The sequence below is a fragment of the Grus americana genome, chromosome 3, assembly GCF_028858705.1.
Source record: "Grus americana isolate bGruAme1 chromosome 3, bGruAme1.mat, whole genome shotgun sequence".
NCBI lineage: Eukaryota > Metazoa > Chordata > Aves > Gruiformes > Gruidae > Grus > Grus americana.
In genome coordinates, this window is record NC_072854.1 from 26,250,242 (window position 1) to 26,322,330 (window position 72,089).

A 72,089-nucleotide genomic window follows, 5' to 3' on the forward strand; every position below is an offset into this window, starting at 1 on the left:
GTCGCCATGTGCCACTGACCTTGAAGGCTAGGTTTGGAGTGCAGCAGCCCAGTCTTCGCTGGCTCACCAGGGAAGGCTAGGCTGGTGCTGTGGCTTCTGCCTTCTAGGTACTCCCTGTAGATTTGGCTTATCATCCAAAGAATTGCACTTTACTGAGTCCTGCTTCGAAAAAAACTCAATTTCAAAGTTGAATTTGCATGTGTAGGAGACAAAACTGTCTTAGCAACCATCTCAGGCATTTGGAGCTCCCTCCCAGAGGAGACCAGCATAGCATGAAACCTCTGAGCCTTTCATGCAAAGTGCAACCCTCATTTCCCTGGTCTAGTTTTCTTGTTTTAAGAGCCTGCAAGTGAGAAGGCAGACAGCTATGTAAGTAGTTCTGTTTTTACTGAGCCCATCACCAAGCTATCTGGGCTTGTTGCAATGCACTGATTAAACATTCAAATTGGAGAGGGCTCAGAAATGATCACTTGAGGGCAAGGGGAGCTATAAAGAAATAGCAAAAACGCTCCCACTCTGGAGAGAGGTGTTATTCCCATTTTATAGACAGGATAGCTGAGGCAGAAAGTCCCTCTCGGACACGCTAAGCTTTGCTCCTGGCATTCATCATCTCAGAGCCATTCAGGCTGCTCTGCATTCAGCGAGTCAGTAATCCCAGCAGAAGGTTTAATCCATTACACGGACGAGTGTTTCTACAGCCAGGCAAGGGAACAGCATTTAGTAACAGCCGAAGATTGCTGTAAGGAATCTGTTACCAAATCTCTGGTACGCTCAATTTCTCTGGATATCTGCAGCTGTCCTTCCACCACGACAGCTCTTCCTTAGCCTGACACAGGATGGGGCAATGCATTATATCTGTACAAACCCACCAGAATTCAGGCAGAGATCATCAAAAGTGTTTTAATGATTAAACCATGTCAAACATTAACAACGTAGGTATATTCAGATGAGCCAAGGGTTTATTTCTAGCACATTTAGACAGCCTATTTTGAACATTATAGCTGCTGTACTGAGCTATGTAAAGACTCTGCAAACCAGTACCTAGAAATGAAGACACGCGCACAAGCTTTGATAATGTAAACATAACAGACACTGTCTCCTTCAAAACAAGGAATGAAAACCCACAAGGCTAGTAGGAGAACTTAATAATTCCCTAAGAGATGTGCAAAAATTTTTAAAAAGATTTAATTTAAAAAAAAAAAGAAAAAAGAGAAACATGTTAAAACTGGCATTTATATAAATATCAAAAAACAAATAGTTAAACTTGAGCAATGACCAGCAGAATGTCTTGCACTATTCATTTTTTTCAGAGCTTAATGAATAAAATATTCATAAACCAAACTCCACCACAACAGATACCAGAATACCAGCAATAGATATTGGCTTTGCAACTGACTCCTCATATGTGCAAGGCAAGATTTTACAAGAAGGAGTAGCTTCAACAAGCACTCAAACCAAATCCTCAGATAACAAGCCAAAACATTACCGGTGATACACACAACTCACATTACAGAAACAGACATTTCCAGCACATTTCAGTAACATTTAAAAAACATTAGGTATGACTTAGACTGTTTAATTTTGCTTGTTTGGGAAAAAACCACGCTTGTGTTAGGCACATTTTAAAAATGAACATATGCTACAAGAAGAACAGTACAGATACCAACTTAAATACAGACAGTTCTATCAGAAAAGCATCTTTCTGTCTTCGTTTTTAAATACGCTTTTGGATACGTCACAGACTTAAACAGTAGCTCCTAAAATGTGGATATGGCTATGGTAATAACACTTGAAATTCTGCCAGTTTCCATATTAAAAACCACTCTTCATTTAGCATTTAAGAATTCTCAGAAATAAGGAAAACAAAAAAAAAAAAAAGAGAAAAGAAAAGATGGGTCCACCCTGTATATACTCTAAACCTTAGAGACAATATTTAAGTCTTACTGGACTGTGTAAGCGCCAATTAATTTTACATTAGTGACATACTTCAAATAAAAAAATAAGATCTATTAAAAAGGTAAAATAACTTTTCCATCTGGTTTGTGACTGTTTAGTCAAAGCCAAATATACAAAACTAAACGTGCCATTTCCAATTTCACTGTATCGCGTAAGAGATACGTAACATCGTGTATCACATACAGAACAGTAAAATGATCAATGGATTCTTCTAAATGACTTTTTAATAAAAAGTCAGTTGACTGAAAAGTTGAATCATACCCTAATTTTTAAACCAGTAATAAGCTTTGGGCCCTGCTTTTTAATTTAAGGCATGTGTGTTTATCTACTGAAACCAGCATCGTACAAATTACCTCTACAATCACATGCATGATCTACAGTAAAAAAAATGGAGGTTTAGATTACAGTGTTTTCAAATTGTGAATCATAATTCAGCACCTATCATATTGACTAGTAAGGCAACAGCAGTGTCGGATACTACGATAATACTCCCTTCCACAGTCTATAGCGGGGTCAGTGACAGCCCAGAATTATTTTTAAACTTTAACCTACTTTTATGTTCTTTATACAGTTTCTAGGGTGTTTGCACTGGTTAAGTCCTACATAAATCACACTATTCTAGGCAGGAATAGTTACAGTAGCCGTTAGAGTATTAGTGCACAACTCTTATTGTGCTTACAATCAGATGATTTTGTTGTTGGGGTTATCAAAATGGTTTTTCAGTTTGGTCTTCAATCCTTCCTTTGTTTCCTTTGTTTCACATTGTTCTCAAGGGAAGAAAAGCTGTTTGTGTACCCGTTCACAGTGGCCGTAGAGCCGTTCTGATACTCTTTCCTCCTCGAGGATGCCTTCTTGTTGTAAGTCTAGAATACACGGAAAGACACATGGTTTTGCTTAAATAGATATAAATAACCGCTTCCTCACGGTAACTCAAGAAACTCAAAAGTAAACTTGGATCCATAATTTTTAAAGACTTTGTGACGGTGGCAGGGTCTAACAAGCTCTACCATTTTTTGTGTATGAGGCTATACTACGCCTTTCATTCATCACAGCAAGAGAATTAGTTCACTGGAAAAGAAAAAGGCTTGGTAGTATGATGGCAGCATTGGTAGTGTTCTGTTAACAGTAAATTAGAAACAAGGGAAGCGATTTTATGAGCAGACTGTGGCAGAAGAATATACTCAAAATGACAAGTGAGGAAGGAAGTTTGATGCTCTGCAGGTGACTATCTCAAACGCAGGCAGAGAAGCGGGTAAACAAGAACAGTGAGAAGTTCAGAGACAAATGTGAAAGCAGTTGGCACTGGCCAATATGGGAAGCAAAAACTAACAGGATGAGAGGGGGCTTGGGACCACCCCCCCCCCAAAAAAAATTACAATGAAAACATATACATGAATTAGTCTTTGTCAAAGGGGCTCAGTCGCCTGACAAAAGCGTGTTTCCCAAAATATGTGTGTGTGGAAAAAAGTTAAATGGTTAAAAGTTAAAATATGAGTAAAATTGATGAAGAAAGTCAAGTAATATTTGGAATATACTGTCATGTTTAATTAGCACATTCATATGCAGCAAGTGATATGAACCACGGGACTGATTTAAAGAAGTTCTGGAAGATCACAGATAGGGAAGCCTGCTATATTTTCCCCCATGAATCACTCTTACCAGACACAAAATGCTCAAATCTTTCAAGAGACGTTTAAAATATGTAACAGAGTTTGCTTGTTTGGGGGCAGTAGGCTGTGTTGATTTTCTGAAGCTCCATACATCTTTTCACAGAGCCTGATGATGAACTACTCAGAATAACACATACCAAAGTCTGGATCTGTTCAGACATGAAATCAATTTTGTAGAAACACAATTCAAAATGCTAATTTTCCATATGGAAATACAAACAAATGCCTGCAAAGGTGAGCCAAAATCAGATTTCGTATGTTGGGAGTTTGGGAAGGTTCCCTGGATATAAAACAAACATTTCCCCTTCTAAGAGCGGTAATGAACAATTCCTTCGGGTGCTTCACAGGTTCACAGGCTGCTGTTTTATTTCAGACTGGAAAGCTGTTTCTTACAATACAGCTCTTCCTCTCCCTTATCTGCAGTTAAAATTGCATTATTAAAATGCCTTTTGTGCCACTCAGCTTACTGAAATTAATAATTGTCCTGAATTACGGATACAAAATATCAGAAGATTTGAAACTGGAGGGCAGACCAACAAGTACAGTACTTCAAGAATGTGTGCACTTTACTGGAAGATAGCAAAAGGATATTTCAAGCCTATCTTTCTGTAAACAGCTTTCCAATGAGATACAGCCAGCGGAATGCTACAAAGAGTCGATGAATATTACTTTTACCTGAATATAGAAATTTGTGAAGAGGATAATCAAAGAAATCATATAAGAAATCTGGAAATACAGCCACCCCTGAGGAAATGCACATGGCCAAACAACACCACAGCCAGTCTGGAAGATTGTCAGGACAAACTGAGTCTGGGGAGAGAGAAAAAAAAAACAGAAATGGAGCACATTAATGCAAGGATGAAAAAAGCCATTAGTCACCAAAATTTCATTAGTTATTTCCAAAACAAGTCAAAAATACATAATAGCGTGTTTGACAAGTTTATTTTCTCTGTCTTACTAAGTGTAAACCTGAGTTAGCAGGCAGTCAGGCTGTGGTGTTCTGTTGTTTCAGTGGTTTTAGTTGAAGAATATTGTTCCACTTCTGAGCATTAGAGTAACTTACGTTGAATTGATTTATAAATATACTAAGAAACAAAGACCACCTTCTTCCTAGCGCGAGCTCATTGGGGTTTGACTCTACCATCCTCACAGAGTAGATTTGCATCTCACTGCTTCAGCTGCAAAAGATTTGGGGTCCCTGGGTCTATGGTCAGATCCTGTGATCCTCTCCCACTGCCTGACATATGGCTCCAGCGTAAGAATTTTTGGGGTAAAGGCTGCAGGGAAGCTGAGGAGGCAGGGAGGAGGACCGGCGTTTAATTATCTTCAATTATCTCTTTTTGAAAAACAGAGTTTAGGCTTAAGTGCTGCAGAGGGCCTTAGGCAAAATTCATCCTTAGATGAAGGCTACCAGATTAGGGAATGTTTATTTTAAAAGGGAAAGACTGTTGTGTTCTGCTCTGCTATTTTGCTGCCCTAACAGCTATGCACGCAGAGCAGGCAGGGAAGTGAAAGCAGCTATGACAATAGCCAGGGGAGCAACTGAAGCACCGAGACACTTGCACTCTGTAGCAGTCAAACAACTAGGATGAAGAATACAGCCTAAATCTGGAAGGAAAAAAGCCCAGCACACAAAGCAAACCTCCGCCAAGCAGTGATCTCCACTGCTACAATACTTAGCCATCCTCAGGAAGGAAGAGCGTTAAAAAAATAAAAGATTTTGAGAATCAACACTCTGAATTGCTGGCAGCAAATGCTATTAATCATCACCAGCAATGCTTATTAAACCCATTCACAGCTCTGAGAGGGTGCTAAGGGAAGGGGCGGGGGGGGGGGGGGGGGGGGGGGAAGGGGGGGGGGGGGGGGGGGGGGGGGGGGGAACAAAAAAGTCTATCTCTTGGCTTCAGTTTCCCCACCTACAAAATGGGGAAGACAGAACACCCATGCATGTTTCCTTGTGCTGTTCTGACATGTTATACACATTGAAACCTGGTTCTCATGCAATATCACTACAGCATGTGCCATATTGCTTAATTTTGTTGCTCTTTTCACCTCCAGCACACAGCATTTGGGCTTCATCACTGTACACACAGGAAACAATACAAATGGATGCAAGGAGTCCAACACAGAGTTACAAGAGAAAAAAATCTGGCCATTTAAAGTGCAGAGGGAGACCAGAAATATTGAACAGTTTTTAATAAGCCATTTGCAACTGCATGTAAAAATGAGACAGAAAAGCCATTGTCCCGCAGGACTAGAATGAAGGGCCTTGTTAGCTGTGGACTACGTTGCGCTTGGTTTCTGGTCTGTCATCTCAACATCAGCCTGAGCAACCAAGCAGAGAGAAGAACATGTTAGCTCAAGCAGGCTTCGAAGACAAGTTTCTCCCTCCTCCCTGGCTACTGAGCCCCAGAAAACCTAGTGCTGCGATTCCCAGATATATCTGGCCACACAACATGGGGTGGTGGAGGAAGATCCCACTGATCTCAGCACTGATTTGTGTATGCCATCAGTCCCCAGCTCCCCATCGTCCTGAAAACAGAGCAAACGGAGGTGCAGAGGCTGGGTTTCTAAGGTGATTCAGGCACTTAAAAGATGTAGAAGGTACTAGCCTTCGTTCTCCCTTCTTCTACTCCCTGCCAAAATTTTCTAACTCGGTAAAGACAAGAGGACCCCATCACTAATACAAGAGCCTGCTGAAGCACTGAAGAGCTAGTCACTCACCAGCTGCCCCTGAGTGATGTACTTCTTCCACCACAGATAAGGACGCATTGCTGGAACAGCAGACAATCCGTAGTAGGAGTACATGAGGACGTGGATAAAGCTGTTCAGTGTGGCACCAAAGTAAGCTAAAAAAAGGGCAAAGGAAAAAGAAAAAAGAAAGTACACTGCATTACCAGGAACACGCTGTTTCATGGAAACTACAAAAATAACAAGTTCAAAATGTTACTATTTAAAATATGATTTTTCTTAGAAGAAAGGCAAGAGATTTATATTTTTCCCCGATTTTTTTCCTGCTCACCCAATGGACTGGCTGAGCTGCTTTGCAGCTGTGCAGTTCATACCAGCCTTCTGGTTTTGTTTCCTCGATTCTTTTTCACATCTACATTCTGGCTTCTCAAGGGAACTGAGGAAGCTGACAAAAAGGAGGCACGTAAACATGCCCAACAATCAATCGCTTCACCCATCTAATTTTAGGCTTATTTCACTTCCTTCCAGGCAGGAGACTATTTTGTTGTTTATAACCAAAAGCAACCAAAGCAAGATTCTGAAGATACCTATCTTCAGAAATTGCAACTTAGCCGTTTTATTTGTCTTTTCTTACAGCACCTTTAGCCATTAAAAAAACTTTTAGCTTAACACCAAGCTGCATAGTACTGTGATGACCAAGCAGAACATAAAGCTTAGAAAGGAAGAAGAAAAACACATCACTAGAAATAGCACAAAAGTATTTTCAAGACCACACAAACACAAGATAGACTCCAAGTATCTGCACTTTTGACTGTTGTATAAACAGGGATCGACTTTCCTGGAGGAGAACGTGGCTCCAGATGCACACTTTTTATAAGTTCAGCATTACTCACTGTTGTGCTGACAACACGAAACAAATACGAGTTTCTATGTTGTTTGGCTCAGAAAGCAGACTCCTGAGCAACCCAGCCTCTCGGTCTGCACTGCCGGTAGTTCACATCCACTGGATTTGGAAAGGTTTCTCTTGGATGAGTGTTCAACAAAGCCAGCATCTATAAGCTGCACATCTGAACCACAACTAAGCCACGCTAATGCAGTTAGGAAACTAGATGCCAGCTAACAGCAATGAAATTAAAGAATCAAAGCAAGATAGACAGAGCTTAGCAGGATTTAGACAAGAGAGACACGGAAATCTTCTGCTTAAGATGTATTTGGTCAAGTTCACTAGCGCTCAGGGGACAAGATTTTAACTGAAATAATTTGTTATGGCTACTGGTATAATGAGATTAAATTAAGAAAGTAACATCTCAAGTGAACTTGACAGATACAAGGACAAGAGTCACTATTAGCCATCTTGCAACCGAAACAAGCTTCTGGGCCTGACTTAGAAAAGGGTATTGTTTCATTAGAGGATCTGCAACCACCGCAAAAAAGAGAAAACAAGGTTGATGGGTATCAGACCTGGACTACTGCAGCTGATAAATGTCACACTGCCACACAAATTCTGCAAACTACGTTGGCATGCCTTTTCTAGAGACTCTGCAGGTGGCTTAATGACTGCAACTATCTGCAATAGTTGCAATTCAGCGAAGCAGCTTAATATGGGACAGAACAAATCCTGCAGCTGAAGGTACCAGAGATGTTTGGTTTGACCAAAAGAAAACCAAAACGAGGGCGTTGTTGCAAGCGTTCCCCACCAAAACCCAGGACTTACAGTGACCACAAGGCACCCAGTTCATAACAAACCACCAAATGTTCAGCATCGTTGCATGGTGGTAGACATGCAGAACAGTGATCTGATGATTATTTTTCCGCAAAATGAAAAAGAAGGTATCCATGAACTCAATGAGTTTGGAGAAATAGTACCACCAGAGGACACGTATGATCTAGAAAGGAGGAAACAAGTTTTAGAAGCATTGCACATTGTGGGGGCTTTCAACCCTTTTTCTATCTAAATAATTAAAATCCAGATTCTGTCCTGCACTACTTGGATTGAAGACACTGCTGAGATCTTCCGTAATGCTTCAGCTTCAGGTCTTTTCACAGGAGATCTAGGTACAAACCCATTGCTACAGCTGAAAACAGGATGACAAAGACTGTTTTATGAGGCTGTTGCTGTGCACCTCGGGTGTCCTGGAAAAAACAAGAAAATATGTAACAAGAGTTGGTCCCACAGTACTCTCTGTAAAGGAGAGGTCTGAACAGTCACCATAAGAAATCATCACCACATCTCAGAAGGAGAAGGGGAGTCACAACACACAGTGGTTGGATACAGTCTGAAGACCAAGTCCTTGTTTTTTGACCTGGGAACACTTGGAAAATTTACAGATAATCACTCACCAAAATATCAACCATGAATATATTGTAGAGTAACTATTATGTTTGACAATGCATCGTCCATTGTATTGTAAAAGGAGGGGGAAAAAAGTACATAGTTTGAAAATCCGCATAATCAATAGTGTTCTGCTCTCCACTTACACACGAGTGGACAATTTGAAACATTATTAGCTATAAGTCTTGATTGCATTACCTTCATATCAGCTTCTCCTCCACTGTGCGTATCCTGACAGAAGAAATTGTATCCTCCTTCCCATACTCCCGTCACCAGCTGAGAAGATCAAAGAACAAAGTGTCATTTGGGGAGAAGGCTGCACCCCGTGGCACACGCAAACCTTGACACCAGCTCTGCCGAGATCTGGTGTCAAGGGATTCATGGGCACCCGAGTGGGGTGTTAGGTTGAAATCAAGCTCCAAGCAGTGACTGAATCACAGAGGAGGGTGAATTAACAAATTCTTCCAGTCAGGGTATACCAGAATAAAAATAAGAGGTAGCATCTTATCCCCACTTGTCCCACATAGCATGTGTGTGTTTTGCACAGTCATATTCCAGACAGATTGTTAAGAAACGTCTTTCCCTCTTGGCTGATGATCTCATTGTTGGAGAAAGTGAACAACTAACGTAAAGTAGATATATTTTTCTTCTGATTATTTTTGGAATGAAAAAGTTATAAAGAAATTTTTTACGCAGAGATCGGACTACAAGTTTTTCAACTGCATGACAAAGTAAATCTTCAGCTTTGCTATCCTTAATAGCTAAAACCTGATGTTTTACTGTATTGTGCTTCTTCAAGATCTTTTTAAACAATTCACGCATCCTGAGTACATTACATCCTTCCCAGTATGATTGACTTCCCCCACAGGATACGCCGTTGCCTGCCTGACTTCCTGGCATAACAAATAACACCTCAAACATGACAGAATTACTTTCAAGAGTTAACGACCAGCTATTAGTCACGAGAGCATGACGGGGAGCCCGTTGCCTGAAAAGGCTGGCTGAAACCTCCAGAGAAGCAAGGGCCAAACTGGATGTTCACGTCCTACCCTTTCACAGGTGATGGAGGGGCAGATTGGGGGTGGGATGGGAGGAGCGAGCGGGTGCAAGGACAGGAGCAAGCCCCCCTTTAATATCGCAACAGAAGGGATCACTGGATGTTGTTTATAAAGATGTTTTTCCTCTTGGGAACAGCATGAGGAGACAAGTAACAAATTTAGACGATTCCCAAGCAAAAAAAAGAATTGCTAGGTATCTACCCCCCCAAAAAAAAAAAACGTTTTAAAGGCTGAGACAGATATCCTGCACAAGCAAGTTGTCTGGTTTTGGCTTCATCTATGCTCGTGCAGAATAAAAAAAAGCTTTGCAAAGCCACAGTGGAAAATTCTTTGTACTGTAAGTCAGTTAAAACGATCACTTCATTAAAGGACTGCAATAACTGGTATGATTAAATGCTGCTCAGAACTGTGAATGGGAAGCTAATTCTAAACGGTACAATAAAGATTATCACTTAAATGATCTACCTTTCCCTCATGTTATTTCCTTCATGCCTCATTTTCCCCTAAATTAGCTTTTAAAATACCCAGTCAGCCTAAGTAATTATTTTTGACCTTCTGAGATAGAATTATTGCCACTATTTAGGGGGAAAAAAAAAGAAGCCATCTAGTTATATCATAACATATAGACCTGGAATTATCTCGTGTGTTAGAGATAAATCAATACCACCCTGCCACAGTGACAGCAAGGCAGCCGTGCACATCAGCGGCAGATCCCAAGCAATTTTTCTGCCCAAGCAGGAAAGGGAACGCAGCCCCGGGAGGACTCCTCTCCCGGCCGTAAGGCAGGCACAGCTCTGCGCAGCACACCAGTTTAAAAGCAGTACTCTGCTAAAGGACCAGCTGCATCCTGGAGCAAGCCCTGCACCAAACCGCTCTTAGGGCACTGAGGGAAAGCCTGCGCGGCTTCGCGAGTGCCCGCCAGTCCCTCAGACAGAAGACCACATTGTGCTGTGATCACGTTGTTAAGTGCTTACAGATGTTTTAATACAGTTCTCATAGTTCAAGGAAGTGTTAGGAATAGAGGGATAATCACAATGTTTATATTGTAATTAATCCAAATAGCATCCAGCACTAACACTGTGGTCCATAAACTTCTCCCAAGTAAAGGCAAGCATAGTGAAACCCAAAGAGCTTTCCCTCCAAGCGATACAGGTCCAATATCTAAAGCGTAACACAACCAAAGGTGTCTGAATGGATCCCACCACTCTGGAGGGCAAAGGCTATAGGCAGCTTCAGCTAAACCCAAGTACTCCCTTGTTTCCAGAACAGCATATAATAATATGCTAGGAGCTGTAATACTCTCATAGCCACAGGGGTTTAAACGATAGAAGCAAAGCAACGTTCGTAGGAAATGGTAACATCTTTTATCATATAAATAGTTAGCAAAGTTACAAAAGTAATTTAATTCCTCCCTTTCCAGAAGGAACTAAATGGTGAAAAACTGCTACTGCTGGCCACAAACTGCTGCTGCTGCCCACAAACCTTGCGTGGTGCAACATACAACACAAAGATAATCCTCTTCTGAGTTAGCCAGCTGCTCCTTTGCCTGACACCACTATTTCTTGCACCCACAATACTTTCAGCACATGCTGGAAGACTTCAGAAAACAAAACCAATGGGCCACTCTGAGACCTGACCATGAATGGTTCCCAAGTGGCTCTGTTATGCACGGGGCTGGGCGTACAGCACCGGGGAGCTGCTTACGTGCCACCTAGAAAGCAATAAACAGAGGTGCCATAAACTGGTAGTGCATTTAAGTCATTGCTCATGTTCATTGTGGTCTGCTTTGAGGGTGGCCAGAGTTTCTAACCCCTCCTTACAGCTACTGCACAGCAGGTCTCAACTTGCCCAGCAACGGGCTAGTGGCTCCTCAGCCATCCCAGGCTGGAGACAACGTTTCCCTGCCCTAGGAAGTCCTTCATCTTCAGGCTGGCAGGAGCACAGGCTTGCTAATGGCATTGCTGATGTACAACTGCAGGCATATCTTCTCTCGAGAAATTAACCTGTCCAGAAAAGGCTGACTATAATCATTTTCACCAGAGTATGTGATTTTTAAATGACACAAAAAGAGACAGCTCCTTCATAAGCCAATTAAAATGGTGCTCAAAGTCAATGTTAAGTCCCTCAGCTCAAGGGAAAACCCTGCAGCTCAAAGTTGCTTTTGTGCTCAAGCAACTTGTACTTCCTTCCCCTGCATGAAAATTTTCCTTTTTTTTTATATTGCTTTCATTTTGCAATTCTGTCGCTGAATTCTTTAAAATGCTGTGGCATGTGGGGTTTTTTTATCAACTCTGCTACCAAAATAACCCAGCACACTAACAGCTGTCTGACTGGGCTGTAGGAGAGGTGTTACTGGGGAGGATTTTGTTTTCTCGTGATAAAACCAAAGCCTGAGACTCGCTGGAGAGGGGCAGATAAGGGACCCAGCTCTGCATCATGCTGTCAAGGCGTGACGGGTTCACGAGCTTCCAAACAGAGCTACCTTAGAATGAAAAGAAGCAGACGTTCACGTGTCTGACCAAAGAAAGCAAATGCCTACAGAGACAGGAAATTTTATCTTTACACGAACGCTGTCACCTCATGACAGAGATAAGGGCTTCGGGACCTGTAGAGAAGAAAGGGGAGAGGGCAGCGAGCTGCCACCCGCGGCTCACGTGCCACGGCACCGCTTCTCTGAGTCCCCTCCTTCCTACCACAGGGTGCGGCTCTTGGGGTGCATTTCCCACACCACCTCCCTCATCGGGAAAGTCTGAGGCTTTTCTAAGGCAGATTCAGCAGGGAATTATTTTTTCAGATGAAATAAAGACAGTAAAGAGATCGCTTAAGAAAGTGAGCCTTCATCACTGACCAGTTTTCTCAAATGTAAGTCCGGGTGTCCAGATCACTTGGCCAGTTTCTCTAACAAACACCCCCAAAATAAAACAGGTCTGCATGCGGAATAACTGGGTACCCAGCACTCTCCTTGCTTTGCCAAGTCACCCAGCCGGGACTCGAGTAGAAGGCACGGGCCCTGCCCACAGCATGGCAAGACAACGTGGCTCGTGGTCGTGGCACAGAGCAGCAGCACGGGGAGCGGTGCTGCCTCCGCTGCTCTAACCACTGCCGCGGCTCTTCCAGACACAGCCGTGCCAGCCAGCGGGCCATTAACCCGCATCCTACAGCCCCTCTGCCAGCCGCCCGGCCACGCACCTTCTGCACCGCGCAGGAGGCCACCCCCCCCTGCCCCTGCCCAAGTCAGGAGTGCTATTTCCCCTCAAACTCCAACCTCTGCAGGTTTATACAGAGGAAAACATCGTTGTTTGCCCCTAATGAGGCATTATAGGCATTAATGAGCATCTCCTCTTCCTGAAGTATGGGAGTGACAGGTGAGCCTGGAGAAACCTCTCCTGCTCCCCAAGGTCTGCCTTGCCTTTTGTGTTGTCCGGGACAAGTGTAGTCTAGTCTGCTAGTACCAGAACCCAGGCCGGCCATTAAATGCCTAAATCAATAATTTATAGCAGGTACACACAGAAACTACCGTCTTAGGAATTCCAAATAAGAGGTATAAGATTTCTAGTGATTTTAAAATAAGGTTAGATTATATTACATCAGTAGACCAAATGGTGCAAGTACACAATAACTAGAATTATACAAATCCTACAATGCAAAAAATTTCCCCCCACGTTATTACATACAAACATTCAGATGTAAAGGTCAGAAAACCAAGTAGGTCATCTTTCTCATGCTAGTTGGGAGGATGCCTCACTTTAATATCTCGTTTTGGTCATATAATACTGAAACTGAGCTGTGATGTAATGAATCATGACCTGAACCACCTCAGGTACAACTCAGGAAAAACTCCAAAGCAGTGCTTCAGGTGTATCGTACACAAGCTATTAAAGCAGCTTATTTTCAGACAGGCTACTAAACAAGTTTGTAAGCGGTGATGTTTTATGACTTTCCTCAAACTAAGACTGAAAAAAAAGTTTAATCCAGCTGAAACTCAAAGTGACAACAAGGAAGAGAACAGGGAGTTACATCCCTTTTCTTAACGCTGCTCTTCACCACTTTATCTTAAAAGTGAGCACGTGTACTATAAAGTGCTACTGACATATGGATAACCCTTCAAAGCCAGATTTCCACAAGTGACGTGATCCCAGCGAGGGTATCGCCTGCATTGCACTGACGCAGGTAATTGCGGAGGCACTACAGCTGGAGAACGTACCTGGAGGTGCAGGAAGCTGATTTTTTCCCTATCACCCGGCCCTTTGGCTCTCTCCCTGCAAACATCAAGCAGTGCGGTGTTACGTCAGCATGGCTCTCTGCTTGGCGGCATTTTTATGGGATCAGTCCCCTGTTGCAGAACATCGCTTGCCCTCACATCTAGCTTGCAAGTGCTGTCAAACACATTTTGTTGCAACTATCATGAATTTAACAGTCTTCATAACACTGTAGCTTCGTGTATTCCCATTTATAAAGAGAAGATAAATTTACAACAATACCAATGAACACTTCCATATAGATGACGTTATATTAAGAGCAATATTCACTTTGATGTAAAGTGTTTCACTATATAGGAAGGAGGAACCTTAATAGTCACGGTATTTTAGTTGTCTCATTCCTTCACAATACAAAAGCTATTCAGCTGGTTACAAGTATGAGGATGTCTTCAGCATACAATAAACAGTCCTTCCTTGGTAACCAGTTCATTGTTAGCAAGAAAAAGGCATTTAGAAGATCAACAGTTCAGATCTTTTCTATTGTTTAAATTTATCAGCAGGTTTTGTAACATGGCAGAATGTTACAGTAATTTTCATTTGGAAACTATGAGTATTATTCCAAGTATTCAAGGATAAAAGATTGGCTATCCTGAGAGTTTTATCCACACTGCACAAAATAATGCAGATGATGTACATGAAGTCCACAGCAACACTACTTTTAGACAAATTAAATAGATCAACACACAAATTTTTCTGGATTGTAACATCCTGACAGGGAGGTTAGAAATGTAAGCACATCAAGAAGACAAGTTGTTCCAAGTACATACTGAATCCAAAATTGCTCCCCCCGAAGAATTAAGTATCAAAGTACTTAACAACCCAACTCAGTAATTTTTGACTAGACAATTCACTACACAAGACAAATAACTTTAAATTTTAATCACTTCCTATCTAAACACTCACCTTGTAAAACACTATAGAATTAACTACAAACTTAAAGGAGAATTACAGCTTGTATATACTTCTAAGCAAATGCCAAGGGGAAAAAAAAGAAAGAAAAAAAAAAAAGAAAAGAGATTAGTAGTTTTAGCTATAGCTAGTAATGACATGTTGAAAATGAAATCTCTCCTTACAGAAAGGAGAAATGCTTTTGGTTAAAAGCAAGCCAGAGTATTCTGTACATTAAAGCCACACACTCAGTCATTTTCTGACCACGTTCTTATTTACACTGCCATAGTTCTTCATTTTCACTTTAATAAAAAACATACGACTTTGAGTAAAAGCAGCTAAAATGCTCTCTGGGAAGTGGAAAACTTTATACTGTCTAAATCTTTGTTTTGTTAGGAAAGAAAATAAGTCCACAGAAAGTCCAATTCAGTTTGAAATATATTTGTATGTTCAGATTTTAACTTCCAAGAAACAGATGAATCACAACGGCGTTGATGTAATTGTCTCAGCAAAACTAAGAGGACACAAAAGAAGCTTTTGCAAGCTTACAGAAATAGATACGAAGAGCGTGTGCATGATTAAACACATTTAAATAAAACACGTTTGCACTCCGAATCAAGCCGTAGTTTTGCTACCAAGTACTTTGTACAATCCACCAGCACAATCATGTTGAGCATGACTTCTAGGCAAGAAGGAGATTGATGCTGAAAGATCAGGCCTTCGCTTGCACCGAGTGAAGCATTTGAAACATTGCTAACCAAGGTCAGCACAGATGTTTAAGCCAAGGTTTGTTTCACACCATCCTTAGAAGTAACATTACAACTACGGTTTTCTCCCCTGAGAAGTGACATTGAAGAATGGTTTCAACACTTTCTGCAGATGTTTCCCCAGGTTTAGGAGGACTGTCCTCAGAAATAATTTTCAACACAAGGCAATTTAATTAAAAGACACTGCAAAATAATCCCAACCCAACCACTTTTCTCCTACCTCATAAAACATATACAGAGAAAGCAGTGTAAGTCCAAGGTTGTAGACCACTAGAATACCCCTGCATGAGAACGGTTGCTTATTCCGCATGTACTTTGGTCCTAGCCATACGATTAGTAAGTACAAGACTGAGAAGATAAAGGTAGGTGTATAGTTCTCCAGAAGAAGCCATCCTTTTACTCTGGGGTCTGAAACAAACAAACAAAAACATATAAACACTTAGATTTTGTAGGGGGAGAAGTTCAATGCATCCAGAAAAAGCTTTACTCAGAATGTTTCTAGTGCTGGAATTACCAGAGAAGGACGAAGGAAGAGCAGCAAGCCCTTTCATTAAGGGCCACATTGCTCATTACAAAAAAAACTTTCACAAATGACAAGATTTCAGTTATACAGTTGTTAAAGAAAACAGAAACAGTCCTCTTCCTAAGGCAAAAATAGTCCTAAATTATTACCACTATTATTTTTAAATACTCATTACAATTAAGAATCGTCTTCCATCCTGAATACCACAGATGAGTTTAAATTATAAAGAAAAGTTTCAATGACACTCTCCCCATTATTGTCTCAAACCAACGTTTCCCAGTAGCACACGTCTTATTTCCCCACAGAGCCAGCAAAGCTAAGAGCGAAGCAAGTACCTTTGTGGTTATCAGTGGATGATCCTGGTAATTATTTTCTAATCAATACTAACCCAATTAGACTTAGGTATGTGCTACTCAAGAGGATTAAATTTTGGAGTCCTTGTATGAGCAATGAAACACAAAGCAGTCAGTCCAGTCTGACTAACCAGTCCGGTTGGCAACATGTCGACTGCTCAGGAAAAGCACATAAACCACCCCGAACGAGAGCATTTCAGGGGAACACTTGGGACAAGTGCATGATCCTTTTGAACCACAACTGGGTTCCGTACCCAGCAACAGCACGGTATTTCGCTCTTCTCACCAAAGTCCTGCCCAAAGGACTGAAACCAAGTTTACCAAACCATGAAAGAACAATTCAAGTATTGCTGGCATTTGCAGCCCTGACTTAGTTTTAAAGGAGTCAAATCTGGATCCTGAATGTAAGAAATGAGGCCTTAAAGTGTAGGTTGGGAAGCAGTTAAGAAGGCTGGAGAATCGTTTGGATTTGATTCATTATTTTTAAGACACGGCACATATAGACCATATGCCAGCACATGCAATAAGTCATATCAGAACATCCAGACTAATTAAACGGGCTTAGTATGAAGAGAGGGGGCAATAAGGGCACCAAACTACTAAAAGAAAACAGAAAACAGGCTTTGAAGGATCAGAGGCTTGTTCTACCTCCTGTGGACTTTGTCCTATGAAGAAGTGGCACCACCACCACCGGAGTTTCACTGGGACAAAGAAAGAGTTAGGAAAGACGCTACTGAAGCAATCAGGGGAAGAAAGCACATGCCACTGGGCAGCATCGCTGTGCACACTCCGTACGGACATTTAATCCCCCCTGGTCAGGATTAAGTGGAACATGGCAATCTCCAACTTAGGTGGAAGCCCTCGCCATGAGGCCACCACCTGTCCCGGTCCTTCTGCCTCTCCCTTCCTTGTGCTGACCAGGATTGCTGTTCTCCACCTGTAGACTTTTTCCTGGTGAAAAACCTACCAAAACTGTTGTTTCTTTAAAAAGAATGGTTTCAAAGAAGCAATGCTTTCCAAAAACTACAGATTTTTCCACTGAAAAAATTCCTTAGAAGCTCTAGTTGAGGTCAAGAGTATTTATATTTCATCAAATGCAAATTAAAAAAAGATTTTTTTAAAAAATAAAAGCTATTATTAAATTCTAAAAAAAAAATGCAGCAAAGATCTGAGTGAGATAAGTTGTTCCCTAACAACAGAAGCTTAACTGATAGTAAGAAGACTAGAGCCTATGATTGTCATAACTGAAAAATTAGGTGCTCTTCAGGTCAAAAGATCAGAAGCATTAAATTGACTTTTTTATTTGTTACAGAATCACACATTTTGATGCTTTGCAGATACTAAAGAAAACAGTCACCTGTCAAAGTCAGGATGCTAATGGGAGGCTATTTCTTACACTCCAATATCTGCACTTTAGTATCAGTTTTATTTATGTATTTATTTTTTGACAAATCTTACCTCTGGGTCCAAGCCAAACATCAAGGTAGCTATTGATTGTTTTATCCAGAAGTTCCATTCTACAACCTACGGAAATGGGAAGAAGAGGAGGAAGTTAGTTCTTCAGCTCATGGAAATAGTTTTATCACCTGAATACCATCTGTTAGGGTTAACAAAGAAAATACTACTATGCAAAAATTGCAGCAGACGTACTGGAAATTACCAGCATATATAAAACACATAAAGCTTATTCTAGTCTCAGAGAGCCACTGGTGAAAGAGCAGTATTTCCCACTGAAGTACTTAATCATGGATCTAGAGACATATGAGCTTAAAATAATGGGTTCAGATTAACCTGAAGTTCTTTTTAATTCTGTATTTTCTAAGTGCAAATACAGGATGACATCTTGCAAGATCCCTCTGCAAGGAGGAGGAGGAGAAGGACTGGATCTTGAAAAAAGCCAGCAACATTGAAATTCTCAAATAAATACTATGAAGCTCGTTCAACAAAAAGCCTTGAATGGCTGGCAAGGCTGTCTGGGGAGGAGGAGGGGAAGGAAAAAAGTGAAAACTGGCTCTGCTATGGCTTTTGCAGATAGGTGACAGAGATTACAGCTCTGATTAACAGCCCATAAAACCAGGAGATCAACAGTCACTGAATGACAGAGAGGGCTGCAGAGGCAAGGGAGGAAAACATTGCCATTTGTGGCATGAGCATCTCCAGTTCCAAAAACTGCTTACTGCTAAGATGTTACCAGATAAAACTCATCCAACATCAGTACAGGAGAGCGATTCAAATGCCATCTGTCAGCTCCTCACACGGGCAGTATTTACGGGTAGCGCCTGGCATATGTATTGTGGTACATAAGCCGCTGTACCTCCCGAAGGTTAAAGCAGGAAAGAAGTAGCAACACTTTCCGTGAGCAGGGACAACTGTACATAAGTCCATTCTCAAGAGAAGAGGAAGTAATTTTCTTCTTGATTAAAAAACGAACCAAGCAAAACAAAAAAACCCCTCCCTTCCAATTTCCTCTTTTTTTATCCAGAACTGTACTGAACTTTCACTAAAATAATTTTATACATTTATAGTAGGATAGTTTTCACTTCTTGATGTGTTGTATCCCCCTCCCCAAAGCAGTAATATTAGCAGCAACTTTTAGTTACAGGAAAATAACGCAAGCAACACATAAGCTGTTAACATACCCACAGCTCAAACCAAAAGTCCATCTCTATTTTTTTTGGTTGTAGCTAAAGAAACATCTCTCTCCCACTTGTGAAAATCCAGCCTCTATGGGATTTCTGATTTATGCAAGTAAAACGAACAGTAGGTCCTCTGGTTTTAATCAGCTGGAACTGACACCTCCATTTCTTTTGGGTCCAGCAAGAAAAGCCAAGTAGGATGCAAACAACATCCTCTCCCCAGTCCAAAGCAGGACCAGGAACTGCCTGGCCCACAGCAGGGGCTTTGACTTCCCATGGGACCAAGAAAATACAATGGGCTTGGATATGGACATTTAAATTGCATGGTCTTCTACCCTTCTGCCCTCATCCCGTCCGCCGCAGGGGTCCAGGCAGGAGGCTGACGTGCTCGCCGAGGATTTCTGGCGGCACCCCCAACCCATCGTTTGCTGCGAGGCTCTCGAGGACACGAGGACTTTATCCTCCATGCGCATCAAGTCTTTCTACTGCTTTGGACTACACAAGGGCACAGAAGCTTCCCTGGAATCTGGTCACCAGGCACAAACAAAACAGCTTGATTAAAATAAACAGGAGTCTTTTGCAGTCCTGATTCATACCGGTTTTATTTTCTGACTGAAGAAGCCCAGCCCAAATAAGTACACACTTCACAAGAAGGTGCATTTTTGGGATTACATCCAGCTACAACACACAAACTGCGAGTGCTTGCATGAATGCCCACAGCACTGGCACGCCGGTATCCTAGGAATAAGGAAATTTAACCGAGAAGTCTATGCTGTGCTACCAGAAGCATGAACATCAGGTAGACCGTGAGAAATGAGTGTATAATTTTCAAGGAGAAGAAATAAAATTATCCAGAGTAAGCTTCCCCCCCCCCCTTTTTTTTTTTAATCTGTCAGCTATTAAATATTGCCAGGAAAAGCACTCACCAGGGGATAATTCATTTTGTTGCTTGAAATCCCCACTTACTAAATTTGTCTGTCGCTCCTTTGATCCAGTACCGACTGATTTAGTTATGCAGCGCTGCATCATCCGATAACCCAGCATCTGTGTCTGACTTCAACTCCCCTCTTTGCAGAGGAAGACTTCAGATGGGAGAGTTTGTTTCAAAAAGAAAGGTTTGTTATACAAAACTATACCAAAAAAATCTTGATTCAGAACTGATTTGCTATATACTCTTGTTTGTTGGACACTGTGAAAATGCAGATATGTAAATGAAACAACTAAGGAAACAGAAACAAACTATGCCTAGCTAGAGCAAAGACAGCAAGAAATGAAATTCCATGTTCAACCCTTCCCTAAAACTGGAAGACAAACTCATTCCCCAAGAGGAGGAGGTTTTCTGCAGAGGTCTCAGCTTTTCTGGGCTGCTACCCCAAAGCAGCTTTTTGTGCCAGCATTATCAGACAGCAGATTGTAAAAGCCAGAGCAAAGGAAGAACTACTCCTGGTGTCGATTTCCAGAATTTGCAGAAAAAGAAATTGTTTCAAAAGGCACTCATTTGTGTAACAGAAAAACAGAGGGAAACAATCTGCTTTTGTTCCAGAGGGGGTCATGTGAAAATGCATCAAGTCTCCTGCCAGCAGCCACACAACATTAAACACTGCTTCAACAGCAGCAACTACAAGGGTTCTTTTTTAATTAGAATAGTTTCCCAATTCAGAGGAACATCGACTTCCAGAAAAATTAAACCAGTTGCCATTTGAAACACTGTAACCTGCATGCTTCCTAATACTGACAGTAAGCAGATTCCGCAGCTGACCGCACACCCGAGCGGATCACTAGCAACGCTCCTTTGCCTGGAAGTCATCCCACAGCAAGGCACACTGTTGGGTACCTATGGTCAGAACAAAAAAAAAATGACGCAATTATGCCACACACTGCTTTCTAAAACAGGTACCTCTCTATATACTATTTTTTCCTAACCTGCCTTTCTACAATGGACAGGAAAGAAACCATCCTCTCCGCTCCCGAATTCTACCAGGGCAGTAAGGCCCCTGAACACCAGGGCAAGCGGGATCAGAGTCTGGAAGTGCTCAGGCTTACAACCTGAAAGAGGCTTTACTCCTTCAAGTCCAAATATTTAATCCAGAAAAATGCATATCTGGTGTTTTAAACAAAACAAAACCCTGCTGATTTTTACAGATACTAGAGAGTCTTCCATACAGATACGTGGACGACTTCTCAGGATTTCCAGGTATTCACATGAATGGATGTAAACCAGACCCCTGATACAGTTTGAAAAATGCATTGTGCTTTTCGTGCTGTCCTGGTACGCACAAAGATCATAGTAGTGCACCCACATACACCACATCATGGTCAAAAGGACTGCATTCTCCTTATTAACAGAAGGTAACACTAATTATGTTCAGTACTATGAAACCAGCTCCTACTTTGTCTTCCCCTACAATCTTTACGATGGTAAGTAAGTAGAGTTTGGAAATTCAACAAAAAAAGGCACAAAGGCTACTAACAAAATAAAGTTTGTAATGTGTCTGGTCACAAAACCAAGTGCTGAGCTGTAGTCAAGCCAACTGCATGAATTTGAATGCAGAAGTCTACCCATGGACAGGTGACCACCCAACCTACCAAATGCCACAGTTCAGGGGACCATGAAAACCTGAACTAAGCTGACAGCATCAGAGGGAAGCCACCGGCACACAAGAAGGCTGAGAGACACCAATCCATGTTCGGACACAAAAATCCAGAAGTCCAAAAGGGAGCTGCTACTCACAAGCTGGGAGAGATGGAAGGATGAAGGTCTCATCAGCCTGGAGAAAGCAGCTACATGGTTGTAGGATGGAGGAAACATGTTCCTCCCTGTCAAAATAACAAGAACCTTTCCACTCTCAGGAAAAAACCCAACACATTGCTGGTTTGCTCTTACTGGGCAGAGATACGTCATTATATCAGACTGATACTTTAACAGTACCAGCTGTCTCAGCTTCTTTGGGGTTACATCCAACTTCTTCATCTAGAACTTGCACGCTATACGCAGAGACACAGCACCGTTTGGCTGCATGTACCCATTACAGATGACAGGTTACAAGAACACTTCATAAAGCAATCAAAAACCCAGACGACCATTAACTTCTCAAAGCAAGATGAAGTTTAAAGACTGGCTGAGAGGCAAGGGGCTGCAGTCTCAGTGGCTGGCACAACATCCCCTGCCATGGGGGTAACGGTGCTGGAGTGAGCACACCAAGCTGGAGGCTCTGGGGGATGAAGGGTTTGGAGAAAATGTACTAAAATACAGTTTTTTTCAGAGATTATTTGCTTTGATAGTGCTCTCCTTAGGTCTGATGCTCCATCATGCAGAAGAGGGAAAATTCACACTGCCTGTGTGGTAGGTAGCATGGACACATCCAGGTTATTTGGATGACACAGCTCAAGAGGGGGAAAAAATACTTAAATTGGAACAGAAGGTAGAGCACAAAGCTGCTCCTAAGAGAGCTGAATATACTAATAGGAAACTTAGAGCAGAGCTGACTTTAACTAGGCCTTTGCCTTCATGTAGTATAAAGCACTACTCCAAAGAAGTGACAGACACATTGAGAGATCATATCCTTGGCTCTCTTTGTATTTCTAAAGCTATTAGGCATCTTTGGGCAGTATTGACTTTCATAAAACTATTCTAAGGTCCTTTTAATCACTGGGCTTCCAATTCTGCAACACAAACATAATGAAAGCTAGAGTTTCACCTTGCTCTAACAAGATTGAGGCCCATCATTAAAATACTACTTTTTAAAAAATCTTCTGGAGTTAGATAGGACAGGATTTTTTGGACATCCACAGAACATTTTGCATACTCAGTCTACTTTTGGGGCTATGACCCAGGACACGCATGGCGCTCCAGCGGCCACTCACATGTCCAGAAGATGCGGCACTGCCCCGCCACTTGGTCCTGGCATGGATGGCCCCACCGACGCAACCAAAAATACAGACCAAAGGCTACACAGAGATGTGCTTTTCTTGCAGGAATTCCTAAAAAAATTATTTGTACAAGTTTTTCATAGGGGCTACCAGCAGTGATAACTTGCTCTTCTAACACATCAGTGCTCTCCAAGGAAAGGGCTACTCCTACGCTGTCCGCAGAAAACACATTCTGGGGGGGTTAGTGCCAAAAAGTGATTTAAGAATTCTCAGTCGCAATTTAATGTGGTTTCTTGAGTTTCTTCTTGGAGTAACTTCAGTTTCCAGGTACAAAGACTAGGCATGAAAACCTAAAGGTTCCCCCCCCATCCCATGCCACCCTTTTGAAGTAAACCAAATAGCAGCAACAAAACATTTTGGGCTGAAAGCTCAAAGCATTGGGAGCCTTTCAGCAGGATCCTCCAGCTCTCACCCTGCTGCCTGAGAACTCCCTCAAACAACAGATCCCAGTTTTCACATTTAAATGCCTGAACTTGAGTTCCAAAAAAATCCCCAAAATAGGCATCTAAATAATCGCGCTGGCTTCTGCGAGCAATGCACCGTCAGGCCTGGCTGCTCAGCCTTTTTGGAAACCAGCCACTTTCTCTGTTCTTAAATTAGGACTTCGAAGCCTAATTTTAGGCACTTGATTTTGGAAATCTTGAATTGTGTTTTCTCGTTAAAGTGTTGTTGCCCAATCTTTGCCACTGCAGAGGTGACTCCTCTCTTCCTTCCTCCAAAAGTACAAACTATCCCTCCTCCAAAAACACAACCATCACACTGCTGTTTGCTTTTGTAAAAGTACTGGAACTGAAAACACTCAGCTGCTTGAGAACTGGAAGACAGCACCGATAATCAAAGCTGTCAACCATTGTCTGTCCATTTTCCAAACCTGCCCAGTTTCTCCTTTCTATTCTCAAAGCCTTAACTGCCCCTTGCATGTATTTCCTTTGCCTTTCAGCTTGCTGCCAACCCCAGATTCCCTTTTTTTGCCCTTCTTGAATACCCTTAGGTCCCAAGCATGCTTAATGTTAGCAATGAAAAGGAGTTTAGAATAAATCACAGTCCATATTGATCTGAAAGTGCAAGCACATTTATTTTATGGGAAACCAGCTGAAGCATGAGTGCTGTGGATTTTGCACTTTAATTTTGTAAAATGCAAGAAATAATTTCTAAACTTTATTTTACAACTGTATCTCTAGCAAAGCAATGCAGATTTTTGGCCCACCTTGCATTAGTGACAAATCCTCTAGCCTGCTGCTGACTCATTGGGACCCAGGATGTTGAGCTTTCGCACTCACTGGCAGGACCAGCGTAAGGAAGGTTTGAAATAAATTATTTGTATAAAACTCAGGAAAGCATAAAAAATGCAGGACAAAGGAGAGAATCTAGTCTCAGTTTAACCTACATGGTATTTCAAAATATTGAAAATGCAGGGGGTAAAGGAAGACTTTGGCCAGCTAACTAGGGAGATGATTTCATGCCATTACTTTCCTTGTTCTTCCACCCTCCCAAATCCTTCGTAGTGATTACCTTCATAAATAAACACAATTGTGGCAACTAAAGTATTTTACAGAACAAATACAAGAAAGGATGCTGCAAAATGGAATAACTGTGCTTAATACCCAATACCTCATTAAACTAGAATCTAATCATCTTCAGACAGGAGAGTTTAGACAAATTATAGATCTTCCTTGCAGTTTTAGTTACATTTTCAGCAGATCTAAACTAGCACAAATTAGGATCTGAGCATCCTAGGATTAGGACATTCAGGTGCATTTTATCCCCTTGCAGTCAACAGCTCTTGCTGCACCAGGGGATAACTTCAGCCAGAGGGAGAACATGTAGGATGATGGCCAAGGGGGAAGAACAAGTTGGAAGCAACCACACGAACACACCCATGGAAGTGCCATGAGTGCTGCCTCTCCATCCCAGAAGGACGCATTCAGCTAGAAATAGGGGTGTCTCATGCTGCAAAGCCCCCATTAGCAGCAGCAGACCTGACATCCCTCAGTGCTACAGGAAAATGCTTTTTGCAACAGCACGCATTTTCCTGGAATAAAATGTTCGAGGGGGTATCCTGTGCCCAGCCGCTATGCACATACCCCAGCACTGCGATACTGGAAACTTCCTCACCGCTGCCAGCTTATATATAGCATGATGCTGTTAAAAGTGCAGTTTGTAAAAGCATTTACAGAAATAAAATGAGGAGGAAGAAAAGGCAAAGCATGCAGGTTTATTCAACTGCTGTGTTTGTAATAGCACGCAACCAAAAAATGTGCAAGGGCACTGCACAGACAACTCCCACCTGGGGTTTTGTTTTGTTGTGGGTTTGTTTTTATTTTAAATGGTAAAGAAACAGAAGAGAGGATCTGTAGCAAACTAAGTTAGATGGAAATATGCAAGAGCTAGAAGTTGACTTGTTTGGAAGGAAAGCCAAAGCACAGCACTTGCTATATAGCTTTGCTCCAAAGCCCTCCTCCCCAGGCAGTACGCGAGTGTTTATTAACAGCTACTGTTTTAATCTGAAGCTCCCTCTTTTTCCAAAAGCTGTGCTGGTATTGCAATTGGAAAAATGTTGCTAGGTGTAGCTCACAATGGCAAATTAGCCACAGGAAGCCTGAGAAACTAAAGATAGATTGCTGAGAAGATGAAGGAGTCAAAAGTGAAGTCCAGAGGGCCATTAGGACTTCAGCTTTCATTTTGGGTCTCCTTTCTCTTATTCAAGTGCCATCTGCAAGGTGGTCTGAAAAACACTTTTCCCCTTTAAAAAAGGGACTCCTCTAATCTCCATTTGTGCACTTCACTCAAACCAACTTTTTACTTCCACAAGAGAAAAATAAAGGTATGGTTCCCAAAGCCTATTTTAATGAGTCTTCTTGGTCAAAAGGCTGCATTTTCTAATAACGGAGCTGACGAGACCACAGCCAACAGGTCCAAAGAACGGAGAAGCCCCATCTTGCATGACCATGACTAGCAGCAGAGTTCGAGTACTGTGTAGCTTCAAGTCAATAAATTTTGATTATCTTTTTTTAAATACTCACATCTCATAATTACATATTAAAATTTAAAAAGCAACAAGTAGCAATAAAAAGTTACAAGTGGGGCTGTCCTCCCACGTGAACCCTCATTTCCTCTAGCAGCAGCAGCACCGAGTCTAAGCACCGAGAGAGCATCCGCCACCAGCCTGTCCCTTCCTCCTGCCAAAACACAGCTGTGCTGAGGTCTAAACCCAGGGGACATCTCAAAAAACCTGAAAGTATAGGACAGGTCTATAGTTCTTGATTATCATCTTTGCCTTTATTAGCTTGACATATGAAAGCTTGCTATCTGAATCATAAAAGCACCCGCAATTCTCCTGCACGTGTGAGACACTGTACGAGGCAAGAAAAGGCTGTGTGCAGTTACCCAGTAAACAAGGTTTAGCTATAAAAAGGTTATCTGGGGTTCACATGCCGACTAGATACAGCGATCCAATAAAAAGCTGAGAAATTAGAGGAAGGCTATGAAAGCTGAGGGTGAAAGTAACGCTATACCATGCAAATCTGACTAGTTCAAGGATAACAGCGCACAAAACCTGGATTGAGATGCCCTGCTAAGATGAGTAGCTACAACCCCTGGGTTCAGACGGGTAAACGATGGCTTCTGGAGGATCACTCGAGTTTGGGAAATGGATCACACTGAAAAAGCAGACACACAGGCCACCCTTAGGCAAGTTACAGTATTTTAAGTATTTATTTATGTGCTTACTTTTATTTCCCGTGAGCATGGGGTAGTACCTGGAATGCTATGGGAGAAGTGAAATTCCCTGGTGGGCTATAACACACAAAAAAACCCCCAACCATCTAATACACTAAATTAGTTACATTCCTCAATAAAAGTGAATTTCTACACTTTTACCTAAAGGAAGAAAAGACACACACTGACGCTGTGAATGCACACCACAGCTTGCCTTGCTGCTGTTTCTTTGCACGGCCAGCCACTCTACAAGAAGTCAATCTTAAAACTTTTCTATTTTCCTGCTGTACACCCGTGAGACATGAGTTAACCCTGTACAGCTGCAGCTGCACCAATATTGGTGCCTTTGTTTTAAGATGCTAAACATCATGCCAGACAGTACAACCATACGCAGTGAACAGTAGTAATAAAAAAAAAAAGTCAGGCAAGTACAAATGACAGCTAGCTTTAAATAGCAGGAACAAAAGGAACAAAAATATTCCTTTTCCCACCGTTCTGAGAATTAAGAGAAAAGGAAAAAAAAAAATATTACTCCAGGTACAACTGTTATGCCACAGCATTGTACTGCTCTGTTAAACCCTCTGCCTCCTAAACAGTACAAAAATAATATGCTCATCATTCAGAAAAGCAACTGCCTTTGAAGATCTGATCTCCTTTCCAAAGGATAATGGAGTTAACACTATGTAAGGCAAGATTTTGACTTTGTTTTCTTCCTGCCCAGGACTGACAAGGAGTATTGAGAGTGAAGACAACTTGTCCTAGTAAAGGGGCAGAAGAAGAGAGACATCGAGATTTCTTGCCAATGCATCAGTTCCCCCATTTTCCTTTCTTGTTCAATGCTTAGCACATCTCTAAACAAAGTGTCACCAAAACCATGCAGCCAGCTGTTGGCATGTCTGTTACAGAAGCTCAGGGCTGAAAAGCCTGGTGGGTCCTGAGGAGCTGAACATCCTTACCTGCACCAGACCTGTGCCAAACCAACCACTGCCAAGAATCAGCAAGTTTCAGGGTACCAAATCATCACTGTAACAAGGGCCCCTGAAAACGATGACTGACTCGCAGAGTGATTAGAAAATAAAGCATCTCTACCTGTACATTTCCTTAGTTTGATGTTGGCAGCACTTTCCTAAATGTTACGTCATCAGAAGACCCTGCCCCAGGAAGCAAGCACTGCAGTTTCTTGTATTTTATTCTTCATTTTAAGAGGAGAAAGACCAACCAACCAATTAAAAGGAAATACTGTAATGGTAAAGCTTGGCGTGAGCTTACCACTGACTCTTTCTATGAACTTTAAATAGACTACTGGAGGGAAAAAAAAAAAAATCAAAACACACTGTCCACACATCTGGCAACTGCCAAGCTGTGTTCTACAAGCTCATAATATAAAAAATTCAGGTACCTGCAGAAGTCAGGCAGGGAATTCCAGCAAAATAAGTCTGTTTCCTCCAAAATTTAGCCACTCTTTTCTTTCAATAAGAAGCAACAAATTCCTGGTGCAGTGGAAACCCCACTGCCATTAAAATCTGTTTCAATGATGAACCCAGCTAGACTGAACCCCCAGCTCTAGTGCCAAGGTGCAGAAGGTTTTCCTACATTTGCTTCATACTTTCAAAAGTACCGGAGCAAAGGCTGGGTCAGTACTGTAATTTGCTGTAATAGATCTGCTTTAAACACAGGGACAAACCAACACCCACACAAGCAGCAGGCAAGAAGATTCCTCCACCACCCTGCAGCTATCCTGTGCTCCATAGGGCAGCAGTCCCCTGGAGAAGGGGGTACCAGGTACACCTCCTCTGCCTCACCGCTTGTGCAAAGTCTCCCTCAAACAATGCCTTCAGCAACTTACTTGTTCCTAAAGATAAGCAGCAACCTCCACACACACATTTTGCCTGCTCACGCCTGTGATGGTGCCAGCTCATGCCCACCTGTAACCCTCAGACTGACAGCCATCACATCACCTCATCCTTGCTCTAACTTCTCCATTCAGCCAGGTCCACAGCTATCAAACCATACCCAGGGTGTGTGGGGTGACCAGGAGCAACCAAGAACAGATTTGACACTGCTGCAAGGGGTGTCCCCACACCTGCCCAGGTGAAGGCAAACAGGGAAAAATTGAGGTAGCCCCAAAAAAACCCAACCAAGCAAGATCAGCTTTCAGCCGGGTCCATCCCATCACCTGATCTACTGCAGGAGAAGGCACATGGGGTGACCAAGAGGTCTTACCCAACTGAAGCGGCAAGAAGCCAAGACTGCAGCAAAAAGAAAGGTAAATAAAACAGATGGACAAAAAGAAAGATGCAGAATTTTTAAAGTAGAATTCTAAAATGCTATTAAGAGAAGGCCAAAATAAAATGCATTGCATACACATCATTTTACATATAGGAATGGTTCTAGTGAAAAGCGCAAGAATTGCAGAAAACAGAAAACGTGAAATAACAAAAGGTCATACAGGATATCTTAATGTCATGCAGAGCTAACTTATAGAGGGTTTTAAATATAATCGTAACAGCATGAACTGACAGATTATTGCAATGTAAAAAACAAACGACATCATCCTCCCCCCACCCGAAATGTTCATACTCCAAAGGTGATGGATTTTAAGATGCATTACTATGTTTCTGTCTTGAAAACTGCAGGACTGAGGATGGTCTCAAGACAGGTCAGATGTGGAAGTCTCAAGGGGAAGGGGGAGAACGTTAACCATCAAGGGACCCAACAGACAGAGACCAACGACAGATTTCTTCCAAGAAAAGGCAGCTTGAATGTTTGGTTCAAGCTAAACACAGCAGAAGTATTCCAACAGAAACAGAAGCAGTGAAAAGAAATACATGGAAAAAGACTGGAATAAAAAGCTAACCAGACAGTGAATATGACCTAAAACTCTTACTACACGCTGGTCAGCCAGCAGCTGAGGACCTTGAAGACAGAGGGGAAGTATCCCCTTCAATTCTCAGCCTTAAAGCACGTTAATAGGGTAAGAAACAATAACCCGCAAACTTACTAGTGATTTCAGATACACCTTGAGTGCAGTAGCCTAAGATTAAATTTCAATGGGAAGTTTGATTTTCTAATAAAACCAAACATTTTTTACTTGATGCCCAGACCTTAAAATTAAATTCATTATATAAGAAAAAACACATTGCTAGATAATTAGAAAGTGATTTACACATGGAAAATAAAACTTTCTCCTTTACTATGCTGCTTGCAGCAAAATGAAAACTTAACTTATGCTGTATTTTATAAGGGCTCATATTTTGCCAGGAGTGAAAGATAGGAAAGAATTACGTTGCATTTCGTCAGCAATACTTGTAAAGCAACTCTTTAAACTCTGGCCAAAAGACAAGCTCTTTAGTACAGTAAATAGTAGTAAGGTAAATCTCCGTGCACATCTAATATATGGATGGCAATATATTAAAAGCTGCTCAGCAGGCAAACCCAAACCTTTACATTCTGAGCGCACCTAATTCGTGTATGTTTTGTACAGACTGTGTAGGATACAGAATGATGCTTCAGGCAATGCAATTGCTTATTCATGCTGGCAGCTCTCTGAAAGTTTCCCCCTCCAGTATCTTACCACCACAGCTCTATTTTTGCTGCAAGCTAAAAGCAAAACATGCTTTCGTGCAAAAATCTCTTTCATGAACCAATTTTTCAAATATCAAAAGATAGTTCCAGGGGTTGGAAGTTATTCTTCCACAAAGTTTTTATCTCCCTGGAATACAAGTCCTCCACACAGATGTGTCATCTCTAAAATGAACAGCAGCAAAAGGACTCTTCATTTAAATAGATCTGTTATTCTGGACCAGGGAAGCTAAATGCTCAAGTTCACAGCTTCACACAGGAACTGGTCCGTGGTGGAGGAACAGAGGAAGGAAAAGAACCCCGGAAAACAAAAAACCAGATTTGGTTAACATTCTGCTCTCACTTAACAATGGACAGCTTAGGTGGGAATTCAGTAGGGGTCCCAGCAGAGCAATACTGCTGTAAGGAGGGATGTGTCAGAGCTGCCGATGGATGATAAGGGCTCCTTCATCAGTTCAGCCCAAAACCCAACCCTGCTCCTCCGTTCCACAAAATAACCTCCCAGGGCGTTGGGTGAATAAGCTTTTAAAAGGCAAAGCCTGAAAAATAGATACAGAGAGAAATATGAAAGTAAGAAAAGGAGCAGCAAGGAAAAATGAAGAGGGGAAAGGGCTGGAAAACCCCTTCACTTCATTGCTAAGTTCCTTCACATGTGCGACTGGCAATTCACTTGCAGCCCTTGCCGCTGCAGGTTCAGATACAGTCATCCCCTCCCATACATACAGCCATACATCTCTCCTTCAAGAGGCAACACAGCACTAAAGGATGCAAAGCACTCACCTCAAGACGATCATTTTTCATACATTGTAAACAGAGGTTAAAACCTGGCAACGTTCCCGTGTTCTCACAAAGGCCGTCCTTCAGGACTCAAATCTGTATTTTAACAGCTTCTTAAATTTATATTTTAAGACACAAAGTCAATCCCCACGAAGGCTGAGAAAACTGAACTGTGCTGTATGCAACTGACACCCATGTTGGTGCATCATTTGAGCCTGACGTGTTTCGTGAAACCAAGAAGTATTCAGTCTGCACAACTGGAAATTCACGATAGCTCTGCAATTGCTCAGCTAGGGTTTAGATTTGAGTATCTTATCCAAATGAGCTCTGTACTGAATTTACAAGGAATGAGACAATTAGATGGACTTCAAAAAAATGAGAGAAAAACCTTTGAAAACAACATTAGCGGTCACTTCCTGTACCTTAATGCACTCACTCAGCAGTGGTGATAGAATAAGAAATCAATATAAAGAAGTACCAAAGATTGTTATTTTTGCTCCGCGATGCATGGTCAGACCGGCAGCCTGCTTTTGCTTGCTTCAAAAGCAGATGACGATGGTTTTGAAAGGGCAGAAGAAAGTGTAGGGAAATTAGAGGTTCCGGGAACTTGTCAAGGAAAAGTGGAGGACCTGAGTATGGCCTCAAAGACCACCGGAGGTTTCAGAATTACTTGGGAACCTGATAGATGCTGCAAACCCAGAGGACAGAGATACAGACATTTAACTCTCACAGCAAGTGGTCCGACACTTGAGGCTCGAAAAACACCTCACGCCCATGCACAATTTATACCTATAAGTAAGAAGCAGCAGCAGCAGCTAATACATTACCAGGGCAGTGACCTACACTGAAACATCGTGGCCCTTCTGTGACTACCTGTATTTTTTATTCTTCCTGTATTTTTTATTATTCCCCATTTTTAACAGAACAGACAAGGCTTCTCCAACGCAGTACTCCTTACTGACTTGCTCAGTGCCGTCTCCATCTTTACGTAATGGGTCTGCCACCCTATATATTGCTGGCATTCCCTTGCACTTGAGTTTTCCTCTAGCCCTTACACTACATTTTAACCTCTTGCAGAAAGTGATGGGGACGCCCATCCAAAATTTCCCAGCCTGTGGTTGATTTTGGCAAGCACTGCCACCTCAGCTGTAGCCACAGCAAACGAGAGGCTGCAAAGGCGACCGTGGCACAGGCTGTGCCTTCTGCGGGGTGTAGAAGTCAGAATTCAGTAAAATACAAACAAACCTACTCAAATCTTTTGCAAGAGGCTTTTCTGCTTATGCTTGGTAAGGAGGCAGAGAAAAATCTGTAAGTAACCAGCTGAACTAGCTTATTTTCCCTCACTATATCACATTAAAAAAAAGAAAATTCTGAACTGCAATACAAGTGCAGATATTTTCCCCATTAATGAGCCTTCATGCATGCAGTAAGTCAAGCTTACAAGACTAATGTAAAGCTTAACACCACACCAAAAAGCCACTGTACACGAGTGAACTGAGGGACAAATATATGACACAAAGGACCATAATTTAGGGCAAATAGCTGACAGCTTGTACCAGTTCGAAGGGTCAGTGATCAGCTAAGAGTGACCTCTCAATGCCAGTACTGCAAAAGAGAAATGAACCTCTAAACCAGAATCAGACATCCACCGTAAGCATCTGCTACCCTGCAATCCACATGAGCACATACATAAAAATGCAAGCACAACTAACTATCATTGTGTCCTTCAAAGCCAAATCCAGATTCCTGTGCCTCTACCAACATTGTCCTGCAGCTACCACGTGAGGTCTTGCTCAAAAGCATGCGAGCAGCCACGTGAATGAACTGAACACGTACATGCTTTTCGGTAAGCACACATGCCACGCGCCCAAACTAGCATGCCATTTGAACTTCAGCACGCAAAAAGGTTTCTCAGGTTTCTTTTTCTAAAGGGCAGGGTGATGTTAAACATTGGGGAATGTCATCCTCCTAACTGGTTAAAGGTTTAATTATTGTTACTTAAGTCAAAGGTTCTCACTACTGTTTGGCTAGGAGATGATTCTCAAAATGCTGATTCAAAACATCAGCATTTTTAAAAGCCACCGGGGACCAGGAGATAATCCTTCAGGAAAAGGTTAACAGAAGCTTTCTGATTAAATTACGTGCATAGAAATAGCACATCTAAGGGGAAGCCTACAGAGGTTAAGGTGTAAAGGTCTACAGTTTCCCAAGTCTTCATCATCTCAAGTGAAACCAAACCTAAGGACACAGGACCAGCTCAAGGACTAGACCTCTATGTTCAGACCCCTACACTGACAATTGATAAAGTAGTGGCAAACGTACAAACAGATTTTTTTTGTTCGTTTCTAAGAGCTTCAAGACCTGATTTGAGCTTCAAGACCTCTACCTGAATAGGGATGCCATGGTTTTAACTCAGCGGAGGCAGAGGAGCTCCTCCACCAAACTGCAGTCTGCTCCAAACCCGCAACCCTACGGCATCTAAGGGAAGAAGGCATTTTCCTGTAACCAGCACTTGCTAGGGGCTCCTTAGCCAACAAGGGCACAGCAGAAACACCGCCTTAATCCAAAATGCTTCCCAGCAAGTTTGTAACAGCACCAAGTAATGGGAGGGAAAGAAAAAAAGAAAAGAAGAGCAAAACAGGCAGCAATGCAAATTTGCATGCTTATGAATTAATTAGCTAAACATATGGCCTAAAACTGTAAGATACTTTGAGGTGTATTCAGTTTAACAAGCTAAACCACACATTATTCTGCAAATTAATACTTGTTAGTTTTCGCCTAACACTGGTAACATCCTTAAGAACCATGACACTAACTGAAATATCCATCAGCACGCTTATGCCTTAAAAGCTGGAGTGTTACTCAAAATCAAGACTACGTTTTACAGCAGAGAGTCTGAATTTGTGCATAGGAAGAAAGCAATTACCCTCCAGTCACAGCAAAGACAGCCAGCAAGAGGAGAAACAGTTTTCTCAAGGTCACAGAGGGGCAGGGAGTGCTTCCAAGCGATAACGGAAGAGGAATAGTCACTTTGTTCAAATAGCTGACCCAGTGTCTCAAAGGGTAGGGTTGTGCAGGCATCAAAGAGCAGTGCAGAATTCGAAAATGCAGGAAAAAAAGGTTTATTACACGTTTGTTGTAGCTTTGCACAAGAAAGTTTTGTCTCCTGTAAATACTATAGTGCAACTCAGCGTATTTAGTTATTGCCCAAAGCATCTCACTTGGCAGGCAAATGTTCAGTATGAAGCTTTGACATAGTGGTCAATTAAATCCAGACAACTTTATTTAGCATAAAAACAAGTTCGTGGAAGGTTTTTATATTTCTACCTGCTCAGTATGCCATTGGTCATCAGCAAAGCTATCATTAATGAAGCACAACATCTACAGCTAATAATGCTTTAATAAGGATATGCAAAATACCCAGATGCAATGGGACACTAAGACCAACTCTTAATTTGCAGCACTGAGTTCAGCATAAGTAGCACAATTATTCTCGGAGAAGTGACAATTACACTTAGGAGCATGCATCTGTGAAATCTCTATACCTGGTAAGATAATTTATTAGACTGCCATTGCGCTTTCTAAATGCTTGACACTTTGTGTTTCACATGAGTCAACCATTTCATCAAGGAAATTAAATAATTCTCCAACGCATCGAACACAGCAGGAAAGCATTTACCGACCACATACTTTTGGACAAGTTTGCTCTTGTGCTTTTATTTACCCAGTAAGATATTGTGTCCTAAATGCCAAAACACAAAGAGAAACCAAGGCAATAAATGAGATTAATTTCATTAAACAGATCTAGGGAGAGCCACTGCGTACACAGTCCACAGCAACTCTACAAGTTATCTCCATAGTAAGATTGGAAGCAGCATTTATTTGATTTGTCAATCAAAAAATCAAGCCAGGTCACTGTTTGCAATACCTTTATCAAACAGAGATATAACTGCTGTTCTGTTGGACACAGGGAACAGGCTTCGGTGCCCTCAGGAGCCCAGATATAAACCACTGTTACCAATCAGCACTTAGGAACTTCAGGGATATCAGCCTAAGCAATGCCCTCTTAACCGTATTGTTGCAATACCAAATTTAAACAGCCTTAGGAAAGGCCATAGCAAAGCAATTTGAACTGGAAATATGTTTTTAAACAGACTAACTTCTATGTAATTCATTGATTAACCTTTTCATTTGTCCTTGTGTGTGATTTTTCATCTAAGGGGAAAGATGTTTCCAAAGCTAGCGTGCATAAACCGTTCGGATTGCAGAAATCTTCTGTATTTTTAACACATTTAAGAATCACAAAACAAATTAGTGACTATATTGCATATGACAAAACACCTACAGATCACAAGGATTCTTGTCGGGTTTGTGAAGTGTTTGGATGAACACAGAGAAGAGTGCTCTGACTGGCATGCAGTAAGCATCAATTTCTTAAGTCTATTATTATAGTCAAACAGCTTTCAATAGCATATGTCACGTCCTGGAAGAACGTCACTTGCACATTGTAAAAACAGGAAAACAGAAGAATTGCCGCAAAGAGCTGAGGCCAACAGCCCCAAAAGTATTCCTATGTTTAAACAGTTTTATAGATCTCACCCCTATACGACTAATTTCAGACACAGCAATGAAAGAAGGTAATGAAAGAGGATTGAGATTAAGAGAACAAAATGAGCAAGTCGTTCAGTTATGCAAGGGAGGTTATAGCAAACAGCACCATCACCTATACATGCCTTCATGACCTATATGAAGAGCTGCCAAATCTAAGTGGAGCTTTAGTAGCTTTGAAGAGGCAACAGAGTTTGCTTGTGACCCATCTCAAGACAGCATGCCACTCATGGGAGTAAAAAAACTGCCAAGAAATAATAGGTAGAGGTATTTTTGGCTGTGCTCCTCACAAGTGGAAGAGCATCCCTGCCTCTGCTCAGAGAACAATGTCTGGAATAAAAAAACCCCATGTCACCAAGAGGCCATTTGCTCCAAAAGGCTTTCCCAGTCCGAAGGAGCCTTTCCAGCACAACCCATCCCAGGAGACAACTCTGCGCACAGCATGGGAGCTCTGGCTTCTTGCCACCGTGGCAGAAACCCCCCGGCAGGCAGCAAGCAGAGTGCTGCCTGAGACATCTCCTGTGCCAGCGGCAAGGTGACACCCAAAATGACACCGAGCTCACCCTCCCACCCGATCCCTGCCCTGCACCACCACACCGCTCCTGCCCTGCCTGTTGGGCAGCAGCAGGCAGGAGCAAGGATGAACGCTCATCGGTGACATCCTTTTAATGCTAGCTCCAAGAGGGACAGAGGGGACGACAGGACACAGAGGCACGATGCTGTTTTAACATGGGGCCATATGCAATTGCCGTTTCTCTCCAAGATTTGTCTCAGATGGGACGCAGACTGGGTTAACTGGGAGACTCGCTTCATCCGCCTCAGAGCAAGGACTGCTGAGACCACTAGAAGACAGGCAGAAGACGAGTATTTTAACCTTGTAAGCACCACCACCTTGCTCTGTACGGGTGGGGTTTTTTCCTGAGCTCAGCAGAAACAGAAGCTTTTGGTGTTACAATGTTTGCTGCCCAAAAAAAGAGGAAGGTAACGGAATGAGGTCAGCTCAGTACTTGAGAGCTGATAATTTAACCAATTATCAACTGAATATCACTTACAAGGAATAAGCTTTGGATCGCTCTCAGCACCGGGCTTTCCACCTGCGGCTGCCAGACTTGAGCACCAGGTCAGCCTGAAATCCTAAAATAATGTCAGTTCCACCATCATTCCAAAAATCTGAATCTTCAAACATATTTCCAAAAATCTGCTCCTAGCAAGTCACAAAAGAACAAGTAATTAAAGGTGTTGCCCAGAGGCCCGACGGATTTAGAGTATTATTTCCAATTTACATTTTTTTTGTTCCATTAATCGTATATTCTCTAAGTTAATTCCTCCTGGAAACAACACAAAATGAAGGTCAGCAGAGAAAGAAGAGATTAGACTAGAAAATTCAAAATATTTTATTTCAACTCTGGCTGTACTACAGGAAAGGAATGCAACAAGAGGAATTCTTGCTGAGAAATGTAAAGACAACATCAACTTTCTAAAAATACTGCAATAAGTATACCCAGAGACTGGTCGGACAGCACATAAACTAAGTATCCTTAATGATGCTCTATTTACGTACCAAATATGCATGAGTTTTAGTCAAAGACACTTCATTTGATCAGCTGCTGGTATGTAAAAGATACTAAACCATACAAAGTGCAATTGCTTTTTAAAAAGCACAGTGAGGCAACCAGACCAACAGCCAGACTTCCCCAGCTTGCAAGACAAAGCTCCATGGCATAGTAATTTCACTGCTGCTCTCTCTGGTTGCATTTGAATACTAAAATACAGGAGACTTAACTTAGATCACTTACAATAAATTCACTCAGCTTCTTATGGATAAAAAACACAAAGAAGTCCATAGGGGCTTCCAGCATGCATTACATATATAATGTGTACCTTGTAAGAAATTCAGTAAAATCCAGCAAAATTCTGGCATGTCTTTTAGTGTCCTTGACCCATGTCAGCTGGCAACAGCGTCTTCCAAGGGCGAACCCACTCTTAACTTCAGCAAACTCAGCACAGTGGTCCCTTTCATCTGCTCTTCAGTTCATGTAAAGCTGGAAATGGATCTCTACCCAGCTGACCTCAGCCATCTCCAGGCACCACAAGTTTTCAAGGGAAATCCTCACTCTGTGCGTGCAAAAACAGCTCCCCCAGGCAGAGTACATGCCTTGGCTACACTCTGCTCTGAAAACAGATTATGCCTAGTGCACCCCAAATATACGACTACTTTTATAAGAAACTCCAGCTTTTGTTGTTAAACAGCTTCAGATGATCACGCGTGCTCACAGGCTTAATCTCCCTGATGCAGCTTCAACTTGTGTTAGCAGGGGTGAGGATACACCAGTATTTATCTCTAGCTATGGCGTTTTCTAACAGCAGAGAAAAATATCAGTCTGCGACTGCACCAAAGGAATGAGGAGGGCTTAGAGTGAAATATTAGTATTATATCGCAAAACTCTTCAGCGTTATTCACAAGTTCATATTAAAACCAGATAAACCTCCTCCCTCTACGCTAGCAGCTTAATACTGATGCAGCAACACTGTTAGCCTGCATCTGCAAAACTTCACAGCTGCAAAACCCTCCATCCAGCGGGGGCCACCAGTGATAACTTAAGCCGACTGCTTACAGCAGGCCCGCAGCTGCCAGGTCCTGGGGGAGAGCTGCTCTCACAGAGATAACCTCACCCTGGAAGCAACCTGGCCCAAAACACTGGCGAAAGGCTATGCGGCTGCCGGAGATGCCTGCACGCTTGCACTCCTCTGGTTTCAGCTGCAGGGTGTGTTTCCATTTGCCAAAGTGGCTTTCAGAGACTTCCTGATCGGAAGCATCCTAACTGCAGCCGTGCCCCTGCCTTGTTTTCCTTCACCATCGCTAGCAGCCGGCTGAGCTATCTGCTTGCGTTTTTCGTCGCAGTCCCAAATCCCACAGCACCGGAGATCACCCAAAGCACTGAGAATACAAATTAGCCGTACGGGGGGCAATGCCGTTCAACCGTGGCTGGGACACCGAGCAGGCAGTACACCCAGCTGCCGGAGGAAGAAACACCTCTTGTCATCTGCCAAGAGCCCTTCTTGCTGAGCAAGCCAAGGTGTTACTATTCCTGCCCAGGTCTGCAGAACTGGCCTTTTGTCTGCAGATTCGGAGCATGGATCGGTGCCGGAAAGCTCTCCAGAGTCAGCTCCTCGGCTGCTGCGTCTCTGGGAAGTGTGGGGGGGGGCGGGCGATGAGAGCAGAAAAGCAGCCAGCGCAGGCAGGAAGGAGAAAACACTTAAATTGCCCAAGACAATACTCCACATAACGCCAAGTGTTGCCAGCTTCTAATGCTGCTGATGCCCAAGGGTTTCCAGGAGATGGAAGAAATAAAACCAAGTCATAAAGTTTTTAAGAAAGTCCCTGCAATACACATCTGACACACTGACACAATTCTATCGCATATGCCCTTTTCTAGTGATTTCCTAATGATGTACTCTTTAAACATCCAGATTTTTAAACGGGCAGGCACCTTTCAGAAGCACTGCACATCTCCATGGCGCTGGTTCAGTGTGGCGCGTGCCCCGTCCCACACGCAAACCCGGGAATTACCGTACCAGCGGCTCCATTGCTAAACCAGTAACGCGGTCAGAGGCGATGAGCAAGACTATGGGCTCGGGGAAGAAGGAAAAGCAGCAGCACTCTTCCCTTCGAGCCTGACGACCTTCCGCTGACACCGGCCCGTCTCTTTGAGGCGGTTCACACCCGGCATCTCCCCGGGCACGCAGCGCGCTCATCGAGCTCGCGTGATGCACACGCACACCGCGGGGCTGAAAACGGGTCAGGGGGTTTTGTCTGGAGCCGGAGCGGCGCTCAGCCCTCCCCGAGCTCCCCGGAGAGGCAGCGTAGGACCGAGGGCCGTCTCCTCGCCCTTAAACGCAGCCGGGGGGGTGGGGTGGTGGTGTTCCCCCTTCCTGCCCGTATTATTTCTCCCGGCTCTGTGCCCCGCCACGGCGGAAGGCGCCACCGCCGCCTCCCGAGGATGCAGTAGCCATGGCAATGCGAGATTGCATCATGCTCCTGACTAACTGCACTGGTGAAAGACGCTCCCGGCGAAAACCCCGTCCCTTCCGCCGCCCCGTCCCCTCCCTCCCCCGGCCCGCCCGCCCGCCGCTGCCGACCGCGGCCCCGCCGCTCGCCGCCGGCCGCCGAGCCCGCCATCCGCCCCGCGCCCCGCCGCTGCAGCCGCACTTGTTGCGCGCCCCGCGGAGCGGCGCCCCCCGCGCCCCCCATCCGGTACCGGTACCCTCCCCCCTCCCCGTTCTCCTCCTCCTCCTCCGCGCCCGGGAGGCCGCGCCGCATCCCGCCGCCGAGCGGGGAGCCCCAGCGCTGCCTTCCCGCCCGGGGGACGCGGCCCTACCTGGCGGCGGCGGCGGCGCTGGGGGCGGCGGGCGGGCGGGCGTGAGGGCACCGGCCGGCTCTGTCACGCTGCGGCGCCGCGAGGGCGGGGCCGGGGGCGGGCGCGGGGCGGGGGGCCCCGCCCCCCAGCCGGCCGTGGGCTGACTGTGACGTAAGAGTGGTGCGGGGGGTAACGGGCGACGGAGGGAGGGGGGTGCTATGACGTCACGCCCGCCGAGGGCCAATCCGGCGGCCGCGGAAGGTTCGGGAGCGGGGTGGGGGAACTGAGGTGGGTGCACGGGGGACTCAGGCTCGCCTGGAGCCCGGCGGCTGCGGGAGGAGGCCCTGAGCCCCATAGAACAGGTCGAGCGCCTGTGTCCACTCAAAAGATTCAACGAAATACCGAGCGGCTCTTCCTTCACTGAAAAACAATATGGGATCATGTAATTAAAGACTATCATAATGAGTTGAGCCGCAGGCCCAAATTAAAGGTCACAGGCAAACGTAGTTGATCTGTTTCCTGTGTTTTGAGTAGTGGACTTTGTAACATCATAGTGTTTTTGAATGTAAGCTCTGAGTGCAATGCGATTTTAACTCAGGCATACAATAAACAGCCTGTGTTCATTGTGTAATTTAGATGCATGTACTGAGCCCATCCCCACAGTGTCGGATGTCCGAGGAAGGAATCTCAAAGCATCCTCTTTGGCTCCTCTCCAATGGCCGGGATGCTTAACAGAGGAAGAAAAGTCTCCTCTACCCTCTCCAGATGCTTCATTACCTCCATGAGGTCCTAACGGGGCAATAGCAAGGGAGCCTTGGAGTTGGTATGGCCAACAGGGAGAAAGCAGTTTGTTTCTTTCCCTCTGTCACGTACTCCCTCGTGCTGGAAGATGACCTTTTAATTGCTTCGCCTCTCCACCCCCGAAGAGTTTGTTCTGTCTCTTTGCTAATTAAATGAAAATGTTACATAAATAAAGAGCAGCTTTGTGTTGCAAAGGAGAGGAGTCGAGCAGCAATTTGCATGGGTTTTGTTCAAGATCAAATATCTGCACTCAGTGGGAAGCAGTTAGCAATTTTGGAAAGCTGGAGGAAGAGCTTCCCCTGCGGCAGTAGAAGGCAGCCATACAGGTGGAGCCATCAAGGCCAACCATGCCAGCCCAGCGGCCAGTAGCTTCTCCTGGGTAGTAATACACTGGTCCCACGTCCATGGTCATTTAGGTCAAGCAGGCTGTTGCAACCTCCCCTAACCAGGTTGAAGTTCAGTGTGCAAACGGTCCCCGGAGGTGATGCTGAGCTGTAAACAGGCAACGTGATAACGCAGCGTGTTTGCCCATTCGGATCAGAAATTATCTTCCTTAAGCTCTTACTGGGACAAGACAGACATCTCCCTCCAAAGCAGATAAAAGGTTTTTATTTCATCTTATTTCTTATCATAGTAAGGTGTTAATAGGAATGGTTTTTAGTTTGGGTTGGGTTGGGGGTTTTTTTTTCCCTTTTTGTTTTAAAGCCCAAGTCTCCATTTCCCTTTCTCTTCGAAGGAGCAAACCCCAGTATGATGTGCGTGTGTGTGATCTGAGGCTTTGTTGCCACACTTCTCAGTGAGGTATGAGCACTCACAACTGTCCTTGCCTATCTGTTTTAACACTCTGAAAAAAAACCCCAACTAAAGCCAGCACAACTCTCGAGCAAGTCTACCCTTCTGAAGGCTCTTTGCCCAAGTTTGTGTTGTAGATGTTTCCAAGGCACCCCTTCTCGTTTGAGGGGAGTCAAGCAATCTTGCTACTAACAAAATTAGTGGAATAAGGCACAATTCCCATTTTTTCTCACTTGAGCTAAAATGTCTTGAGCTCATAGAATCATAGAAGCTTTAAGGTTGGAAAAGACCTCTAAGATCAAGTCCAACCGTCATTGAAATGTCACCGGCATTAGGTCTTAAACTGAAGATCTGAACTTGATTTTTCAATGTGCTTTAAATAGAGTTGCTTCCCAACGGGTGTACACATTTGTTTCCGTGGTTTGTTGATGAGAGATGATTACACCGAGTGTTACTTTCACAGTCAAAACAGCTTTCTAAATCTAGAAGATGCTTAAATAATTAAGACTCAATCTGGCAGTTTAAAAATAAAAAATAAGAACCATTTTCAACTTTCGATGCAAAAAGGGATGGAGTGGGGCATAGGGAGTGTAGGCAGGTGGTAGCTGGGAAGCGAGCGGCACCCCGTGCGGGAGAGGGATGTGCTGCTGCCTGGTACCCACGCGTGTCCCGCCCTGCCTGCGCAGGCAGGGGAGCGTGCCCTGAGCCCACCAGAGGCTGGCACGCACCCGCTCTGGCTCCCGCCACCACAGACTTCGCTCTTCTGGCTTGGCAGTGGGGTTTTAATGAGGCACTGTACGCCCGGGGTGTTGAGTAGCTGGCACTGGAGAGGGGGGGACACAGCTGCTGATGGGGGAAAGGATGAAGCTGGTGGGGGGACTTTGGCTTTGCCAGCCTGGCTCCAGCGTGAGACTCCCTGCGGTTCTTCCCTCTCCTGGCCTCCCCAAAGTGCTCATGATGTTACCAGCGAGAGAACAAGGGCAAGGTCACGGCATGGGAAATGTAATTTCAGAATTACCCGTTCGGGAGAACGAGGCAAACAATGCCAAACGTTTTGGCACTAAACTTTTGGCATTTAATGAGGGGTGGGGGCTGGCCACTGTCGTTCTGAGCTGCAGATGTACTGAGTCCTGGTGTTGTTGTACCTGTCCTCTTGGAGCATCTGCAAGTTTGGCAGGAGCGAAGACATCGCCATCGACCTCTCCGCTGAGCGCTGACGAAATTGCTGATGGTCTGTTTGCTCAGGATGGGCTTCAGAGACCTCGTTATCAGAGTGGGATCAATGAGGCTGGACTTCAGAGAAGGGCCAATTAAACATTATTAGGGATTTAGACAGGTTTAAAATAAGTTATACCTTAATTTTTCCCTGTGTCTCATGACTATCGTAATCCTGCTTTTCTAGAGAGAAGAGGCAGAATCTGAGCACTGCAGAAAACTGAGTCCTAAGTGACCCAATCTAGGTAGTAGCAGCAGAGGTGACAAAAGGCCTCAGCAGATATGGTTATCCTCACTAAAACAGTGGTAAGCAAAAGGTTAAGCAGATGCTACTGTTGGAGAGTACAGGTACAAGGAGAACAGGTGGAACAACTGAAAGTAGAGTCAAGGGTCAGCGGGGGCTGCAGCACTGGGGAGATAAAAGAGTTTGGAGCAGAAGGTCCATCAATGTGGTGTTTGGGATTAGCCTGGATAAAGCACGGCAGTGCGCATTGCAGGGAAACAAGCCTGAATGGTCTTCTGGGGGAGTGAGCTACCAAATCTGTCTTGTTTTTAAAAAATCTATTAGAAATCCTAGCTATGCCTGTTTAGTAGTGGTTCATCATACACACTGTAATGAATAGGTCCTTGTTTCGATTAGAAACAAATTAATCCATTTTTTCCAGAAATAAATTAACAAATTGCTTAGAATAAATAATCAGTCATCTTAACGGGAATTTTCAGTTCTGCCTGGGTTTGCCTTGGCTTCCCTCCAGGCTGACTGCGGCAGCTCCATGTTCTTTATCAGCAAGATAAGTAGGATGCGATTACTGTTCTCTTTAAATCAAACACTGGACTAAAGTATCAGGCTTGAAATTTCAGCATCTATTTCTTCTGAATGCGGCGTTTTCTTCTGTTGTGCAAACCACAAATGCTTCATGCTGTTTGTACAACTTTGTGTAACTTTTAAGTACTTGATCTTCATAGAAAAAGCTTCCAATCGAGGTTTTCTTCCCAGTTTCGTACTTGGCAGGTCTCATAAGCTAGTGGCTGGATGAAGCTGCTACTTTGAGGTTCCAACACAAAACTGGTGTGAACACACTAACTCTCTGTTCTGAGCTATGATCGCGTTACAAATTGCTGTTAACTTTTGAGGGTGCTTTTTGCTTTCTGCCGTCGAGGGCAAAATTCTCACAAGCTAGAGTGGAGGCAGGTTTTTGGCCCTATGTTTCTAATTCTATTTCATGCGGTTTACATTAACAGCAGTTACTTTTCTGCATTTCCTCTTCTTCTTACATGTCCCTGCAGTGTGCAGTGTTGTAGGCAAATGATTACTTTCTAAGACTGAAGACCTGCACTGACTCACCAAACTTGCAGTGCATTTTAAGAGCCAGGTTTACCCCAGAGGCAGAACAGATGGTGTCCCACGATAGCAAAATATTTTCTTTCTTGCCAAATAGAATCCAGGTCAAATAATTAGAAAGTTTTCTCTGCCATTGGTGTTAGTATGGTTTTCTTTCTCACCTTGCTGAGAAAATTTCATTGAAATCAGCTCTTGTCCATGCCGCTTACCTTAGTTACTTGGCATACGTGCATTTTAATTTGATGTCATCAATTGACTGCTAAAGCTTTGATTGCCCCGAGCTGAGAAAATAACGAGCTCCGGGAATCTTGCCACTGTATACTAGCTGGTTTTCCCCTATGGCACTGCTAGACAGCTGTCACTGGCAGCTGCTGGGGCTGCTAATAGGACACACACGGAGAATTAAAAGGTGAGCAAGTGATAAAGGAGCAGGTAGTTTCCAAATAGGCATGAATAAAGCGGTCACTTAACCCAGAGGCACAGATACTCAGCTAACCCACGTGGGTAGCGCCCATGGGTTCTCCTCAGTCTGTCTCCTCTTTGTCAGTGCCTACAGTAGAAGTGGCAATCAGGAGCATCTCGTTTACAACCCTGTGCTCAAACCATGCCTCTGTCTCTGGGGCAAACCCAGTCTCTGGTAAGGCACGACTCACCTTAGCCCATACGGGGGCTTTGCTGATGGTTGCAGGGTGCAAGGGAGGGAGCAGGAGGTAAGGACGGCCTCACCCAGAGGCAAGGACCTTGCCTGGATCTCGTCCTGGTACTCCTCTGTCCTCCTGGCTCTGCTGAGACCCCAGAGAGCCCTGGGAGCCCGGCCCCACTCTCTTTCCCTGCCTGCTTTTGGGTATTCCCCTCACGATTTGGGCACATCTGCAGTTAAGATTAGAAGCTCTTTAAAGGGAAAAGCAGCTTCTGCTGCCATAGAGTGATTTTATAAGAGCAAACGGTAATCACAGTAGGGTGAATAAAGTATAAACTGTATTATTTTGCATTAGTAATTGGATGCCTGCTCCTTGCCTGTTCCTTTTATGGGGCCTTTTTGTTGACTTATGGATTACAACATCTAATCCTTCAAAACAACATTCGATCTTCCAAAACAACATCATAAACCGTCATCGTCCACTGCAGCCTGTCACCGATTTTCTGCTTTATCTCAAAACTAGTGGGGCCAGGATTTGGACCTGTCATGTTACTCAGCATAATGGCGCTGGTAGGAGTACAACACTATTTCCATTAAGGGTATTACATGTTCTGGTTTGGAGGAGCAGTTAAGGGCAGCATTTGGGATCCCTCTTCATGTGCCATGCTCCTATCCCTTTCTCTTTAATCACAGCCAGTGTAAACTGTTTGAGATAATCCTCTTGCTTAGAGCAAACAGTAAATCGTGCTGTCTTAATGCAAAAGAAGAGATGGGGGAAACTATTTTTGTAAATGTTCTGATTTATCTCAAAACATCTACATGAATCTGAATGGTTGTCATTTCATTGGAATTTTTCAAGTATTAAATGCATTCAAATTGCCTTGTTGCTGAACTTTGTGGCACCGACTCTTACCTGAATAGTCAGTGCAGTTATTAAGTCATTACTGCAGTCATGTTTTGGAGGAGGCTGTTTCCCTACAGAGCACTCAGATCCTGCTATAGCTCCTTTCCTCCTTCAGACTTAAGTGTTCACGTAAGATCTTTTCTGCGTTTTGAGCAAACCATTATGCCCGGGCATTTGTCCTGAGTTAAAACTATTGCATGCCATTTTAATAGTCTGTTTTATCGCGGGATCACTGTCTGTGCAGACCAGCCTGAAGCCTCCCTTCCTGGCTGCAAGATACTAAAGCCTCAGTACACAACACTGAGCCCTCCCTTGCCTGTCTTCTCAGGAGATCTGTTCACTGCAAATCCAACGTGCTGCCTCTGTTGCTCGCTCAGCCCATGTCCTAAGGCGAGAGTAACTTTTTTGCCTGATATAAAGTGTTCGGATACCCTTTCCGACTTCTAAGGATTGTTTCAGCTCTCACCTAGGAAGGCAGGATACGCCTTTGCCCTGTGGTCTCTGCAACCTTCTTGGGACCTCCGCTTGTATGGCCTGGGAAGAAGGAAGGCTGGGAATGTATTTTACAGGCAATTATTAAAAAATGGCAAGTTAAACCTTCAAAATAACCGGTGGTTTAGGGTTTTTCACTTTCTCACTGAGCATCTTCAGAGGGCCCTCTGAAGATGTGCAGCTGAAAAGTGAGCCACCAAACCAGTGGCTGCTGGTGATGTTTCCAGCCCTGCTGCTGACCTCAGGAGAACTGCGAGGGGACCCCAGGGGGGATCCCCAGCTGTGAGGTACCAGCAGCACCCTGCCAGCTATTGGGAATAATCTCTGGTGAGGGATATAGCCACCAATCTAGGTCAGGTTTTGTGTAGGGGATATTTTAGCATAAGCTTGCTTCTTGTTAGATGAAAAATAGTTTGGTTTTCCCTGGGAAGGAGGGGTGGTTTGGCTTTTATTCTCCTAGGAATGCATTTTTTTCCCAGCTGTGAACAATACTGGACACTGAGATAAATAATGATGGATATTCATCTTTTCCTCCCTCACTCTGTGCCTGGTTTTACCACTTACACTGTCAACTCCTCAGGGCAGGGACTCTTTCCTCCTATGTGCATGCAGAGTGGACCCCAAATATTTAGGAGATAGGAGAAGGGTATAGAAATGTTGCACCCCACTGGAGTCATTTTGATAATGACCCAAGGAGCTCTAAGGGAAGACTGGGTACAGTCCTGGTAGCTCTCCAGAGATGCATCACGGGCTCATCACAAGGTCGTAAGTAAGCAAAGGTCTTAAAGGTGATCGAATCCTTTCCCTCACCCTTAGGCACTGTGAGATTTTCCTGAGCATAGCCAAAGGTAGTAAACTATTCCTGCCGTGCAAGGTTAGCAGCCAAAATGAACATCCCTGGCCACGCAGATCACCATGTCCCAAGTGTATAGGTAAAGATTGCGACTGCCAACCAAGGCCTTGTGTTAAAGTCCACAGGAGGTCGTGGTGGGGTGCTGGGAAAGAAGGAGTTCTCGCTTTGAGCGGAGGCTGCTGTCTCTGGGGACACGGTGCTGCCGTTGTTCAAAGAAACAAGCCTGATGCACACTTTTGAAAATAAATTATATTAAAAACAATGCCCTGCTCAGTCTCATTACTTTCTTCTTGAACCCATTGCCTCCCTCAGAAGTCTCTTAACCAAAGAAATACCAATAATAACAACAATCAAAAATAACGAGTGACTACTTACAACTTCAGCATGAAAGCAATATTTTAATATACTTGGGTTTGCTTCCAAAAGTATTTTTTCATGCTGCTGAAGTGACATTTCTCCAAAGACTCTTCTTTTATGAACAAATGCATTTGAGTTTACAGTTCTTAGTTTTATCATTTTTCATTAAGTGTTACACCTATTTTGATGACGCCTAACATTTCTCCTGTGCCTCTGTTACAGAATTTGGTCTATAATCTTAATTCCAACTTCCTGCTTACATAGTCGTTTGCATTTATAACATTTCCAAGCTGCTAAAACCTGTTCATTTGCCTGCTGCAATCTTTGTTTGCAGTCCTTTGACATAAATCTTCACTTTAGTACTTGAACAGTCTCACTAACAATTATTAGGGTTTCTTGTATTTATTGGTTTATTTAAAAGGCTGTAGGAGGATGGCATGATTGCACTATTACCAGGAACAATGTACTAGCATCTCACATCAATATCCATCCTAGTTAGCTGCAGTGTGCTGATGATGTGATGTGGGCTGTGCTGACTGCTTCCTGGAGTAGAAGGCTGGTGCATCTACACCTGTTAGTAGCCACTTTTATGAAAATATCGGAATTATGAGACCCAGTCTATGTTTTTTGTCTGTCCTTACTTCTCTTGCCTAACTCCATTTTAAATGAGGCAAGGCAAGTTCCTCTTTTTGAGTCCCATTAGTTTTGTCTCTTGCATTTAAGGTTAATCTTTTCAGTGATTTCTGTGAGAAAAGATTCTGTTTCTGAACTTGATCTCATTTTGTGGTTTGGCTGTATCAATGTCTAATAGCTGTACTGTTATTATTTTATAACTTTAAATACCAAGTTTTTATCTGATCAAATTTAGAGGAATTCTGTATTCTCGTAATTATCTTTTTCTCATTTAAAAGGAAGACATTTAGCATGGTTGGACTAGTAGCTGGTTTTTATTTTATTGTTGGAGTAATTCTATACACTGAATTTTTCTAAAATTGCAAGTGGCAGCAACATATATCCAACCTCAGATTTTTCTTGTGCTTTCAAACAGAAAACAGAAGTGGTTTTTTTGTGCTCTGAAACATTGACCAAAGAACCCCAAATACATCAAAATTGGCAATTTATTTGAATTTTGCAGTAGTGCAAGGCAAATATTGTATTTAGTGTCATTATTTCCTGCAGTGTGACAAAGGTGAAGACTTACAGGAGTTTCTTTCTCTCTCATTCCAGGTTGTCTATTAAAATAAGAAGGATATTAAGTATCTTAAGGTCTACCTCACTTCAGCTGGCTGATCCCAGACTTTCTGAACCTTCAGCTCATGTCAACTTTGTAAAGTTCCTGTCTTAAGGGCTCCTTGGCATCACGTATTTCATTAAAACACAGTAAGGACTAAAAACTTCTGAGCAGTTCCTGTGGCTCGTTCACTGCTGCCTCCAACCTCCATGTGGGAACAGCTGCTGTGGGATGTCCCCAGGCCCTTTCATCTCTGGGATGGCTTCTCTCTGGCCGGAAGAAACAGCTGGAATTCAGAAATGCCAACTTACTGCTGTTAAATGAGTTACCACATCACTTCAACCACAGAATTAAGTTGTTTGTGCTCTTACTTCCTGTTGGAAATGAGAAATGAAGTACATCAGCCTAAATCTTTGCAGATCGAAGCTAGCACGCTTTGCTTTTGCTGGGGACTCAGAGCTTTTAGCTGCTGCTCCTGCAAAGGGACTTGTTCAGCTGCAGGGACCGCTTAGGTGTCTGAGCCCTTACATATATTTTAACAAGAACTAAATCGGCTCGGTGTGTACTGGGGACACCATTGCTAACAGCTCTCCTTGGCACCAGAAGTTCTTCCAGGCATATATATGAGAGTGTCTCTGTTCTCATAATTATAGTATCACTACCAACATGCTATAATTAGACAAGTTAAAAATTGTCTGAGCTCCTACTTCTTGCTGAAATGCGCTAAATTCTGGATACAGTTGTCACTGAGAAAAGCTGCTTTGAAGCTTTAGCTCCAGCATAGGCGTATCCTCACACCCTCCTCACCTTTCACTTCAATGGAGCTTTTTGTGTGAACTTAACATGCATGGATGGCCTTTGTAAACAGCTCTTCTTGTCTTTTTATTATATACCAGGAGAAGCATTAGAGGGTCAATGGAGTGTATTTTTAAAAACAATTCCTTTATGCCACCTGCCAGCCTTAAGTGTCAAGGTTTTGTTATTTTATTATAGTAGTTTTTTTTCTGTGTTGGGGCTGCATAGACCATCCTCTGAAACCTGGGAAGAATAATCAGTTTGCTCTTCTATTGCCTGCTCCTCATCCCTTACCCCTTGCAGATAGCAGGTGTGAGCGCTGTACAGCATGGACAAGAGGTTCTAGCTTTGAACTGCTGCCAAATTCAATAAACTGTCATCTTCAATGTATCTTGGGTTCTTCAACCTACTTTTATGATGGAAAAAAAAAAAAAAGCATCGCCAAGGCGTATTTGCTTTTTGCTATAATTGCTCCTCCTCATATCATTTTGACAAGGTAGTTGCCTTGTTACATCCCTTGTATGGATCATTGATCATGTCGCTTTTTATAACCATCACATTTTTGCTCCAACCCTGCAGTGAGAGCGCTGACGGCAGAGGAAAGGCAGCTCAGATCTGAGACTTCTGGCCCTGTTCTCACGAGCATAGTAGCAGGGGATTTATCATCAGAGGCTCTCATCAGAAATCCCCATTCTTCACATAGTTTCTTATTTGTCTCCTAGCTCTTGGCAGGCTTTCTGCTTCCACCCACATGGTAAAGTCTTGTCTAATAACAGCAACAGCATGAAGCCCATTAAGATCAGAACTGCAGACCAACTGAGCCTAACTCCCCCTTTTGATAGTTGAGAGTTGTCTTCTTTAAAGGAAAGCAGGAAAGTGTGTTTCAGCTAATAATAGGTGGCTGGATTCTGACACTGAAGCAGTAATGCGTGTTGGCCCTGCGAGTGCCTGAATGCTAAGGCGGGCTGACGCGGCACATCTCTTCGTCAGCCGTGTTTGCACTGTGCCTGCTGCAGTGAGGTCCTGCCCCTTCACTGAGGAGCTCCCATCAGCCGTGACCTGGGTCAGGATTATTAACCGCCCCTCCTGCTTCCAACAGATAGCTTTGTTACGCTTGGATCCTGCCTTTTGTTTCAAGGTACAGTGCTTGCCTTTCCCCTGCCCTTTCCTCAACCCTCGCCTCTGCCAGACTGACTCAAAAGCCGCAGTCATCTGATTTCATCTGGAGCATCGCTCTGATGAGGGGGCCTGGTACCCAGCACCTGGGCCTTAAAGGGTGGCTGTCCCCAGGGGCTGCAGGACGGGCCACACAGGCACGGAAAAGCTTTGAACTCTGCTCTGTATGTATTAGCACCATAGACTAGTTCCTGTGTTTAATACGTACATTAATCAGTGTTTCTTACTGCACCGTTATACTCTACAATACGTAGTGTGTATATCTGCAGGGGAAGCTTACACTCCCCAAATTAATTATGTGCATAACATTAGCTTTACAAAATATGCATCCCTACTTCCTGATCGCAGTACAGCATCCCACACCTAATAGCACGTGTGCAGAACTGTGCCAGCAACCTGCCCAGGTATGGTGCAGTAAAGACGTTGTCCAAATCCTATTTTATCTTAAACAGGGGGTAAAGGCTTCCAGGAAAATTAAGCTTGGCTATTTAAATTCAGTTTTCACCTGATGGACTATATGTGTACCATTTTCATTCCTGGTAAGCCCCAGAATGCATCAAGCAGATCACAGGCCAGTAAAATGGGTCCCTTCCCTTGAAAACTAACAACTTACATGGATGTCCTGGTAACTGGAAGACTAAGGAAGAGCTGGAATAAGTGACTGTAGGCTTCTAGCTGTGGAGTAGCTCCCTGGAACATCTTGGCCTATCTGATCTCTCTGCATTTCCCTTTCCACTGAGCCCTTTCTCCCCAAGAAGATGGGCTGTTCTTTGGAGAGCCTCGCACTTATTCCCCTCAAGAGTGCCTGTGACATCTTTTTTTGGGCTATAGTGCCACAGTTAGCTTAGCCTGGCTGCCATCAAAGGCCTGGTCCGATGCTTCACCCATCACTTTCTGCAACCACTTGTTCCAGATGTCCCTCGTTGCTGTTCACCTGGTCTCAGGGTTGAATCCTGGCTGGAATCCAACCCAGCACAAGCACGGAAGATTTGCAGAAAGCTACGCCAACATGAGGAAATCGAACTTGTCCCAGGCTGTTCTCTAGCACTGAGGATGCCTGCGCCCACACTGTCAGACTCACTGTAGAGTGACCACCTGCAGCAGGGTGTCCACATCCAGCCTCTCAGTTGAGAGCGATGCCTCATTGTGCTAACCTCTGATCATGCCCAGGAACTCATGAACTTGGCTGGGAGAGGGCCAGAAGGCATTGCTCTTCTTATTTAAGCATGGATGCCTGAGCTCCACTGCCTGGCCACATTTTCTGGTATGCTTAATTAAATGACTAGGCGTGGTCCATATGGCTGTGTGGCCAATCAACGAACCCCTGCTGTGGGAAAAGGCTCCCAGGAGGTTGGAAAGGATGGCCATGAAGCTCAGGAAAGAATGTAGGAAGTGGCCACAGCTGTCATAAAGGAAGCTGAACTTATCTCAACACCAGGGGGACCGGAGGGTGACCTTTGTTGTAGATAGACCACTGAATCAATTGAGTGGGTCAATTGGTTGTGTAATTGGCCTGACCTAAAATAATCAGTAGAAATTATCTTCCTGAGCCAGCCAGACCAGCATGGGGGAAGTGTATATATGTCTCAGCCCAACGTGGAATATAAATTCAAAGAACCAGCAAAATTAACTGTGAAGAGGACAGTGGCCTTGAGCTGGCTTCAACCCACCTATTCCTTCTGGCAACAGGAGATGTCCAGCACCATGATGGCGAGCATATAGAGAATGGTAATGGGATTCATGTTTGTATTGTGATTCAGCTATGTATTGCAATTACTATATTATGCTTGTGTTGTGATTTCAGTATATTGCTGTTTTGACCTGCTAAATCAAAGTCCTGTGTAACATCCATTATCTTCAAATAAGGAATTTAGTATTAAAACATTAAACCCTGCTCATATGGGATATCAGAAAGAACCTGTTCAGAGAGTATTAGGGTCTGGCAGACTGCATGACCATTGGTGTGGGTGCAAGGGAGAGGGTGGGAATGGTTGCAGGGAGCAGGGGGAAGATAGGACCACCCCTTCCTGCTTGAGTGAGCACTTGCGCTGGATTAAGGGATCGTGGAGCTACGGTGTCAGTTGTCACTGCAGATGCAGGTGTGGGTCCTATGTGCTTACTGCAATTTGCTCCTGCTGATCATCTCCTTTTCTAGAAGGTACGTAGGATTAGACCTCTCATTTCCACCTCTCGTTTCAAACAGGCTTTTGAAAATATTGACTTCTTTTTCTGCTTTAATTTCTTGCAATCTCTCTAAAACAGACATGTAATATATTTTCTGATTTATTCTTTTGTATTCTCTCCCCCCACTCCAAGGTTTATTTCCCTGCATTAGCTCCTCTTTCTCTAGCTGAATTTGCAAGGAGGAAGAAAACCATGCTGTCAGATCTCATACAACTAGAACCAAAAGAAAGCAGCTCTACAATAGCATGTATTGACTAGACTTCTCTCAGTTCAATCGTTTTTGCTATTTGTCAGTGAAGCCTTTGAGCAAGTTAGTGCCATGACTGGCCCCTGCAAACTGCAGCATGTCCACAGGTGGTAGGAGCGATGGCTCTGCTTCCCAGGGTCTCAGGAATGTCCCTGAGGCTTGTTAGGATGCGCAGGGTAAGAGCCCTCAAAGTCACAGAGCTATGAAAACCCATCACCTACATGGAAGCTATGTACTTTGGGAAATTCACATACAGTTGCTGAAATGACACCGATCTACCTTTGTGGATAATAGGATATGAAGGAAACATTTCAGTCAAAAGAGTGAAATATTTTTTTAAACCTCTGTAGAAACATATATTTAGAAGAGAGGGAAACTTAACATGGTGTATGTTTGCTGGGTTTCTTTTTTAAAAGAGCGAGGCCAAGAGGGAAAGAACTGGTTTACATTTTCACAGAACCAAGGCCCAGTTTCTTCTTAAACTTAAATTGCCATTGATTTTAACAGCAGAAGGAATGAGCCTTGCATTGATTTAGACAACAACTAAAAATTGGATTTCATGTGGCAAACCATTCTTGGATCATGACTAATTATATCACCTTGGGTAAAAGCTATTAAACCCCCTATATTTATCATGTTCCCCTTTTAAATGCCATGTTATCTGAAAAACATCTCTTCTGAAGGAAAAAGACCAAATTCTATATTCAGTTCAGTTTTATCTACCAGAAAACACTTCTGCATTCTGTAAAACCCGTAAGTAGGGGAGTGAAATTACAGATACCAGAAAGGATGGCTGGAGAGCAGGGTCAGCCTGGCTTTATAAGCCAGTGCTCACCAGCTGAATGGCGACCCAGGGGCTGGTGCTCCCATCGTGGTGCTCTCATCACGGTGCCCGCTCGGAGGGCAGCCGCAGTGTCTCAGGTGTGGGCGTTTGGCCCAGCCCTTGCCGGGAAGCTCCTGTTTTGTTTTCCATGGCCTTAGTCAGCACTGCCTCTTGGCCTCTTGCCTCAGGATGTGCTGTTGCAGGACTCTCCCTGAGGTACTTCAAGGCATGTTTTTTGCCAGCGAGGCCAAGAGGTTTTGGTTAAATCCAGGAACAAGCTGGGCTTGACTTGGTTCAAGTTCTCGCCTCTCCTGGGAGCGGCTGGGGAGGCGCCTGGGGCACAGCTCGAGCTGCTGATAATATCCCGGGTGGATATAACATCAGATCTGTAGTGATTAATTATTTGTGTCGTGCCCTCTTTACATTGCTTTAGCCTTAGTCGAGGTGCAAACGTGCCCTGCCCTGCCTCAGGGCGAGTGGTACCAGGCACCAGACATCTCTCTGGGGTGCACCGCAGAGGCAGGATGTGGGAAGGAAGCCGAGGGTTCCCAGAACGAACAGGAGGGACAAGGTCCTGGCCACGGCTTTTGCAAAGGAGAATAAGGACTGGAAAGGAGTATCTTATGAGGCTTCTGCTGCAAACCATGCACCTTAAGGAAGGAAATCAATTGGCATTATTCAGAGCCCACCTGTCTGCTGAGCACAGAATTTGTACAGCAGGCATCGTTAACAGAAGCTTTGGTTGGTGGAAGAGCTACAAGTCTCTTATTGTATTCAAACAGTCCAGGTTTTTATTAAAAAACAAATTTAATTATTTAAATTCTAGCAGCCAGTGCTAGACATGGCTGTCCTGATGCCACACCTGAGGATGTACCCTGGTGCAACATCACAGCCTGCATCATTACGGAGACTTGCTCTTACCTCTCGGGAAGGGTAGCAGGCTGAGGCTGAATGGACATGAGCTAACCAGGAGTTTGGGACCCAAATTGCCTCCATCCTTGTCTAGTATCTAATCTGTCGGTCTCACCCATTTGCAGGGCAGCTTTGTGTTAGTAACATGAGCCTCCACTTAGGATTTTCTGTCCCCACCAACTGTCCCAGTGACTAATGTTTCTTCCAGGTTGTCAGTCTGTGATCTTCTAACCACGGCTGTTGAGTGCTGCCTTACAGCCCAGCACGGCTGGACCTTGTTCACCCGAGGAACACAGAAGTCTCTTTCTTCACACTAAATTTGGGTGGTCATGTTGTCATCTTAAATTAAGAACAGACTGATCCCTGTGGTCAGGACCAAAGTTCCTCCATCAGGCCAGGATTCATCCCTCAGATAAATCCAGATCATAAAAGCATTCATCCGTTGCATATGCAATTTTTTCAACACCATTACTAACAGTGCTAGCCTCTCTCTGCAGGTACTTTCAGAACATCCTCTTTTTCTTCTAAAAATATGTACTTCCTTCCTGTGCCTCCCTCCTTTTTACATTATATAGTACCACTCAAATCACAAAGATTTATGATGTTGGCTGTTCATTTTAGTTAGCTGAGAAAAAGGATTGAAAAAGAAGCTCAGAAAGTAAAACTGAAAGCTGGTGGAAATGGTGCAGAACACTGGAAAGAAAACAAAGGGAAGTTATCTGAAGGATGTAGGTAAGGAGCAGAAAGAAATCAGATAAGGTCTGATGGTAACAAGGAAATACTGCCTGGAAAAGTACATGACATTTTGAACAGGCTAACTAAACTGTAAAACTGTAAAGAGTACAGCCATTCATATCAAATCTATTTTAACTTTCTCTTTTTGAAGTACCAGTGGCAAACCCCAGAACTATAAATATCCTATTTAAAAACAGCAATAGAAGCTGCAAGCTTAGCTTTCTCAGAAACATTTACTAGCAACAGCAGTCCAGCCAGCTGAAGGCAAACGGTCTCCCCAGCTTCACCAAGCACCTGAATCATCCTCCTCCTCCCAAAGAACAAAAGACCAGAAGCAAAAGATGCTGGGGACTGTCACGGCTTCTGCTCAGCTCTCTGGCTGGTCACAGTGCAAAGGGCAAATGGTGGGAGAGCCGCTGAGCATGGCAGGAAACACAGTGCCCCGCACTCAGAGCCCTCATCATTGCTGATCCCTGGTGACTTTTTTGTAGGGTGCTAATAAGCGTCTTGGCTCTCTTCCAGCCCACGTGATTGCATTCCGCCTGCTGAAATAATTATCTTCAGCAGTTTGAACCAAATTTGGTATCCTTCTGCATGTCCTGGCCTAAACTGCTAGGGAGACATGTTCATGCCACGTCATGACGGCAGCTCCCGACTGACAGGGTGCGGGAGGTGCCCTCCTTCCTCTGCCTCTGTCATTTCTTTCATGTCTTAGCGCAAGGCGGTTAATAATTTTGCAATGGTTTCAGGTCACACGACTGGAAATTGCTCTCAAGGTCCAAAATATGGTCCCAGGCTTACAGGGGCCATGCTTCCAGTCAGAAGAGACCCCTGCATGTAAGTGCCACGTTAGTATTAAGGAAGCGTAGTGCAGGCAATCGGACATAAATGCCTTGACAGCTTCCCAGGTGACAGTTGGCCTCCATTACCTGACTGTTTGCTGTCAGCCAGCGGGATGATCATGTAAAACCTGTTAGCCGCAGGGATTTAAATAACAAGTCTTCTCTCACAACTGCCACAGGCTGAGAAGACATGGCAGGACTTGCCGATGCTACAAGCAGGGCGGGCGGCTGCCTGCGGGAGCAGGCCAGGGGAGCCTGGGGCTGCCTGCCTTGGCAGCACTCACTCCCAAAATCCTGGCACCTGCTTGCCCTGGTCCCACTTTGCTCTTCCACCTCTTCCCAGGACCACAGAGTGGCTACATGCTTGGATTTTGCTTACGCTGCTGAGAAACCCGGAGCCGGCTGTCACGTGCCCAGTTACGGCGGCTTCAGTTGACAAACAGTAACTCATTAATCACAGTAATTTGCCCTTAGCACACCACTGCAAGAAAACGGATCAAATTCTTCTCCCAGCTCTGTTTGGGCAGTTACACGACTTCCAGGAGCTTAAGTGACGGGAGGATCTGGCCCCTGATCTCCCAGAAGAGTCACGGTTGCTACTTGGAGCTCCTCCTCCCAAATCCTCTGAGCCCTCCGGCAGTTTTCCTGTTGCAAATTGCCCTGGAAGTATTGAAAAAAAAATAATAAATCTGTTGAGGCAAGCTTGGCTGAATGTTTCATTGTTCCTTTGTTTCTAAACACGTGGAAGCTGATTTACTTCTGCTGCTGTCCAGTTAAGAGAGGAACCACCGCTTTAAAAAAACCCCATACCTCTGGAAACACAAGCGAAAACAATTGAACATGAACGGTCATAAGCCCAAAGAAAACCATGCCTGGCAAAGAAGAAAAAAATAAATAGATTCACTCCTGCTATATATAAAGCAAACTGTATGTTTTTTAACCTATAAGAACAAACACCCTTTGTTTTCTTTCGAAAATGGTGTCATCGGTAGCAGGGAGAAACAGTTTTAACGCCTTGCTGGGGGAACACGGCATCAGCACTTCCCATCTTTGTCAGCAAAACGTTCCCCAGCGTTGGCAAGCAGCCAGCCCCCTCCACTGCATGGCCGGAGTGCGCTTGCACTTCTCCCGAAAGCTGCGTTTCCCCCTTTCCCCGGCTCAGCTGTCGAGCTCAGCGCTTGCTCCGAGGTCACTGAATAAGCCTGTTAGATAAGCACGAGGTCTTATTAACATTGAAATATTCCTAAGCTGATCTTGTGATTTTTAACAATACTACCGAGGATATGCTAGTGCAGTATTTCTTGCCAGGCAGCAACTGCAGAAGTCAAACATATGATGATAGCTACAAAGGTATTTGGAGGGCTTTACTGAAAGTGCAAGAATAAGCGCTAGTGTCCGCACACTCCTTTGCTTGATTTCTTATTCATTCTTCCAGGATCCACAAGAAATTTAGCTTGCAGCAAGAGATGATTTTGGTTTTGCTATGAGAACAGCACAAATTAATAGTTTTCACCTTAAAATCTTAAATTGTTCTCTAATCTTAACTACCAAAAGATGAGAATAATTTAAGAGAAACCACTTAAAGCACTTTGCGACCTAATTGCGCTTTTGTGTCCTCTGGCAGCGGGAAAAGGCTTTAAAATGTGGATCCACTGCAGGCTATTTTACATTGCCAGAAAGATGTATGCAAGTACATGTGTCAGTAGTGCAATAACCACTGTCTTCTGTTGCAGTAATTTGAAATTATATGCCATTCTCTTACATCTCCTGCAAAAGCAACAATTAAGGACAAAGTCTAAATGCAGCAAAAAGTCACCTACTGTGCCTTCTGGATTTTGTAAAGAATGAAGCTTTTATCAAAATGATGCTTTTTGTGACTTTTGTGCCACTTTCCCTGTTCCTGTAAAATGCACAGTTCAAATGCAATATTCAAAAGGGGAAAATGCTCCTCAGAAAGAGCTTTCTCTACCCCTTTGATGCTAATATCCATTGTAGTGGAAAGGACCGGGCAGCAGGCAAGCATGCTGCACTCCTGGTCTGCCTTCCTCTTATAAAAATATTAAACAATTTTTTTCCCAAAAATAAATTCAGGGTATTTGCAAAGGACTTTAAGGATATTGCCTTTGTATGCTTAAACAAACCCTGACTGCAGGTGCGGGTTATATAACATTGCCAGTGAATGGATAAGCAGATAAGAACAACAAAAGATAATCTGTTTACCCATTCCAATTGCAAACCCCTCCTGCTGGATGACTTTCTGCTGTCACTTATTGTTGGTGTAATGCTGAGGTAACCTCTGTGCTGTAACTCCAAATCTATCGCAACACAGGTGAGAGAACCATAATTTGGTTGCCTGCCTCTTTGATATAAAACGCTCTGGACATCCTTTGCCATCAGGCAATGGTTTGCACGGCTCTGCACAGTCTTCACAGGTAATGCATCTCTGCTTTCAGGTGCTACCTTTGTTAGACAAATGCCATACGCCCAGTAGAAGTTGTGCTTAAAAGACCAGGAAAGTTTCTCCAAGCACTGAAAATTATCTAAGGAAAGGGCACCAAGTTGGAAGTTGAATGCAAGCATCAGTGGGAGTATTTGGGAGGGAGGATATGAGGGCATCATTCATCACAAGCTGGGTACAAAAGGAGATATGCTCTGTTCTGAAACAACTAAAACCAAATTGTTGGTGTGAATTCCTGTCATCTGACATAGGTAAAGGTGCTGCAAAACATTCATTAATACAATCAGGTTTCTTGGTATAAATTTGAGGAAGTATGAGAACTATTAAAACTCCTTCATCTTCTGTCCATTCTGCTCCCCTCTGTGCTTCTCCCTCTCTCTGTTCCTCCTTTTCACCACTCATTCCATCTCAGGCCTTCAGAGAAAGGAAGACCTGCTTTTCTTCTACCAGCTGCAGCCTTACCCCCAGCTGCAGGTTGATCCCAGAGGTAAAAGGTATGAACTGCTTGCAGCCCTGCAGCTTTCCAAAGGTGCCAGGTTTCTGCACGTGTCCTGGATATGCCTAGAAACAGAGGAGTGGGGAGACAAGGAAGAGGGACACCCACAGTACCCTCCTTCTGAACATCAGGACATGCTCCTTTCATCCTGTTGAATCTTCCTGATGCAGTATTTAGGCCCCAACAAAACTTTTGCTTGCAGAAGATCCCTTCCTGCTTTGCCTTAAAACATTTTGGTCTCAGATATTCAGAGCAGACCTAAAATGCTCCATCACAGACAGCAGGCTGTCCAATCCAAAAAAGCAACATCATCCTCTGCACCAACAATGAGACATCATTTTCTGCTCTTCTCGTCTCTGTTCATGTGCGCCTCTGCCACAACTCAGTCATTGACCATTGGACTAGATTATAAAATCAGCACAAAGCTGAATGATCATTCATTTTGTACTAGTAGACAGACCAATGTGGGTTATGTTGTTGTGGGTATCTTGAAAAGATCATTGGATGGGGAAGAAGTAGAAGATGAGGTCTTCTTCACATAACTGGAAGAAGCCTCATGTGATCAAAGTGATTTGGAGTAGTCAACATGGATTTATGAAGGGGAAATTGTGCTTAGCTAACCTGATAGCCTTCTATGATGAGATGAGTGCCTTGGTGGATGAGTGGATGTTTTTTTATCTTGACTTTCAGCCCTGTCTCCCGTAACATCCACATAGAGAAGCAGAGAAGTATGAGCTTGATAAATACAGTGAGGTGGACTGAAAACTGGATGAATTGCCAGGCTCAAAGGGTTGTGATCAGTGGCACAAAGTCCATTTGGAGGCCAATCACTAGTGGTTGGTACCAAGGCAAATATTACTTAACATCTTCATTAATAACTTGGATGATGGGACAGAGTGCTCCCTCAGCAAGTTTGGAGATGATACAAAACTCAGAGGAGTGGGTGATGCACTGGATGGTTGTGCTGCCATTCAGAGGGACCTGAACAAGCTGGAGATATGAACAGAGAGGAATCTCTTGAAGATCAATAAAGAAAAATACAAAGTCCTGCACCTGGGGAAGAATAAGTCCATGCTGCAGTACAGGCTGGGGGCCAGCCAGCTGGAAAGCAGCTTTGCAGAAGGCAGCCCTGGGTGTCCTGATGGACAAGTTGGCCATGATCCAGCAATTCTCCCTTAAGGCAAAGGAGGCTAATGTTATCCTGGCTGAGGGAGGTGATCCTTCACCGCTGCTCAGCACTGGTGAGGCCATACCTGGAGTGCTGTGTCCAGTTCTGGGCTCCCCTGTACAAGAAAAGTGTGAACTTACTGGAGGGGTCCCATGAAGTGTCAGAGAGATGATTAAGAGGCAGGAGCAACTGTCATATGAGAAGAGGTGGAGAGAGCTAAGACTGTTCAGACTGGGGAAGAGAAAGCTCAGGGGCATCTTTTTGGTGTGTCTAAATACCTGATGGGAGGGTATGAAGAAGGCAGAGCCTCTTCTCAGTGGTGCCCACTGACAGGATGAGAGGCAATGGGCACAAACCGAAACGCAGAAGGTTCCAGCTGAAATAAGAAAACACTTTTTTACTGTGAGGGTGGTCAAACTCTAGCTCAAGTTGCCTGGACAGATTGTGGAGGCTCTGTCTTTGGACATACTCAAAAGCTGTTGGGACATGGTCCTGGGTGGCCTGTTCTAGCTGACCCTGACTTGGAAGGGGGATTGGACTAAACAATCTCCAGAGGTCCCTTCCAACCTCAACAGTTACGTGCTTTTGTTCTGTAATTTCTAAACTGCTGTGTGTTTGAACTGCACTTTCTTTTATCAGGAAAGCAAATCAGTTCCTGCCCACGCTACAGGGAACAGGCAGTGATATTAGACCCTCTCCATGCATGAAAACATCTGTTTGCTATTTCAGGCTCCAAGTCTGGATGTAGCTTTTCAGATGTTTTACAAAAAATTGGACTTGCAGACAGTGTGTAAAAAGAACATTTGTTATATGAGACTCAAATGCTGCTTGATTTTCACAAGGTTGAATCATAAATTTCTGAAGCATTGCCTGGAGCTGCAGTACTTGACCAGCCTCCTCATCTGTGAAGGTCTCCTTGGGTCCTGTATAGTACATGATGTGCCATCAAGTACTGCTGGATATAACTACAAAGGCATAACATTCCTCTAGTTCTGTAGAGAGTGTGGTGGCAAAATCAAGAAAAGATTTGGGTACAAGAAAGTTAGATGTCATTATGCCTGATTTATAGATATAGCCTGTTCTCGGCAGTGGAAGTTGGTGGGGAGGTACATATGCTACATCTGTATTAGTAAATGAAACAGTCCAAGGGGGCCAACTCATCGTGAAGCCAGCACAACTTGTGTCCGTACAGCTGAACTCCCTTCTGAGCAGTGTGGCCACATCCTGCCTGCCCGTGTAACTCTTGAGCCATGCCAGCAGAGTGCCGGTCAGCTCGGGCTGGGACCATGCGGGCAGTAAGCTAATGTGGTGGTTTACCCTCAGCTGGACGCCATGTGTCCACCAAGCCGCTCTATCACTCCCCTCCTCAGCAAGGCAGGGAGGGGAGAAAATAAGATGGAAAAACAACCCCAGACTCGTGGGTCAACATAAAAGCAGTTTAATGTAGCTAAAGCAAAAAGCCATGAGCAGAAGCAAAGCAAAAAGCAAAAGACTATTCTCTACTTCCCATCAGCAGGCGATGTCTGGCCACTTCCTGGGAAGTAGGGCTTCGGTATGCGTACTCCTTACTCTGGAAGACAAACATTGTAAAAAAACCCGAATGCCCCTGCCCTGTTCCTCCCCCTATCTCTCAGTTTCTTATTGCTGAGCAGACATCATATGGTATGGAATATCCCTTTGGTCAGTTTGGGTCAGCTGTCCTGGCTGTGTCCCCTCCCAAGATCTTGCCCACCTCCAGCCTGCTGCTGAGGGGGGAAAAGAAATGTTGTACAGACAGCCTTGATGTGTGCTGGCACTGCTCAGTAGTAGCCAAAACATTGGTGTGTTATCAACACCTTGCTAGCTACCAATACACAGCACAGCACCATGAGGGCTGCTGTGGGGAGAATTAACTCCATCTCAGCCAGACCCAATACAGCTAATCATACATTTTCTGTGCTTCTGTGGCCAGCCAGGACTGTTTGCTTTCCTAGGACTGTATATGAGCACCAAACTTTTTCCACCTCATGAGTAGGGTTAGGTATCTCCATGGTTCAAAGCAATGAGTACTTGCATCAAAGGGGCTAGTTAATGTTAACAGGCTGTTAAAGCAGTGTTTCCCAAGATGTGGGCTGTTCTCATTACTGAGGTTATAAAACCTGATTGAGAAGGTAGTTGGGGCATGACAAAGAACAACTATAGGTATACTAATGTATTACTTGAGTAGTTAGGGAGAAGGGTATAAATGACTGAGCTCACCTAGAGCAGGAGCATGGAGCAAAACAGTTGGAAATGCAAAGTCAATAGGAGACACTGAGGTTTTCCTTCTATCCCACTTACTCAAGGTTGTTAGAGAGATAGCCCTACGACAGCACTGAGTCCTCTCAAGAGACGAAGCACGTATGTGTTCTGCGTGACTGCTGAGAGGGCTGGGCGGGCTTCAACCTTCTGTCAAGGAACACAGCAACATGGCTGCAGCTGATCTCGTTGTCTTCTGTGCAATACTATTGTGTTTGGAGGGCTCACCTAGAGACATGAATACTTTAATTCAGTTGCATGCTTGGCCACAGGATATTCAAATCACTAACAACCACCCCACAGGAGGAGTCATCAGGCATGATCAAGGCTCCCACCGGAGGAGGAGATGTGTAGGCCTGGTGATTGGGAATTTACCTGCTAGGGGAGAGATCTGAGTGGTCCATATTCTCTTTTTTTTGTACTCTACTAGTGACTGCTTGAATCCAGCTCCCCAAAGCCAGGACTCTTAACGCTATGCCTGCCTGCTAGGCTGCAGTCCTTTCTTTCTGCTATGCCCTCTTGTCAAGTAACATTCAATTGTGTAAGAATGTAACTCAGGCCAGACAGCCAGTATTTTCTCCCTGGCAGATGTGGATGCTTAGGGAAAGAACATGAGAAAGAACTGGTACAAAATGATCCTTTCCTGACATATTTCCCATATTCCAGCAGCCTGTGGTTTGAGGATTTCCTTGGACAGAGACGGCACCTAGACTATGGCAACCAGAACGCTGAATATTAAGCCAAATAATAACAATAACAGTAATGACAATGATGATGATGTCACTAGCTAGCTACTGTAGCTACATCTTTTCCATTAATTTGGCTAATGACTTGCTGAACCCTCCCATATTTTGGCCTCCATAACATCTTGCAGTGATCAGTTCCAAAATTTACTTAAATGATTTAATTTTATGTACCCCTATGATGTTACCCCCCCCGCCCCCCCCGGATGCCTATTCTCCAAGAGAACAAATTCTAACTTACTTTGTCTCCCTGTTATGAAAGACTGTCTATTTTTCTGAAAATCCCCTTTGGCCTTGGCTATCTCTCACTCTGTTTTACGCTTTTTGAGATTAGGCAGGAAGAACACTGCACAGTAATGAAGATGTCAACACATTGCAGATCTATACAGAGGTTTAAAAATATCTTCTGTTTTGTTCTCTGTGGTAGCAATAAGGAGGACAGAGAATTTCCCCCCTTTCCAGAGACCCCTTAGATAATATGTTAAAGAATTGGTTTAGGTATGCTGTGAGGAGATTATGTGTGTTTGAACCCTCTGAGGCAGCAGAGGATCTGTCCTTCCACTTTCTGAGAAGTGCCCTAACCCCAATAGTCTCATATGAACTTTGAGACAACATCTTTTTCTGCTAAGCCCCTCTTGAAAAAAGCAAAGGGGCCATTATTGCAATTTGTTGATTGCCATTGCCTGTTGCTTACCTTCCAAACCAAGTCCCTCTGGGACTTGGGCATTGCTGGTTTGGACCACGACTGGACAGGCCTACACAGGTCTCTTGGTGCTCCCCTCTGTCTGGAGGGGTGTGTGCCAAGGTGCCTGAGAAATTGGAGGTCAAGTGTGAGAGGAGTCTGGAGCTTACACCCTTGTAGAAGACAACAAATGAGCAAAAGTCTGATGCCTCAACCCATCTTGGAAAAAACTGTTGGCATAAATGGACTTTCATCACTCCCATTGTAGACAAAAAATTGCTGTAAGCCTGCAAAAGCCTAAGTTTGTGTTAGGATCGCTGCCATGAGCAACATAAACCTTCAGCCGCTGTCCCATGGCAGCAGGACACGCAGCCACTGTCACAGTGCTGCATTGGCTGCGTTGGACCCAGCTGCTTTCCAGCCTCACTCACGGGAAGCTCCCTCTCCTCAGTGCCAAGTCCTGACATTTCAACTGAAGCATGGCCAGCAGCCTGGTGTCCCTGACAAATTACCGTTTTACCCCAGAAATGCTTCATTCCTTTTCAGTTTCTATCCACCACACAGAAAGAAGCAGAGGCAGGACAGAAATCTCAGCTTTTCTCAGGAAGAAGGAATTGCTAGGATTTCTGGAAAAGAGTTACCAGTTGCCTGTCCAAAACCGGTTCCACGGTAGCCAGACGCAGAAGAGTTCCTGCCTGTCTCTCTGCGTGCCAAAGCTAACGAGGTAAGAATATGAAAACATTCCTTGGCAATCATTTGAGGATGTCTAAGTTGCAAGGAGTGGCTCAAAATTAGAGGAGCTTTTTTTTTTTAATTAATTTTCTTTTTAAGATCAAATTTTGCAAACAAAAAGGCCTTCCACCCCAAATAATACGCCAACCTGATCTACCTTGGATGATCAGGCTCCGCAGACACTGCCACCCTCTCACTGCTAATCTTCCCTGGCTTTCTCCTGTGTTGCCCACTCTTGGGCTTCCTCCTGACTATCTCCTCGCTTTATCAGATTGCCTTTGGTGGGTTCTCCTCATCTTCTCACCTCTCTTACATGGCCTGCGGGTCTCCATTTCTGCTGTCTGTTCTCCTCTGTCTGGATAAAAGCAGAATTTCATTTGCCTATCTCCTTGCAGACAATTCACAGCTCGCTGTCTATGCCAGAATTGCTTTCTTCTGCCCACACTGAAATCTTAGCTTGTTTCTTTGAGATTAGCTGCCAGATAAGCTGAGCTTGGCCAAAGTGGAGCTATTTGGCATCTCCCTCTTTTCCTTCTTCCTTTTTAAATTTTTTTTTGGTTAACCATGGACAAAAAAGCTACACGCAGGCTTGCAGCCTGGGCACTCAGTCCCTATGTCCAGGCTACCTACCTAAGCCTTGCAGTGTCTTCCTGCGTAAGGACAACTAATGAGGCATTTTAAGAGGACTATTGGATGGCTCATGCCTATGTCTAGCTGCAGAGGTTTTTCAGTCTCTTCCACCACTTGGGCAGTGGGAAGCAGGCACAGCCTCCCACTTTGCATCCTTAGGGTGCGGGGTTGCTGGTGTGCAGCTGTAGAGGGACAAGCAGCTGCCTTGCTCTGAGGCAGGCAGGGTAAAATCAGGAGGCAGAGCTTATGCCAGAGCAAAAGAAGCATTTGGACAAGAGACTCAACCAGGGAGATGTCCTTCCTGGGGAGAGAGACATGGGGGACGGGGGGCGTTCTGAAGGAGAAGGTAAGGCAGGCAAAGAGGGAAGTAATGATGAAACTAGCCTTTTTCCCTGAAAGCTGTCTTCGCAGTTCCTCTCGACTAGGTTCAACTTTGCTTCTTGAAGAGGGCAGAACTCACGGGAGAGCTTGGACATAGTGGCTGGGATTTGCTAGGGAATTCAGATTTTTTTCCTCATTCCTATCCAGACAAAAATCATAGAATCATAGAATGGTTTGGGTTGAAAGGGACCTTAAAGATCATCCAGTTCCAACCCCCCTGCCATGGGCAGGGACACCCTCCACTAGATCAGGTTGCCCAAAGCCCCATCCAACCTGGCCTTGAACACTTCCAGGGAGGGGGCCTCCACAACCTCTCTGGGCAACCTGTTCCAGTGCCTCACCACCCTCACAGTAAAGAATTTCTTCCTAACATCTAATCTAAATCTAACCTCCTTCAGTTTAAAGCCATTATCCCTTGTCCTATCACTCCATGCCCTTGTAAACAGTCCCTCTCCAGCTTTCCTGTAGGCTCCTTCAGGTACTGGTAAGCTGCAATTAGATCTCCCTGGAGCCTTCTCTTCTCCAGGCTGAACAACCCCAACTCTCTCAGCCTGTCCTCATAGGAGAGGTGCTCCAGGCCTCCGATCAGCTTCGTGGCCCTCCTCTGGACTCATCATTAAGCAGGTCACACAACTGGGAACTTCGTGTTATGTCAGTGTTTCCTGCCCCATCGAACGAGCTTTTGAAAGTGGCTGCTAAATCACCAGCTCCTGTTGTCGGGCCTGTCATAGCAGCTGATCTCCAACTGGAGGTATGCCATGAAGACACAGCACTGGTATTTAGTGGTTTTAGCGCTATCTGTAACGTCCCCTGGGAGGCACATGCAGCCTGTGGTGTCCCGGGGCACAGCCTACTGATGTCTTCTCACAGTAGGTATCAGATAAACAAAATCTGACTGGTGACGAGTCCTTACTGCCAGCGGGCTCCATTGGCAAAAGTTGTTTGCAAGGAAGCAGCTAGTACAGACCAAATTTATACATGCTCTGTATTTGTTTGTGATAGAAGATAGGAGATGGATGTGCAAGGCTGTCACTGTGTCATCTCCCTCAAACTCTGAGCACAGCCAGGGAAATGTAAAGACGAAGTGGTTTGATGATGAAATCAGTCATAATGCTTTTCACTTTAATTGCAGTTAGAGCATCAGACTCACTACACCACATCATCCCACGGGCTCTTCTAGACCAGCATCTTGACGGCTGTTTGTTAAGATGTGTGGATCTAACTGCGTGGTGCTGTAGCAAATTATTGCAACAGCACATGTGTTTGGCACCAGAGTTTTCACATTACAAAACTCTGTTGGCTGCATTAGGACAAAAGGGAGATAAAACCTCCCTTTCAGGAGGTAAGCAGAGCTGGAAACAGAAGACAGCTGTGCTGACATCCTGACCAGCAATGCCCCTGGCAGATTGTCCCCTCCCCTGGACAGCATGGTCCTGGAGGAAGCGTTCCTCTCCCCCAGAGAACAGCTTGCCCTGGTATATCTTGAAAACCATTACAAAGCTTTGTAAAAACACACAAACACAGAAGGTAGCCAGCAAGAAACACAGCAGCCTGCAGAGCTTTTCCCTGGATACTCTTGTTGCACACTTTGAATCTTCCAAGTTTCCTTTCTGTTGCATAGATTTTGCTTTTCCAAGGTAGCATGAGAAATAACATCTTGTCCTAGCGTTGGGTTTGGATTCAGGGCAAGCATCACATTTTATCAGCTCCCGGCAAGGCCAAATACGTGGTGCTGCTGGAAGCAGGAGTCACAGCCGGAGGGACCGAAGCGGGCTGCAGGGCTGCCCTCTCCCCTCCTAGCCACACCACATCTTCAAGTCCTCGCGGCCTGAGTGGGAATGGGCAGATACTGATGGCACCACATGTGCTGGGATGACTGGGAAGCAGAAAGTCAGAATGAGTTTCCAGGAACACGTGGATGCTCCCTTCCAGAGCTCTGCTTTTCATATGTGCCTCTGGAAATGGCCCCATCCCTCATCCAGCAGAAGCAGTGGGGTTGGTGCCAGTCAGGCTGTGCCGTAAATAAAGGGGAAAAGACAAAAATCTGAAATATGTTACTTTGTGCCATTTGCTGAGGAGGCTCAGACAGTTTTTTTAAAACAGTGAGTTAAGTTTATTGTCCCAAAGTGAATATTTTAAGAGCAAGACTGAACTGCATTTGGACGGGGAGCCCTCCTGTCCATCTCACAGTGCTCTTCAGGATATGTCATGTCCATGAGCATTTGGATGTTACACTTTTTAATTCAGATGGTGGCAATTTTGCTCTCAGCAGTGCAATTGCACAGCTGAATTGAATGCCTGAAAGGGACAGCCTGGCCTATTTTCCAGCCTGTGCTACGGCATACCCTTTAAACACACGCATGCACCAGGTCTGCCCTGCTCATGGAACATTTACGCAGCATGTCTGCTGGGAGGGCTCCTGGCCGGAGTGTCCCCCGGGCAGCCCCACCATCAGCCTCAGCTCCCCTCCACCCTTTCCCCAGCAGAAAGCAGCAGGTGAGGCTGCAAAGTCGCCGTAGCCGCTCTTTTGAGCTCCCCGAGCAGTGCCTGGGACACCAGGACATGAAGAGGTTTGCACCGGTCGCATGGGCTGGGATTAAGCCCATGAATAGACACTCAGGCCAAAATCCACTGAGGATTTGGACCTGAAATATCCTTGTGGCTCTGGCTCCTTTTCTCTTCCTTCCCCAGCGAACAGTTATTTTCTTTCTCCAGCTCATGGCGTTGCCTCTTAACTTAGGAGGCCACCTAGGGCTGGCCCTGGGCTTAGCAATGAGCTTTTCCCGACCTCATCCCTGCCTGTGCCATGAGCACATCCCAGCAAGGACCTTGACCAGTTTTCCACTCTCTGTGCTGGGGTTATTTTGCTATGCTGGCGATGTTAATGCTGTCGTAGCTCAGGGATCACATCGGATTCTGTGTTGCATTGCTCTAGTTCATGCTGCCGGGGTGAGGAATTGCAAACAGAAGAGGTTTGCGCTCAGTAGTCTGGTTTGTGTCTGAGATGCAAAGTACGATGCAGCCACATCTCCTGCTCACCAAAATCAGGGGGGCTCTGGAGAGCTGGCTGCTGGCTTGGCCTCCCTCCAGTAACATCCCTGGCAATCCTCTCTCCTATTGCTGTTTAAAATCAGATGCACTTCAGCTGATGCCAGAGGGATGAGTAATGCACAGGAATGCTGCAGGGTGGGGTGAAGGGTATGAAATGTTGGTGATGCCAAGCCTTGCTTCCCCTTGGTGGAGATGGGTTTTTTTTCTGCAAGGCTTTCCTGTTTTTCATTAGGCAGCTGTGTGACGATCTCTGGGCAAGGAGTCCCACTCTCTTACACCGCCAAAAATAATACTGGAAGTTCTTGGCCTCTGAATGCCCATGTTGTGAGTAAACTGGCAGGGATTAGATGTTCAGCACTGCCTGTGCATGCATGGATGGGAACAGACGGGAAGGCATATAGTCCAACCTAGTAAATGGTTTAAGGGAAAGAATAAACCTAACTGAAAATTGTTGAAGAGCTTGAGTTCATCTTGGCACAGCTGCTTCCCCAGCACAAGTCAAAGAGCAGGGAGAAAGAGGGACGATTCAGAGACTCAATGGTTATAGGCTTCACTCCTTTACGCTTTCTTCCCGCTGCCCCCAGCCTCTTCTTCTGAACATGACCTGCCAGAGCAACATGCACAAAGCAACTCCTCGCTTCCACACAGGCTGGCTGTAGTCAGGTAACAAGGTACTCTTTAAGATGCCTTCATCAAAATCTGTACTGTCATCCTCATAAAAACCTGCTTTCTTTTGATCTAATTGCATTTAATAGGAGCTTGGACTTTCTCCAGAGTAAGAACAGTTGTTGTTGCTTAAATATTTTATAAACCAGTATTTTTCCAGTCAGAACACAAACTCTTGGAAGTCAATGATGAGGAGCCATCAGGCACCAACACTTTCATTTGTGATTTTTGAGAACATGGGTTTACCCTCATGTTGCTTCACTGGGGTCATTTTTACCTTCTCACTGCCAGCATGGTTACAGCTTTCCCTTTAGGTTTATGTAACAGGGGTAGTTTTTGGAATATCTTTGAGATATGTAACTAAATTCAAGGGATAAATGAACAGACTGTTAGACTGTTTTCCAAGTTATACTTAGAAAAGACTTTATAGTAATTTCTTGCTTAACATAAGCCATAGTATTTCACCCACTTGTTCAATCCGTAGCCAGTATTTATGGACAGTTACACTTTTCTTCTAGAAAGACATTGCATTGTGTAAAGGGAGACAAGATGCTGTCACTCCCCTCTCTAAGCCCTTGCTGTGTTTGGCAGGGTGAGCGGTGCAGGCAGGAGGATTCCCTCGCCCAGCCGTGGGGCTGCTGCCAATGCTTGTAACCTGCTGGCGGCTCCGGTGAGGTACGGTGCTAGTCGAGACCGCAGCTCAATGCCCAAGCGGAGACCAGTGATGAGTGGCGTTCTTCAGGGGTCGGTACTGGGACAAGAGCTGTTTAACATCTTTGTCGGTGACATGGACAGTGGGATTGAGTGCACCCTCAGCAAGTTTGCCGATGACACCAAGCTGTGTGGTGTGGTCGACACGCTGGAGGGAAGGGATGCCATCCAGAGGGACCTTGACAGGCTGGAGAGGTGGGGCCCTGCGAGACGCATGAAGTTCAACAAGGCCAAGTGCAAGGTCCTGCACGTGGGTCGGTGCAATCCCAAGCACAACTACAGGCTGGGCAGAGAATGGATTGAAAGCAGCCCTGAGGAGAAGAACTTGGGGGTGTTGGTGGACAAGAAGCTCAACATGAGCTGGCAGTGTGCACCTGTGTGTTGGGTTTGCGTGGCAAGGTTTTGGTAGCGGGGGGGGCTACAGGGGTGGCTTCTGTGAGAAGCTGCTAGAAGCTCCCCCTGTGTCTGACATAGCCAATGCCAGCCGGCTCTAAGACGGGCCCGCCGCTGGCCAAGGCCAAGCCAATCAGCGCCTCTGTGATAACATATTTAAGAAGAAGAAAAACACTTAGAGGGAGAGAGCTTTTGCAGCCGGAGAGAGGAGTGAGAAGATGTAAGAAACTCTGCAGACACCAAGGTCAGTGCAGAAGGAGGGGGAAGAGATGCTCCAGGCGCCGGAGCAGAGATCCCCCTGCAGCCCGTGGTGAAGACCATGGTGAAGCAGGCTGTCCCCCTGCAGCCCATGGAGGAAGGATGAGGGGGTGTAGAGATTCCACCTGCAGCCCGTGGAGGACCCCACGCCGGAGCAGGTGGAGGCACCTGAAGGAGGCTGTGGCCCGTGGGAAGCCCACGCTGGAGCAAGTTCCAGGCCGGACCGGTGGACCCGTGAAGAGGGGAGCCCACACCAGGGCAGGTTTGCTGGCAGGACTTGTGACCCCGTGGGGGACCCCACTCTGGAGCAGTCTGCTCCTGAAGGTCTGCACCCCGTGGGAGGGACTCCATGCTGGAGCAGGGGAATGATGAGAGTCCTCCCCCTGAGGATGAAGAAGCAGCAGAAACACCGTGTGATGAACGGACCGTAACCCCCACTCCCCGTCCCCCTGTGCCACTGAGGGGGGGAAGGTTGAAGCTGGGAGTGAAGTTGAGCCCGGGAAGATGGGAGGGGTGGGGGGAGGTGTTTTAAGAGTTGATTTTATTTTCTCATTCCTCTACTCTGTTTTGCTTAGTAATAAATTAGATGAATTCCCTCTCTGAGTTTGGTCTGTTTTGCTCGTGACGATAATTAGTGAGTGATCTCTCCCTGTCCTTATCTCGACCCACAAGCATTTCGTTATGCCTTTTCTCCCCTGTCTAGTGAATGAGGGGAGTGAGAGAACGGCTCTGGTGGGCACCTGGCCCCCAGCCAGACTCGACCCACCACAACCTGCAACCCAGAAAGCCAAACATATCCCGGGCTGCATCAAAAGAAGTGTGACCAGCAGGTCGAGGGAGGTGATCCTGCCCCTCTACTCTGCTCTCGTGGAGTACTCCACCACCTGGAGTACTGTGTTCAGCTCTGGGGGCCCCAGTACAGGAGAGACATGGAGCTGTTGGAGAGAGTCCAGAGGAGGGCCATGAAGATGATCGGAGGGCTGGAGCACCTCTCCTA

The 72,089-nt window shown here is 44.6% G+C and overlaps 1 protein-coding gene across 3 annotated transcripts; it reads right to left on the reverse strand.

The window, feature by feature from the left end:
• Window positions 1-886: 886 nt before the first annotated feature.
• ELOVL5 (ELOVL fatty acid elongase 5) lies at window positions 887-40,212 on the reverse strand. 3 transcript variants are annotated; one of them, XM_054820293.1, is made up of 8 exons: window positions 40,127-40,212; window positions 17,956-18,021; window positions 15,842-16,029; window positions 8,848-8,925; window positions 8,032-8,203; window positions 6,351-6,475; window positions 4,302-4,436; window positions 887-2,819 (listed from the first exon to the last, which is right to left on the reverse strand). In XM_054820293.1, the coding sequence occupies exons 2-8, from the start codon at window positions 18,011-18,013 to the stop codon at window positions 2,688-2,690; spliced, it is 888 nt and encodes a 295-aa protein (XP_054676268.1). In that variant the 5' UTR covers window positions 18,014-18,021; window positions 40,127-40,212; the 3' UTR covers window positions 887-2,687. The 3 variants fall into 3 exon arrangements, with proteins under 3 accessions (XP_054676268.1, XP_054676269.1, XP_054676267.1); XM_054820294.1 differs by lacking the exon at window positions 40,127-40,212 and adding an exon at window positions 39,324-39,346; XM_054820292.1 differs by lacking the exon at window positions 40,127-40,212 and adding an exon at window positions 37,629-37,819.
• Window positions 40,213-72,089: the final 31,877 nt, after the last annotated feature.

Excerpts from the sequence above, each read along its gene's own strand:
- ELOVL5 (XM_054820292.1), bottom strand. The coding sequence starts at position 37,668 with ATGCCAGAATTTTGCTGGATTTTACTGAATTTCTTACAAG. Across the intron at positions 16,030-17,955 it reads TGTTTGGCTTGGACCCAGAG|ACCCCAGAGTAAAAGGATGG; the intron begins GTAAGATTTGTC and ends TGTTTGTTTCAG. Across the intron at positions 8,204-8,847 it reads GAGGAGAAGCTGATATGAAG|ATCATACGTGTCCTCTGGTG; the intron begins GTAATGCAATCA and ends CCTCCTTTCTAG.